General features: G+C 36.3%; 1 protein-coding gene and 5 pseudogenes across 1 annotated transcript; all 6 read right to left on the reverse strand.

Moving 5' to 3' along the window:
• Positions 1–22,228: 22,228 nt before the first annotated feature.
• On the reverse strand, positions 22,229–24,886 carry LOC136233668 (cytochrome P450 724B1-like; annotated as a pseudogene).
• Positions 24,887–26,100: 1,214 nt separating this feature from the next.
• On the reverse strand, positions 26,101–28,987 carry LOC136233670 (cytochrome P450 724B1-like). The gene is made up of 7 exons (XM_066023388.1): positions 28,457–28,987; positions 28,218–28,370; positions 27,815–28,138; positions 27,654–27,732; positions 27,471–27,577; positions 26,306–26,418; positions 26,101–26,197 (listed from the first exon to the last, which is right to left on the reverse strand). Exons 1-7 carry the CDS (start codon positions 28,985–28,987, stop codon positions 26,101–26,103), a joined length of 1,404 nt encoding a protein of 467 aa, XP_065879460.1.
• A 5,873-nt stretch (positions 28,988–34,860) lies between these two features.
• LOC136233671 (cytochrome P450 724B1-like) lies at positions 34,861–39,983 on the reverse strand (annotated as a pseudogene).
• Positions 39,984–39,985: 2 nt separating this feature from the next.
• LOC136233672 (cytochrome P450 724B1-like) lies at positions 39,986–45,848 on the reverse strand (annotated as a pseudogene).
• Positions 45,849–51,975: 6,127 nt separating this feature from the next.
• Positions 51,976–55,123, reverse strand: LOC136233673 (cytochrome P450 724B1-like; annotated as a pseudogene).
• Positions 55,124–56,360: 1,237 nt separating this feature from the next.
• LOC136233674 (cytochrome P450 724B1-like) lies at positions 56,361–60,741 on the reverse strand (annotated as a pseudogene).
• Positions 60,742–60,948: the final 207 nt, after the last annotated feature.

A 60,948-nucleotide genomic window follows, 5' to 3' on the forward strand; every position in this document is an offset into this window, starting at 1 on the left:
TCCAGCCACTCAGCTTGGGAGGTAAGAAATTTTCCTTAGTTATTGTAGATGATTTCTCTAGGTACACTTGGGTTATCCTGCTAAGTAGCAAGGATGAGACATTTGAAGTATTTACCACATTAGTCAAAAAGGTTGAAAATGAAAAAGACCTAAGAGTAGCTCACATTAGAAGTGACAATGGTGGAGAATTCAAAAACCAATTGTTTGATGAATTCTGTGAAACCAATGGCATTGACCACAATTTCTCTGCACCTAGAACTCCTCAACAGAATGGAGTGGTTGAAAGGAAGAATAGGACAATAGTAGAAATTGCTAGAACAATGCTGAGTGAAAACAGGCTTCCAAAGTACTTTTGGGGAGAAGCAGTCAATACAGCCTGCTATATATTAAATAGAGCATTAGTAAGACCTATACTAAAGAAAACCCCTTATGAACTTTGGAAAGGACGAAAGCCCAATATTGGATACTTTCGTGCCTTTGGGTGTAAGTGTTTCATACTCAACACCAAAGACAATCTGGCAAAATTTGATGCCAAAGCTGACGAAGCGATCTTTCTAGGATACTCAACAAACAGTAAAGCATATAGAATTTATAATAAAAGAACCCAAGTTGTGGAAGAGTCAGTCCATGTAGATTTCGATGAAACTGACCCTGCAGGAAGAATAACTCAATATACAGAGGAAGAACCCAACTCAGTGTCTGCTGATCAAAATGTGCATACTGAGCCATCAGTTCAAGGATTGAGCCAAGGTAAAATTGAAACTGAAATTACCTTTGCTGACCAATCTGTCCCTGCAGAGATTGTAGAAACACCTGTTCCAAACAACTCAACACTACCCAAGGAGATAAAAATTCCAAGAGGACATTCAGAGAAGTCCATCCTTGACGATGCAAATAACAAAGTAATGACTAGAGATCAGCTTAGAAAATTTCTTTGCAACGTTGCCTTCGTATCAATTCATGAACCAAAGAATTTTGCTGATGTTGAGCATGATGAGTATTGGATCAACGCTATGCAGGAAAAGCTTGATCAATTCACAAGAAATGAGGTATGGGATTTAGTACCGAAACCTAGGAATAAAAAATCCATAGGAACTAAGTGGGTTTTTAGAAACAAACTAGATGAACATGGAAATGTAATTAGAAACAAAGCTCGACTAGTAGCTCAAGGCTATAGTCAGCAAGAAGGGATAGACTATGGTGAAACGTTTGCACCTGTTGCTAGGTTGGAAGCAATACGCATATTATGTGCATATGCTAGTTTCATGAACTTTAAATTATATCAAATGGATGTCAAAAGCGCATTCCTTAATGGTTTTATAAACGAAGAGGTTTATGTTAATGAACCTCCCGGTTTTGAAGATCCAAAATTTCCAAACCACGTTTATAAACTTAAAAAGGCCTTGTATGGCCTGAAGCAAGCTCCAAGAGCTTGGTATGAAAGGTTGACCAACTTCCTACTAACCAGGAATTATGTCAGAGGAAAAGCTGACACAACCTTGTTTATTAAGAAAAAGGGGAAACATACCTTACTTGCACAAATATATGTGGATGATATAATATTTGGTGCTACTGACGAATCTTTATGCCAAGAGTTTAGCAAACAGATGCAAACTGAGTTCGAAATGTCTGTGATGGGTGAACTCAGCTTCTTCCTTGGACTTCAAATAAAGCAAGGTAAGAATGGCATATTTATTAGTCAGTCTAAATACGCTAAGGAAATGTTAAAGAAGTTCAGCATGGAAGAATGCAAACAAATATCAACCCCCCATGGGTACTGATACTGTCCTATGCAAGGATGAAAAGAGTAAGTCAGTTGATAGCAAACTCTATAGAGGTATGATTGGTTCCTTACTCTACCTCACTGCTAGTAGACCTGATATTCAATACTCAGTATGTTATTGTGCTAGATATCAAGCTGACCCCAGGGAATCTCATCTAATTGCTGTAAAAAGAATTTTTAGATATTTGCAGAGCTCAGTTGATGCAGGTTTATGGTATCCAGCCTCAAATGACTTCACACTCATTGGATACACTGATGCTGACTATGGACGAGACAAGTTAGAACGCAAAAGTACATCAGGAGGATGTCATTTTCTTGGAAGTTGTCTAGTATCATGGTTTAGCAAGAAGCAAGCATCAGTTGCCCTGTCTACAACTGAAGCTGAGTACGTTGCTGCTGGAAGCTGTGTTGCTTAAGTCCTATGGATAAAGCAACAGCTCGAGGATTATGGAGTAACAACGAAGACAATAGAGATCAAATGTGACAATAAGAGTGCCATTGATATATCAAAGAATCCTATCCAACACAGCAGGATGAAGCATGTCAGCATAAGGCATCACTTCATCAGAGATCACGTACTAAAGGATGAGATCAAGCTGACCTATGTGCCAACAAATGAACAGCTTGCAGATATCTTCACTAAACCTTTGGCTCGTGAACAATTCAATACACTAAGGGAAGCCATTGGTATGTCTAATCCTCTTCAATAATCTAAAGTAGTTGAATAAATGTTGAGTAATTGTCATGCTGACCAACTACTAGATATTGAGCCTAATAGTCTATGCTGAGTTAATACAAATGCCTAAAAAAGATTCTGTGCTGAGTAGATAGATATATTGAGGAATCATCCTATGCTGAGTGAATATACATATGTTGTGAATACTGAGTCACTTAGAGATAGGAAATCCATCATCATAGAATTGAATACTCAGAATAACAAACGGTTCGAATTATGGCAAACCGGGCAAATATCCACTTGCACCAATACACCATAACACGTGTAACAAATCATACCTAGGAAAATGTGAGTAATGATGAAAACCCATGCGCCGAACCTGTCATAAATGACAGAATCCTTGTCGATTAGAGTCCCAAGATAAGAACGGCCAGTACATTAATGACTGATGTGTCTATAAATGGCGAAAAGAGTCCCCATTCATTGTTTTTACGCTTACAAATCGCCAGAAATCGAAATCTTCCCCTTCTCCCTAAATCTTAAAAACCCCTCTCGATAACAATGGCTTCCGGCAAGAACGAAATCCCTAACCTCACCACTCAGACTGGCCAAACATCTGGCAAACCCACTCAAGCTGACATAGCTGGGTCTTCAAAGCAAATCGAAAGGAATATGATCAAAGTGCACAAAAGGGTTGGAAATCTGGAAGTATTGAAGTGCAGATGGTTTTCTCAAAGTTTCATCGCCTCTGAGAAACCCTTCTGCGAATGGATTAAGCAAAACAAATGGACCGGCCTCTTCTCTCTCGCCGGAAAGGTATATCCCAGACTGGTCAGAGAATTTTACTCCAACTTGTGCGTCGATGAGGATGATGCTGACTACCTGGAGACCACAATAAAAGGCCAGAAAATCACCATAACCCCTGCCTACCTCGCTACATTGCTAAACCTGCCAAACGAGGGCATAGAGTTCAGAACAACAAAGGAGAAAGTCCCCAAAGAAACCCTTGACAAAATCAAAGGATTCTGCAAGCCCAAGGATCACAAAGGGGAGATACCAAGCACATGTATGGGGCAAGATCAAAAGATGGCTCACTATATACTGACCAACTTCATCCTCCCTAAGCTCGCCTCAGCCTCATCTGCCTCCAACTTCGAACAGTGCTTCATATGGCACATGTTGACCTATACTCCACTCAACATGCCCGTCTTTTTAGTGGGGGCCTTTCAACGCAGCGCAAAGAAACTCAGGCTGGGCTCCTTGGTCACCAAGATCATCGAAGACAAACAGGTTGAAACAATAGGCGAAACTGACTCCTTAGGGACTGAAATCACAGCAGCTCTGTTGATTGGATTAACATACAATCAACCACTGAAAGGATATGAAGAAGCTGCTAATGATGATGCTGAGTTAAACGTTGAGCCTGAAAATGAGCCTGAAACAGAAGTGGAAGTTCCTGCTGAGCAACCTAAGGAGAAGAAGATGAAGAAGAGAAAGGCCAGTGAAACCTGTGCCAAAGACATCCATGATGTCCCAAGGAAGGTAAGATTGATGTCTAAAGAAAAGGTCAAAACTGACAAAGCAAAAGAAGGAGCTGAGTCAGCAGAGAAGAAGAAAAGGCATGAAGAAGAAGAAGAAACTCCTGAATCTCCTTTGAAGAAGAGGAAGAGAATTGAGTCCATAAGAACAGTTGAAGCTGATCCCGTAGATTGGGTTGTATCAACCCAAGATCATGAAAAAGACAAGGAAGCCGCTGCTGAGCAAGAGACTCATACTGAGCAAGAGACTCATGCTGAGTATGAAGAAAATGCTGATATGGAGCAGCCTCAGGAAGGAATAGAGCAAGAAACTGAACATGTGGAAGTCGAGGATCATGCTGAGCCTTATGAGGAGACAGCTGACACTGATCTGGGAAATGATGCTGACCCCTCTCCTCCGAAGCAACAGAAACTCAAACGACTCAAAAAGAAAGCTCATAAAGCTCAGATCATTGATCTTCTTGCAGACTCAACCCCGCATGAACAACTCTTCGGTCTGTCTGAGTTACAATTCTCCTATTTTGCAAATGCTCCTGAGTCCACTCAAAAGGAAAAACAAGCCTCTGTTACTCAGGATGAGGAACAAGCCAAGTCCTTTGAAAATACAAATCCAACTGTTCAAGAAGGAGAAACAGAAACTGCCTCCATTTCACCTGCTCAGGATCCACAGATCAACATGCCTCCACCTCCATCTTCACATGTTGATAACACTGTTCCTACCAGCACTTTGCCGCAGAGTCCGATCCCCAATCAAGATAATCAAGCTGGCCAACATCAAACTCCTCCACCACCAGGGCAAATTCCATCCACCGACCCAAACACGACCAAGTTTGACTACTTGAACGCTACTGAGTCAGGCAGACGAATCATTGCCTCTGCTCAATCTCTGCTTCAAGAGTTGAACCCTACTCAAGCTGAAACTGCAAATTCCAATCCTGAATCTTCCCAACTGCCCACAGTCACTCAGCTTCTGAATGAAATAAAAGGGCTGAAGGACCTGATCAGCATAATGACCTCCATTCAAACTCAGCAACCACGACAAGATCACATCACAAAGCTGTCTGAATTGATTCTTACAATGGTCAATTATTTGAACTCCCTTGAAGGTAAAGTTCAACACTTATCTGAAATAAATTCAGGACATGCTACTTCTACTGACCTCCAAGGGCTCTTCACCAAGCTCACTCATGAATTAGCCAAGTCCAGTTCATCTACCAATGCTGAGTTAGTCACCAATGCTGAGCTTCAAGATTGCCTTACCAAGCTTCATGCTGAGCTGACCCACACACGTGACTTAGTATCTTCCTCCTCACAATGTACCATCGATCAACTGAGTGAAGCTGTTCGTCTGCTCAACCTTCACAAAACACCAATGGAAGTTGACCCAGTCTCCAACAGCGAACTCTTAAGTTTTTCAAAGGCCATCATGAAGGAGATGAGAATCAATAATGCCCAGCGCATATTCTACGACTCTGCCTTGCTTAAAATGTATCACCAATCCTTTGGTCAACTTACAAGTTCCCTCACCTGGCTGAGCAAATCTCATGAATGTCTGCTCAGCATGATCAGCAGTTCCCTTCGGGTTCCTCCACGTGTCCAGTGTGACAGTGTTCCTATCATTGACGGTCTGCGTGAAAGTACTTCGAGACTCCAGCGCTACGCAACTCATCTTTCCGCTCATGCTCGCACTGACACATTTGTGTATAAACCTGATGATGGCAAAACGGGGGAGACAAGTAGAACTCAGCCTGCAGATTATGCCTCAATGAGCAAAGATAAAGGCAAAGGAATAGCTAAAGCTGATCAAAAGAAGAAGAAGTAGATAAAGTCCACTAGATGTGTAGAACTTAGCATAGCAATTTTCAGAAATGTGCTTATCCTTTTTTATCTATACTAAGTCCTATTCTTCTCAATATAAGTTGATTAAACTAAAATTGAACAAACAAGAAGTAAGGCATACTCAGTATATATGAGGAAATAGACTGAGTAACATATTTTTGAAAACTGACTTACATTCCCACAAAGTAAAATATCTTAAGAGTAAACGATTCAGAATTAAGACAAGATGTGCAAATCTTACGGGGGAGTCATGTCAAAAATATCAATCATGGGGTAACTTATAACTGAGTTCCATAACTATGTATTTTGCCAACATCAAAATGGGGGAGTTTGTTGAAACACCTTTCCACAAGATTTTGATTTGACAAAATCATCCATGATTAAGAGACAATTAAATTTAAATGCTTTGATTTAATTGTACTAATGAGTTTGTTCAATATTGAGTGCAAATATATATATATATATAAAGTAAGACAGGTTAAAAGTCAGCATAAAGCCAAAGCTGAGTGAAATGGAACTCAGCATGGGAGAACAAAGAAGCTGAGTAGAGTAGAACATGCATCATAAGCTTCCTTCTAAATCACCCGAACAAAGCTGACCAAAGCAGAAGACTCCTTCTTGAGAAAACATACAGAACGGAGCTGACTAAGAAATACCTCAGCATGAAACTTGTACATTCGACAGAAACGAACGAAGCTGAGTTACAGTCAGAATAAGAATGAAGGATTCGTTGACAAGAAGATAAAATCTGCCGATCCTCTGCACCAATAATTGAAACCTCGAAAATATAGAAGTCTAATTCCAAGAATCATGGGTCTATGGATTATTGGTAAAAGACAACTGACACAAAAGACAAGTCTGATGCAAGAAGACAAAGATCTGACGCCTGAAGCAAACAGAGAAAGGAAATGGCGGAACAGACTGAAGCTGACCAGAAGATGTCTGCTAAAAGAGTCGTTTTGGACTTAACGGCTAAATCACCTCAAATGATTTCAATCACCAGAAATTCATCTATAAAAGGACAATGGTGGTTCTTGGATAAACCATACAACTACAGAAGCAACAAAAAGAAAAATCCAAGAGAGAAAGATATTCAAAGCACTCAAAAACAAGAAAGATCTTACACCAACTTTTCTATTCTTTGTGTAAATGCTAGATTGATTGTCTGTAATCATCTAAAGTGTTCTTTACCTGAAAAAGAACAAGTGTGTAATCAATAGTAATATTGAGAGGTATGTACTGAGTGCTTGGTTGTACGCATTCAGTGGTAGAAAAATCTAAGTACTGGGTTGTAGTGCTTAGTAGGAGTTGAGTAGACGAATAGAGGACGTACTCTTGCATACTCACTGCCTTGTAAAGGGTTTTGTGCTCTACCTTGAAAGAGCTCAGTATTGGATTGAAAATCCCAGGAGGAACTGGGGACTGGACGTAGGCAGAGAGGCCGAACCAGGATAAGTCGTGCTGAGTAACTTCTGAACTCTCTCTCAATATATATATATGTATGTGCATGTATTGTTAGTTATATTTACGCAGCTTATAAATTGTTAAAACTGAAACTGAGTAAATCTGAGTGCTGAGCTGGAAGCTGACCACAATAGTGTCAATTCCCAACTCACAAGTAAAGCAGTCTTAGTCAGCATTGTACTAAAACTGCCTTATTATACAATCAGCCGTGCTGACCAAAAGCTGAGCTGACTAACTCCTAAAATAACTTCAGGTCAGCATAATCAAAACGCAAAAAATTTATATTAGTTCCTAACCCCCCCTTGGAACTAATTACTAGGGACCAACAAGCTTTACTCAGTTTGTCAGAATATTAAACGTTTGTGGTACTGAGTGCACAGTTTGTTTACGTAGAGAGTTTTTATAGTGCTTTAGTAACTCAGCCTAACTTAATCACTCAGCATGTATGTCTTACTCAGCATAGGGTGACTTTCTATAACACATTTTAAGCTCAGCATGTAGCAGTTACTAATTTAGCACATATCACTCAGCATGGTAATCACTCAACATTCAATTAAGCATATAGTTCTATTGAAGAGGATTAGACATACCGATAGCTTCCCTTAGTATGTTGAATTGCTCACGAGCCAAAGGCTTAGTAAAGATATCTGCAAGCTGTTCATCTATTGGAACGTAGGTCAGCTTGATCTCACCCTTGAGTACATGATCTCTAATGAAGTGATGCCTTATGCTGACATGCTTCATTCTGTTGTGCTGGATTGGATTTTTAGATAGGTCAATGGCGCTTTTGTTGTCACATTTGACTTCAATTGTTTCTGTTTTAACTCCATAATCCTCAAGCTGTTGTTTAATCCAAAGGACTTGTGCAACACAGCTTCCAGCAGCTACGTACTCAGCTTCAGTTGTAGACAAGGCAACTGATGACTGCTTCTTGCTGAACCAAGATACCACACAGCTTCCAAGGAAGTGACATCCTCCCGAAGTACTTTTACGTTCAAGCTTATCTCGTCCATAGTCAGCATCAGTGTATCCAATGAGTGTGAAGTCATTTGAGGTTGGATACCATAAACCTGCATTAACTGAGCTCTGCAAATATCTAAAGATTCTTTTTACAGCTACAAGGTGAGATTCCCTGGGGTTAGTTTGATATCTTGCACAATAACATACTGAGTACTGAATGTCAGGTCTACTAGAGGTAAGGTAAAGTAGAGAGCCAATCATACCTCGATACAGCTTTCTATCTACAGATTTACCTTTCTCATCTTTGCATAGGACAGTATCAGTACCCATTGGGGTTGATATGGGTTTACAATCTTCCATATCGAATTTTTTTAGCATTTCTTTGGCGTACTTGGACTGACTAATGAAAATGTCGTTCTTACCTTGCTTGATTTGAAGTCCAAGGAAGAAGTTGAGTTCACCCATCATGGACATCTCGAACTCAGTTTGCATCTGTTTACTAAACTCTTTGCACAAAGATTCGTCAGTAGCACCAAAGATTATATCGTCTACATAAATTTGTGCCAGCAGGGTATGTTTACCCTTTTTCTTAATGAACAAGGTTGTATCAGCTTTGCCTCTGACATAATTCCTGGTCAGCAGGAAGTTGGTCAACCTCTCATACCAAGCACGTGGTGCTTGCTTTAGGCCATATAAGGCCTTCTTGAGTTTATAAACGTGGTTTGGAAATTTTGGATCTTCAAACCCTGGAGGCTGACTAACATATACCTCTTCGTTTATAAAGCCATTAAGAAAAGCACTTTTAACATCCATTTGATATAACTTAAAATTCATATAGCTAGCATATGCACACAGTATACGTATAGCCTCTAACCTAGCAACGGGTGCAAAAGTTTCTCCGTAGTCTATGCCCTCCTGCTGACTATAGCCTTGGGCTACAAGTCAAGCTTTATTTCTAACTACGTTGCCTTGCTCATCTAGTTTATTTCTAAAGACCCACTTAGTTCCTATGGTCTTTTGATTCCTAGGTTTTGGTACTAAATCCCATACCTCATTTCTTGCGAATTAATCAAGCTCTTCTTGCATGGCATTGATCCAATATTCATCGTGCTCAGCATCGGCAAAGTTCTTTGGCTCATGTACTGAGATGAATGTGACGTTGCTGAGGTATTTTCTAAGCTGATCTCTTGTCATCAGCTTGTTGTCAGCAGCATCAAGAATGGACTTCTCCGAATGTCCTCTTGGAATTTTTATTTCTTTGGGTAATGTTGAGTTGTCTGGAGTAGGTGTTTTTACAATATCTGTAGGAACAGATTGGTCAGCAAAGGTAATTTCGGGTTCGTGTTTACCTTTGGTCAGTCCTTGTACTGATGACTCAGTAGCTCCTGTTTGGTCAGCGGAAGCTGAGCTTGGTTCATCTTCGGCAGACTGAGTTATCTTTCCTGCAGGGTCAGTTTCATCGAACTCTATATGGACAGACTCTTCAACAATTTGAGTTCATTTATTATATACTCTATATGCTTTACTGTTAGTTAAGTACCCTAACAAGATCGCTTCGTCAGCTTTAGCATCAAATTTTACAAGGTTATCTTTTGTATTGAGTATAAAACATTTACACCCAAAGGCACGAAAGTAGCCAATGTTGGGCTTTCGTCCTTTCCAAAGTTCGTATGGGGTTTTCTTAAGAATAGGTCTAACTAAAGCCCTATTGAGTATGTAGCATGCTGTGTGGACAGCTTCACCCCAGAAATACTTTGGAAGCCTATTTTCACTCAGCATTGTCCTAGCAATTTCGACAATTGTTATGTTCTTCCTTTCAACAATCCCATTTTGTTGAGGCGTTCTAGGAGCAGAGAAATTGTGGTCAATACCACCAGCTTCACAGAATTCATCAAACTGTTGGTTTTTGAATTCTCCACCATTGTCGCTTCTAATATGAGCTACTTTTAGGTCTTTGTCATTTTCAAGCTTTTTAATCAATGTGGTGAACATTCAAATGTTTCATCCTTGCTACTCAGCAAGATGATCCAAGTGTACCGAGAGAAATCATCTACAATGACTAAGGAGAATTTCTTACCGCCCAAGCTGAGTGGCTGGACAGGTCCGGAAAGGTCCAAATGTAGTAATTCCAATGGTCTCTTGGTTGAGACAATGTTTTTACTTTGAAAAGACTTTTTCATTTGTTTGCCTTGCTGACACGCATTACATAATTGATCTTTTTCAAATTTCAATTTGGGCAATCCCTCAACTAGTTGCTTTCTAGCTAATTTGGCTAGGAGATCCATGCTTACATGACCAAGTCTCCTATGCCATAGCCAGGAGTTATCCTCTTTAGACACTAAGCATATATTTTTGGAAAAGTGTTTTTCTAAACTCAACATATATACATTGTCAACACGAGGGGCAGTTAAAATCAATTTGTTTGTTTTACCCTCGAGTATCCGACACTGAGTAGCATCAAATATAACCTGTCTACCGCTATCACAAAGCTGAGCTATGCTCAATAGGTTATATTTGAGACCTTTAACTAAGGAGATTGACTCAATGGTGGGGTTACCTCCGATAGTACTTGATCCTACTATTTTACCCTTCTTATTGTCTCCAAAGCTTACGTTTCCACCTCGTTTAAGTTCAAGTATGATGAACTGAGTTTCATCACCAGTCATATGCCTCGAGCATGCGCTGTCAATATACCACAGTTTTGACTTCTCCACGCACCTCAGGCTCACCTGCATTTTTAATCATTCATCTTTAGGTACCCAATTCTTTTTGGGTCCTCGTTTGTTAGCATAAACAGGTGCAAAGTCATATTTTAACTTGTGACGGCATACTTTTATTGTGTGGCCAGCTTTACCACAGAAGTCACAGAATGTTACCCTCTTGGGGTGACTTTGTTTTTGGTCCGCACCATTGTGCTGAGCATGCCAACATACCTTAGTGGTATGTCCTTTATTTCCGCAGAAGTCACATTGGACAATCCGCTTGTTATACCAACACACATCTCTTGTGTGTCCCCTTTTCCCACAAAAGTCACATTGAGTGAGCTGTCTATGCTGACTAGTACCTGAGTACTCAGCATGGGATTTGTTTGAACCTTTCATTTGGTTTTGAAGGTTTGTGACATCCTTTCTCAGTTTCTTTGAATCTGATTGGACCTCCGAGACAAACTTGTGCATAATTTCCATGTTGCTATGCAAAGTTGAGTTGTCTTGGAGAAGATATCAGAGGTCACTTAGTTTGACCTCTTCAATCTCGTCACACCGCCTGCTGAGTGCCTTTATTTTCTTATTACACTTTTTAGTTAGTGTATATAAGTCACTCAGTGCGTTAATCATTTCTTTTCTAAGCCAGTGTAAGGATGTTACCTCATTTGAATATTCCTCCTGTTCAGATTCTTCAGAGAGGACAGCATGCTCAGATTGAGTGTGGTCAGCAGCATCATCGGCCATGAAGCATATGTTTGCCGATTCAGTGGCTTCAACTTCTGACGATGTTGAGTCGTCACTGTCACTCCATGTGGCCACCATCGCCTTTTTGCTTCCCTTCTTATCTTTCTTTAGATTAGGGCAGCTTGACTTAATGTGCCCAGTTTGATGGCACTCAAAGCACGTGACAGGCTTGGAGCTGTCCTTTTTGTATTTGTCACTGGACTCAGCTTTGTACCTATCACCTCTTCTGAATGGCCTCTTGCTGTTCTTTTCATTCTTTCTGAACAACTTCTTCATCTTTCTCGTGAACATGGCCATTTCCTCATCATATGATGAGTCAGCTTCAGTTGAGTCAGCTTTCATGACAAGTGATTTTTGTTTCTTGTCTTCTGACTTTTCTTTGGCTTCAAAATTTTCCATAGAGATCTCATGAGTCAGCAGAGATCCGATCAGCTCGTCATATTTATATGTGGTCAAGTCTTGAGCTTCCTCCACGACAGTTTTCTTAGCTTGCCAACTCTTTGGTAAGCTTCTTAGGATTTTCTTCACCTGCTCTTCTTCGGTGAAGTTCTTGCCGAGCCTCTTTAGTTCATTTATGATGTTGGTGAATCTGGCATTCATTCCTGAGATGTCCTCATCATTGTTCATCTCGAACAACTCGTATAATCTCATATGTTGATTCACCTTTGACTCATTGACCTTGCTTATACCTTCGTAGGTTACTTCAAGCTTTTTCCAAATCTCCTGTGCTGACTCGCAACCTGAAATCTTATTGTATTCTGCAGCATCTAACGCACAGTGAAGCATATTGATAGGCGAAGCATTATTTTGTAATTTTTTAAGGTCATCTTCTGACCACTCAGTTTCACTCTTAACAACTTTCTCATTGTTAACAGTTTTATATGGCACATATGGGCCTTGAACTATTGCAAGCCAAGCACTCATGTTTGTGGCTTGTATAAAGTTCTTCATCCTATTCTTCCAGAATGTATAATTGGATCCAAAGAATAGGGGAGGCCGACTAATTGATAATCCCTCTGGGAGTATCTGTGTTGTTTGGTTCCCGGGAAGGAAACGAGTGCTGTTCTCGGCCATTTATCGGGATCAGCTCAAGATTGTTAAATCTTTGAATAGTGAGCTATTTAGCTCTGATACCACTTGTTGGTCCCGTGTGATTAGTTCCAAGGGGGGGTTAGGAACTAATGTAACTTTTTCGGTTTTAATTAAGCTGACTTAATATATTTTCCTTGAGTTGAATAACTCGGCTTTGGTCAGCACGGCCGGTTGTAGCGTAAGATAGCTTTAGCCAAATATTGACTAGAGCTATTTTACATATGAGTTGGGAATTGGCACTTTTGTGGTCAGCTTCCAACTCAGCACTCTTATTTACTCTATATCAATTTAGACAATTTGTATGCTGAGTAAATATAACAAGCAACACATACAGATATATATATATTGAAAGAGTTAGAGATTACTCAGCACGACTTATCTTGGTTCGGCCTCTCCGCCTACGTCCAGTCCCCAGAGTCCCTCCGGGCTTTTGAAATCCAATACTGAGCTCTTTAAAGGTAGAGCACAAACCGTTTACAAGGCAGTTGAATATGCAAGAGTACATTCCTCTATTCGTCTACTCAACTCCTACTAAGTGTTATAACCGAACACTTAGGTTTCTCTACCACTGAGTATTTACAACCAAACATTCAGCACAACACTCTCAATTTACAATTGATACAAATTGTTCTTTTCGAATGAAGAACACTTTAGATGATTACAAGATCACTCTAGCTTTTACACAGAATAGAAAAGTTAGTGTAAGATCTCTTTTGTTTTGATGTGCTTTTTGCTTGTATTTTTCTCACTTGTATTTTCTGTAAAAATCGGCAATGATCTAAGAGGTTTACTTGTCTCTTTATAGTTGCAATCTGAAGATCAAATCATTTGAATTTTGATTTGCCCGTTGAATCCAAAACGGCTCTTTTGGGAGACAAGGCTCTAGTCAGCTTCAGGTTTGCAGGCCAATCCTGTCGTCTGATTTCCTCAGGTGTCAGGCTTGTCCTTTTCTTGCAGTTTTGTCTTCTTGTACATGTTTCGTCTTTTAGCTAACGGACGTTTGACCCATGCATCTCAAAATCTTATTTGTGCGTAATTCCGAGGTTCCTATTATTGGTTCAGATAGTTGTCGGATTTTGTCTTTTAGCTAACGGATGTTTGGTGTTGTCCTGAAGATCACTCGGCATGACTTTGTTATTCGTTGTCTTCTGATTGTTGTTAATCCAGATACTGAGTTCTCTTTTACTCAGCTTCCATGGTCAGCTTCGTTCTGCAAGACTTAGTTCGAAGACTCTTCTATTCTTGATACTGAGTTTCGCTCCACTCAGCTTTTTGATCTCTAAGCTTCTGTTTCGAAGATGACTTATCTTCTGTCATGCTGAGTTCCACTCTACTCAGCTTGTGCTGTGATCTTATGCTGGCTTTGTCCTGTCTTACTTTTTATTTCTATTTATATTTATATTTATACTCAACATTGAACAAACGTATTAGTACAATTAAATCAAAGCATTTAAATTTAATTGTCCCTTAATCATGGATTAACTTAAATGATTTTGTCAAATCAAAATCGTGTGGAAAGGTGTTTCAACAGTTACAAGTAGCAGCTCTTTTGTGAGCAAGAACTCTTTTGGGGACTTGGCTGGTCCTGAGTCGAATGAGGCTAACAAGGCCTTGAAGTTGGCTCCAACTGGCTTTGATGCAAGGAAAAATAAAGGTAAACGGATTCGGTTGCAGTCGGATGCTGGGGGATAAACTAGCGGCCTCCATCCTAGTCAACATGAATGTTTGGCTACTGGTAGGATATCTGAGGAGTTAGAGAACATGGAAGGAGTTGTGGAAGAGAGGTTGCACCTCCATAGATAAGCGTTGTTGGTGCTCTTTGCTTCTTTTTTTTTGTTTTTCCTTTAATGCGTTTTGTCATTTGGAATTGCTTTGGCGCTGGAGGATGGGTCTTCCAAAGGTCGCTGTTTCATCTTATTAGGACCCATCGTCCTTCTATTATTGTTCTTCTTGAACCTAGGATTCCTGGCTCCCGTGCTAACCAAATTCGAAAAGGTATGGGGTTTAGTTCTATGGAGATTGTGGAAACTGATGGCTTCAGGTGAGGGATTTGGATGTTCTAGGACGATGCTGAGGTGCTAGTTGATGTTCAGTACAAAAATTACCAGTTTATTCATGCATGTGTCACTATCCTAGTTGGTAGCTCAAAGGGAGTTAAGTTTGAGCATACTGCTGTTTACGTAAGACCCCAGGGCGCTGCTAAGAGTCAGTTTATGGCTGATATGGTGAGTGTGAAGTACTCTGTCAGACTTCCCTGGGTTATTATAGGAGACTTCAAATGTATTAAATCCGCTGAGGAAAAATTAGGAGGCTCAAGTGTTTCTGCTTCTCTTTGTGCTTCGTTTTCTAATTGGATTAACTCTCTCCAGCTCATTGATGTGGGGTTTGTTGGCCCCCCTTTTACTTGGTTCCGCGGGTGCTCCTCTCGCACTCGTGTTGCTTTTAGGTTGGATCAGGCTCTGTGTGATTCTGGCTAGAGGCATTTGTTTCCTAATAGGATTGTTCGGCATCTCCCGAGACACAACTCTGACCACACGCCTATTTTGATTGATGTAATGGATGGTAGCCCGAGGCGTAGCCGCACTCCGTTTAGATTTCAGGCTGCTTGGGCTGAACACCCTGGTTTCGTTGCTGTCCTTAGAGATAACTGGGATGGGTCGAATGGGTTGGTCAAGGGCCTCCAGCATCTGGCTTCTAGTCTTTAGAATTGGAACTCTAGCACTTTTGGTAATATCTTCTATAGAAAGAAAAGGCTTATGGCTCGTCTTGATGCAAAAAAAGGTTATGTCAGGTTAATGAGGGAGGCCTGTTTAAACTGGAAAGACGATTGTCTAATGAGTTTTCGGCGGTTCTTCTATAAGAGGAGCTGCTTTGGTTCCAGAAATCCCGTGTTCAATAGATTAAATGTGGTGATCGGAACTCCAGGTTTTTTCATACTTTGACCTTGATCCGTAGGAGGAGAAATCGCATTGATGGCCTTCAAGATATTGGGGGTGAGTGGATTTGGGATGATAGTCGTCTGAAGTAGCTGGCAGTTAGCTACTTTCAGGGGGTATACACGGATGACGTGAGGGGTAGACCAAAGCGCAGGACTTGTCAGAGTTTTTCGAATTGGAACGCTACGGCCATTGATTGTCTGAATAGGTTGTTTTCTACTGAGGATGTCAGGAGAGCAATTTTTGCTATGCCCCCTTTTAAAGCGCCTGGTAAAGATAGGTTCCAAGCTTTTATCTACCAGAAGTTCTGGGACATCCTTGGGCCCGCTGCTTGCACTTGTGCTCTGCAGGCGCTCATTTCGGGAGTTTTGGAGGAGGGTTTGAACACAACCTTGATTACCCTCATTCCTAAAATGGCCAATCCTGTTAACCTGGCCCAATTCCGGCCCATTAGCTTGTGTAACGTGCTGTATAAGGCCATCACTAAATGCTTATTTCTGAGATTAAAAGAACACCTCCAGTATCTCATTGGCCCGTGTCAGAGTAGTTTTGTTCCGGCTAGGCAGATTTCTGATAATATTATTCTTATGCAAGAGGTTGTGCATTCCCTTAAATGAAGATCAGGTAGAACGAGAGTCATGATCCTTAAGCTTGATCTAGAGAAAGCTTATGACCGCATTAATTGGGATTTCCTCCGTGGTATGCTGGTGCTTCTTAATATTCCTCCTCATTGGGTGGACTTGATTATGACTTGTGTTTCCACTCCGCGTATGTCAGTTCTATGGAATGGAGAAGAGTCTCAGGAGTTCAGCCCGAACCGTGGTCTTCGTCAAGGGGATCCTCTGTCCCCTTATTTGTTTGTGCTTTGTATTGCGCGTCTGAGCCATCTTATTGGTGATGCCATTGGGAATGGGAGATGGAAGCCGATACAGGTGTCTAGAAGAGGTCCTAAGCTCTCTCATTTGATGTTTGCTGATGATATCGTACTGATGGCACAGGCGTCGGTAGATCAGGCCATCACGATAAAAGGCATCCTGGACAGTTTTTGTTTTGCTTCAGGGCAGTTTGTTAGCTTTTCCAAATCGAGGGTCTCCTTCTCCCCTAATGTTCTGGAGTGGGTTACTTCTAGGATTTGCACGGTGTTGCAAGTGGCACCGACTACAAACTTGGGTAAGTATCTGGGAGTGTTTCTCTTCCATAAACTTGTGGATCGCAATGACTTTCAGCATGTAGTGGATAGAGTGCAGAACAGGCTGAATGGGTGGAAGAGTCATTGCCTATCCCTTGCTGGTAGAACCACCCTGATTCGCTCTATTGCCTCCTCTATTCCTTCTTACATTATGCAGACGACGATTATGCCGATAAATGTGTGTCGCCTTTTGGATCGTTTGAATCGCCAATTTTTATAGGGTAGTGTGGGTAGCCGGCGTAAAATTCACCTTGTCCGATGGGACATTGTGTGTCGACCAAGATGTTGGCGTGGCCTGGGAATTCGCCCCACGCGGGAGTTTAATTTGGCTATGGTGGCGAAGCTTGGTTGGAGGTTAATCACTGAAGGTTCGACCCTTTGGGTTCAAGTTTTGAGGAACATGTATATAAGAGGTACGTCTGATCTTAAGGAGATTCGTGCTTGAGAGCATTGTGCAGGGTTCAGTTTTATTGAATCATAGGCTTGAAAGGCTCGTTGGGAATGGTACTATAGACACCGAGTCGGAGGACCTGTGACGAAAACCTGAAAACAAGACGGTTGAAGCGATTGATTCCGGAAGTTTTGAAAAACAAAAAATATATAAAGAATGATAAGTACATAATAAGGAAGAAAGATTATGGCGGGTCGCTGTTGCCAATGGGGTGGCTCGTGAATGCTTAGCGGCATGGTGCGAGCGCTTAGCGGCATACGACGCGCGGTCGACGACAGTCGGACGCCCGCTCGACGGCGCGGGGCGCGCGCTCGACGTCCGTCGGATGCATGCATCCAACCACAAGTGGCACGCGCTCGACGTCCGAGCGATGCACGGGCCCGGTGGCGCGGAGCGCGCTCTCGTCGGCCACGGGGCGTGTGCGCCCGGCAGCGCGGAACGCGCGTTCGACGGCCGCGACGCGTGGGCGCCCGACGGCACGGAATGCACGCTCGACGGCCGCAGGGCGTGCGCGCCCGACGGCGCGAGACGCGCCCCGGCGGCCGTTGGGCGAGCACCCACCGACGTCGGGCGAACGCCCAACATTTGTTGGGCGATCGCCCAACAATGTTGGGCGATCGCCCAACAATGTTGGGCGATAGCCCAACGTGAGGTTGGGCGGCCGCCCAACATGACTTGGGCGGCCGCCCAACCCCCTTGGGCGACACCCAATTCTTTTTGGGCGTTGCCCATTCCGCCGGGGATCCGTTTGCCTATAAAAGGCACGAATCCCCATGCATTTGAAAAAGAAAAAAGAGGGGATTCTTTGGAGCTTTCTCACTCTAAACATTTTTAGAGAGAGAAAGTCAATTTTTTGGAGAAAATATTTTTTTTCCCAAAAAAATCCAAATTTTCCCAAAGTTAAATTTTTACTAAAAAACACAAAAAACCGGAAAATCACGACTCGTGGAATCAATCGGCTTCGACCGTCAGATACCGAATTTAAGGTATTATCCGAGGACTAGACTCTTTTATTTTATTTAATTTATTTCCTTCTTCTAGTTATTTTTATGTTATAGTTTTTATTTATTTAGTTATTCATTTATTTTATCACGTTTTATTTAATTTAGCGTATTTATTTAATTTTTGTCTCGTGTTGAATAAAATTTGGTTTTGTTTTAAAATAAAAAACCTCGTTTTGATATCCCAATACGAACCGTGATCCGATAAAAAGGTAGTTCGGGTATTAAAGACGTTGTAATTATAAGTTGTAATTTAAAGAATTTCCAAATAACGTTTTAAAATAAAAACGTCGTTTTAGGAACGTCCGTTATTGACTATGATCCATTAATTTTTGGTAGTTCGGAAATCCAAAACGATTGAATTAGATTTAATTTAAAGCTTTTGAATAAATCTGGAAATAATTGGAGTGCTGCTGTAATTTGCCATTTCTGTCACTAATTGCTGTTTACCGATGGATTTTTCGTCGGTAAATCTGCTGGAATGTAAAAAATGCTGTTTTAGTCCCTCTTTCTCAACTTTTAAGTTTTTGATCCTTGGTATACATATATATATAGTTATGTAATATATACTTTTAAACTATTTTTTAGATATTTGGTACCTATAGTTATTTAGAACGTCTATATATTATTTTTCATTAATTTGATCTATTATAAGTATATGTATATATATATTTCCTTTTTCATTCATTTGAGTTATATTGGATTTTATTTTAAATGTTATTTACTTGAGCATTTTGGAGATAATTAGTAAATATTAGTGGATAAATATATATTATTTTTGACATTTAGAATTACATTAGTTATGTATATATATAGTTTTGGGATATTTGGGCTATATTAGTTATTATTGAATAAAACTATTTTGGTGACAAATGTTATTTTCTTATCTAGGAGTTTTATTTACTATTTTCACATGTTTAAAGTATAAATGTATTATATTTAGTATTTTCATATATGTATTATATAGTCTCTTTTCATTAACTTTTATTTCATATTTCCTTTTTGGATTAAAATGTATATATATATGCTTATATTATTTTCTTTATTCTTTTGGGCCATTTAGGGGTCCATGTTTCAAAGAGGCTTTATTTGAGACTGAATTTTGGTTTAAATATGTTTATTATTGTAATTATAACAAGTAGAGAATCCACTAAGGAAAAAGGGGAAAATAAATCACAAAAAGAGTTTTCAATTTAATTATTTAAACTAATGAGTTTTTAGAAGTTCCTAATGTAAATAAATAGTGTTTTCTTGACATTTCAAAATCGTTTCCCAAAACATCACGCTTTAAAACCTTAGTCCGTTCCAACGACGGATTAAGCGAACCTTGTAATTAAAATCGTTTTCATTGTGAATAATAGAGTTTTTGAATCGTTTTCTTAAATGATTTGTACAAAATAAATTGACTTGTATGCTTAACCACGTTTTCTTATTAAAGGTTTTTATCTTGATGTTTCAAACGCTTGAGTCGTTCCAACGGCGATTCGGGTGAACTTCATCAAACGGGGTTTTGAAACGTACCTAAATCGTTCCAACGGCGATTAAGGTGCGAACCATGTAAATGAACTCGTTTTGGGGAAGTGAATTAGTATAGAATTAGTATGTAACCCGGAACATAAATCACGTTGTAAATAAATCAATTCTTCCTTCTCCCCCTCTCTTTCCTATGTATTTTTGAACTGATGTAAATGGGTGATTCTTTACCAAAGTGGCTTTTCAATAATATATGCTCAAAACGGTTTTCAAAACGAGAAAGAAAAGGTTTCAAATGAATTTTAAACTTAAAGGAATATACGATTAGTCCGTTATCGCCTAACATGCTGAGTAGGAGGCCGGTGGTTCATAACCGGGCGATGTCGGGGTGCCTAGTAGCCTTTCTCCGGAAAGGAGCTAGCCTTCTCGGCTCGTACCTAAGTTTCCCGAACCCACACCGGTCTCCCGTAAGGGATCGGTGTTCATTTTCCCATTCGTGGGTGGCGACTCTTCCATATCTCCGAGCTCCGGTCCTGCCGAGCAGCTTGATTCCACGATTGGTTGCTTTCGGCGCCAATCACCGCTTACGTCGCCATGAGGTGTCCACCCCCCGGTCCGCCTGGGAGATTAGGCCGCGGCACCTCGTCTAACAGGTACTTCAACGAAATTCTAGACTGATAGATGGGTGGGGGATATCACTCTTAAGGAAAATTGTATTTCAGTGATTCCTGAGACTGTTAGAGGTAGATCTACCTATTAGAGGAGGGAAGGGGGCTGGGATTGGGAGATGCTTCATGGTCTGATTCCGAGCTCTACTTTGCTTCATCTGGCATCAATGGTCGTTTTTCCTGGCGACGAGCAGCAAGATTCCTGGAGGTGGCAGCTCACTAGTTCAGGTATGTTTAGTGTCAAATCTGCGTTTAGTTTAACCCAAGTCCAGGGGATGGATTTGATGCATACTAAGAATTGGAAGATGATTTGGAATTTACAAATCCCGGAGAGATTGAAATACTTTATTTGGTTACTAATGTATGAAGCTGTTTTGGTTAATATAGTTCGGATGGCGAGACATCTGAGTGAGTCTGATGTGTGCTTAGCGTGCGGTTTGTCGGAGTCATTATTGCACATTTTGAGGGACTGCAGTGAGGCTGTAGGGCTTTGGCGGATCTTGATACCTGCTGCGGATTGGATTGAGTTTTGCCGCGCTGATCTTAGTTCTTGGCTGTTAGCTGGTCTCAGTAAAAGGGCAATTGGCATGGTATAGGCTGGAGTACCGTGTTTTTCTACACCATCTGGTGGCTGTGGCGGTGGAGATGCTCGGTGGTGTTCGATCCGGATACTGCTGTTTATCGAAATAAGCTGGAATTTGTATATGGTAAAGCTGGGGAATGTCAGAAAGCCTTTTTAGATGAGCAACGCATGAGAAATAGAAGTAGAAGGACTGTCATGGTTAGTTGGAAGCCCCCGTCGAAGGGCTGGATCAAGGTGAATAGTGATGGTGCTTATAAGGGAGCCCCGGGTCCGGCGGCTGCAGGGGGCATTGCTCGGAATGACAATGGAGTTTGGGTAGGAGGGTTCGCTGTTAACTTAGGTATTTGCAGTGCTGTGCTTGTGGAGCTATGAGGTCTGTACTTCGGGTTGAAGTTTTCTTAGGATAGACATTTCTGTAGAGTTGTATTCGAAATGGACTCGCTTGTGGCTGTGATTTGGTGAAGAATGGTAAGGATTATAGGCATATGTTCTTTTGGCTGATTGATGAGTGTCAAAGATTGTTAAGACATGATTGGGAAGAGGTTAGGTTGATTCATGTTCTCCGCGAAGGTCACCGTGCCGCGGACTGGATGGCGAATTACGTAGGAAGTTTACCCTTGGGTCTTCACGAGTGTGAGATGCCCCCTGCAGGCATCCTGGATATCTTATTTTCTGATATTTGTGGCACTTATCTTCCTAGGATGATTAGTATCACTTAACTTGTTTTTTGTTGTGCTCCGGGGTTTCGTCCCCTCCATTAAGATAAAAAAAAAGTATGTTGATTTAAAAAAATTAGCTAGTGTAAGGATCTGTTCCTATTTACTGATTACTTCGTGTTTGTTGTTGCCTTTGGAAAAGTAGGTAAACAAATACCCTCTAAGAACACCTCTAATGGAATGGGGTAACTTCTATCTTATTTTGTGAACAAATACCCTCTAAAATAGGCTATATTGTAAACGTTAAGCCTAAATTGATATTATGTTGTAAACGTTAAGCCTATATTGGTGCTATTTTGAACGTTGAGCCTGAATTCGTACTTCCCCAAAAACCTTAAGCCTATTTTGGTACCTTATCCCATAAATTTATACATAATACTCCAGTAACCATATCACCCCCGATAACCATATCATCTGACATCTATATAATTACCTTTGTATTTGACATCTTGAGTAGCTTTACGATGGACAAACTTCACGATATTCCCGCATCTCAATGCTTCATTTATAACCTATATTTAAATTTCAAGGATTTGTAATAAGTTTAATATATGATATGAAATGAAATGAAATCAAAGTAATATAATTACTTACATTTTGGGTGAACTCCAACTTTTGATAATCCTGGAAGTCCAAATATTTGTCTTGTTGGGCTTTGCTTTTTCTTATGGATTGATGTTCTTTCTTGAATGATTGAAAAGCAAGAGGTGAATATCCAATAAAGTAGACAATCAAAGAAATGAGGGGTAAATTTTGTACAACCTTTGCCCCATTTCACACTTTGGTGTACTACCTTAATTTTGTCTCAGTAATATATACGACCTTATAGGTGACCTCCCAATATGATATACAACAGGTAAAAATGACCGGTCAACACAAAGTCAACATGCCACATCGGCAGTTTGACCGGTCAAAAAGTAAAAAATAGACCCACCACTTATACAATTAGTAAAATACCCTAAATAATTACCCTATATTCATTTACCCATTTATTTACCATCTTACCTTATTTTTTTCCTATTCTTACATTCTCTCTCCTCTTCCCTTCTCTTATCTTGGTTTTGAACAATGGGTACTGACCGGAAAATATTTGAGAGCCCGGACACGAATCGGCAAGGCCCGAGACTCGAACTATGGGAAACCGTGGTCTAATCATCGTCTTTCTTCCGTAGGTCAGCAGGTTCTTAATTCTCTAATTGACCCTTCTTCCAAAAACCAGAGGATTAAATGAATTACTGAGTCAATTGTTCTATTATTATCAGGGGAATCAGATTCCAGTAGTGGAAATATGAATAAATTGTCTATGGACGTTTTAGATGTGATTAAGGGTTTAGGGTTTTATAAAAAATGTGATTTGGCAAAGAGTGTGTTTGATTGGGTTAGGAATAGGGAGGGTTTTGAATTGTTTTGTTGTGGCAGTTGTTATTACTATGCTTGGTAAGGAGGGGAAAGTTTTTGCTGCAGCTTCTTTGTTGAATAATCTGCGAAAAGACGGGTTTGATCTTGATGTTTATGCTTATACTTCGTTGATAACTGCTTATACTAGTAATGGGAGGTACATGGATGCTGTTATGCTATTCAAGAAGATGGAGGAAGAGGGCTGCAAATCGAATTTGCGAACTTACAATGTTATTTTGAACGGGATTTGCAGTGCCAAATGACCCTCAATAGGTGAAAATGGAAAGAGATTTGCAGTACCAAAGGTAGAGATTTGCAGTACAAAGAAAGAGATTTTTTATGAAAATTATGGTGAAAATGGCCACTGAGTTAGAGAGAGAAAGAGTTAGAGAGAGAAATAAGCCATGGGAGAGAGAGTTGAACCATGGAGAGAGTTTATTTTTAATTTTTTAATTTTTTTGGATAAAGGGTATTTTGCTAATTGCATAGGTATTGTGTTTAATTAAAGTTGGAAAATGGTGAGGTGGCGCGTTGACTGACGTTGACTGGTCATTTTCACCGGCTAGGAGGTCACCCCTAAGTTCGTACATATTAGTGAGACAAATTGAAGGTTGTACACCAAAGTGTGAAATAGGGCAAAAGTTGTACACCATAGATGAAATTTACCCAAGAAATGAGAGTGGATGATGTCTCATAACCAGCAAGCAATATGTCTAACACAATGCTTACTTTCTCTTCATCACTTACTCCTCCTTTTGATAATATCACTTCTAAGAAATCTCCTTTTCTCTTCTTCTCTTCCTTTTATTATCTCTCCAACTGTGCTTGAAAGTCTTGCTCTTGCCTGTTATTTGTTTTGTATTATTTAATACCTTTCATCCCTACATATTATAATCAAACTATATATATATGCATGCCTTGACTGCTTTTGAATAGTGAGATCCAGGGAATTCTACTGGCAAAGACACAAATCCTTTCATATATGTTAGAAAATCTTGTAATATCTTCAACGATAATGGCTCTTCAGGCTCAATGCTCAAAAGTGTTTTCAGCATCAGATCAAGTGCGAACTGTTTTAAATTATTCAACTCATAATAATTAAATTCAAATTATATTTTAATAGAATGAATATATATATATATACATACCTTTTTAACTTGTTTATGAAATGCAATTTCCTTGTAATCTTTCCATGAGTCCATCATTGAAAGAGCAATGTTTTGGAGAGACTGAAGGAAGCTTGGATTGGATTTAGACATTGCACTGAAGCTGACAACTATACCTCTTAGCTTCATGTGAAGCTCACCGGAGGTCATGGGTAAGGATGAGGTTCCAAGAATGCCTTCCATGGCTTTAGGGTAACTGTCTGGGAATAACTTTTCTTCATTTTGAAGGATAAATAGGTTCAACTCATAATCACAAGAAACAATAGTAGCTCAACCAAATAGATGGCACTTGAATACTTTACCATACCTAGAGCACTGATCTTCCAAGAAGTTGGCCATGAAGTGAGCCTTTAGAAACGAAAGAGTTTGACCAATAATAGGCCAACCCATATTTCCATTCGGTAGATTAATATTGTTTTTTGTTTTTGAAGAATTACTTGTAAAAACAATAACAGCTGAGACAATGGGCAGCAAACCATTAACCATAACCAATATTGTATCCATGGTATGCTTTTGCTCTAAACAAATTGGTATCCCTCTCTTCTGTTCTTGCTTTTTATAATACTCCACCAATTAGGAGAGTTGTTATCTATTATATTCCTTGCCTTTTCTGCCTAGATTTAAAAATAATAATAATAATAATAAATGAATTATAACTCCTCTTTTCCTTTTCCAACTTTAACTAAACATTCTGAAAAGAAAAGAATAACCAAATATTTTTGTTTTCACTGTCTTTTTATTTAGGGATAAGGTACCAAAATAGTGCTTAGGTTTTTGGGAATTACCAATTTAGGGTCAACGTTCAAAATAGCACCAATATAAACTTAACGTTTACAATATAATATCAATTTAGGCTTAACGTTTACAATATAGCATCAATTTAGGCCTCATGTACAAAATAGCACCAATATAGGCTTAACGTTTACAAAATAATACGAATTTAAACTTAAGGTTTTACAAAATATATACAATTTAAGCTAAACGTCATAATTAAATTAATCATATTCTATTCTTTCCCTATTAACTTTATATGTTATCTTTTTATTTAGTTCTATATTCTTATTTATTATAATACAATTAATTAGTATTCTTGTCCATTAAAATCTTATATTCGTTTTTCATCAACCATTCCATGACTACTAAATTTCATTGCTCGTGTAATATATGCATACTAAAAGTAATTGAATATCCACAAAATTTCGAACACTGACATGTATCAATATTATTTTAACTAGTGTTCAAAATATTAATGGAGTAAATATGTAATGTTTTATGATAAATGAATGCTACAAATATAAAAATAGTAAAGGATTACATTGAGGTGTTATTTATGTTTATACTTTTGGGTAGGTTGGCCAAAAACAAAGGTTTAGTAGTTGTGTTAGATGTGCTATGAAGATGAGAAAAGTTATTCCAACATTTGAGAAAACCAGTGGCAGGATGAATCCGTTTCATGGACTATGAAATTATTTACCACACATATTATAATATTGCTATTTATTTATTTTTAAAATGAAAGAGGTGAAATAGAGGATAGATTGACATTCTTAATGAAAAACGCGACCCCTAAACCAGAATATTATTAATTAAAACAAAAGATAACAAACATAGTTTTTTTAATTCATTAAAAGGATATAGAAATAACATATTTCATACTGTAAAATAAAATGAGAATTACTGTGTCTTCATTTTCTTGTTCATGAACTCGAACTCGTCTTTTAGAGAAGATGTTCCGCTTCAATTCCTAGCAGTAAGCCTCGCTGGAATTCCACGTATGGATAAGCCATTGGAAAATCATCTAGTTTTACTTTCCACCTGTAATTAAGAAAAAAAAATTAAAAATCTAATACCCAAGAGTGTGATTGCAGCAATTGATGTGACTTAGAGAGACATATATAATGTTAATTGCTAATAAAACATTACCTATAATTAAGGACAAGATGATGAAGAAAAAATGCAGTTTCAACTTTAGCTAGCTCGGCCCCCGGACACAGTCGTGGTCCTCCACCAAATGGCATTATCACCTTTTTGCTATTCTGTCAATTTAATTTAATTTAATTTAATCAAATAAATTTAAGGATAAGTTATCAAAATAGGTATAAGGTTTTTGGGGAAGTACTAATTTAGCCTCAACGTTCAACAAAGCACCAATATAGGCTTAACGTTACAATATAATATCAATTTAGGCTTAACGTTTACAATATAGTATCAATTTAGGCCTCACGTACAAAATAGCACCAATATAGGCTTAACGTTTACAAAATAATACGAATTTAAGCTTAAAATATATACAATTTAAGCTAAACGTCATAATTAAATTAACCATATTATATTCTTTTCCATATTAACTTTATATGTTATCTTTTTATTTAGTTCTATATTCTTATTTATTATAATACTATTAATTAGTATTCTTGCCCATTAAGATCTTATATTTGTTTTTCATTAACCATTCCATGACTACTGAATTTCATTGCTCATGTAATTTGTGCAAACTAAAAGTAATTGAATATCCACAATATTTCGAACACTGACATATATCAATATTATTTTAACTAGTGTTTAAAAATATTGTGGATATTCAATTACTTTTAGTTTGCATATATTACATGAGCCATGCAATTTAGGAGTCATGGAATGGTTAATGAAAAACAAATATAAGGTTTTTTTTTTTGTAGAGAACGAATATAAGGTTTTAATATGCAAGAATACTAATTAATTGTATTATAATAAATAAGAAAATAGAACTAAATAAAAAAATAACGTATAAAGTTAATAGGAAAAGAATATAATATGGTCAATTTAATTGTGACGTTTAGCTTAAATTTGATATATTTTGTAAACGTTAAGCTTAAATTCGTATTATTTTATAAACGCTAAGCCTATATTGGTGCTATTTTGTACGTGAAGCCTAAATTGATGCTATATTGTAAACGTTAAACCTAAATTGATATTATGTTGTAAACGTTAAGCCTATATTGGTGCTATTTTGAACGTTGAGCCTGAATTCGTACTCTATTTTGGTACCTTATCCCATAAATTCATACATAATACCCCAGTAAGTAGGGAGTGGAAATGATTAACTTACAGTCCATCTCCAGGGATCAAAGTCGAAAGGGTTTTGATGAAGGGATGTATCAAAATGTGCAGCTGCCAAAATCGGCAGAACTTTCCATCCACAAGGAATCACATACTCTGCAATGCAATGCAATTATTAGGCCCATACAATATCACCCCCAATAACCATATCATCTGACATCTATATAATTACCTTTGTATTTGACATCTTGAGTAGCTTTACGATGGACAAACTTCACGATATTCCCACATCTCATTGCTTCATTTATAACCTATATTTAAATTTCAAGGATTTGTAATAAGTTTAATATATGATATGAAATGAAATGAAATCAAAGTAATATAATTACTTACATTTTGGGTGAACTCCATCTTTTGATAATCCTGGAAGTCCAAATATTTGTCTTGTTGGGCTTTGCTTTTTCTTATGGATTGATGTTCTTTCTTGAATGATTGAAAAGCAAGAGGTGAATGTCCAAGAAAGTAGACAATCAAAGAAATGAGAGTGGATGATGTCTCATAACCAGCAAGCAATATGTCTAACACAATGCTTACTTTCTCTTCATCACTTACTCCTTCTTTTGATAATATCACTTCTAAGAAATCTCCTTTTCTTCTTTTCTCTTCTTCTCTTCCTTTTATTATCTCTCCAACTGTGCTTGAAAGTCTTGCTCTTGCCTGTTGTTTGTTTTGTATTATTTATTACATTTTATCCCTACATATTATAAGCAAACTATATATATATATATATGCATACCTTGACTGCTTTTGAATAGTGAGATCCAGGGAATTCTACTGGCAAAGACACAAATCCTTTCATGTATGTTAGAAAATCTTGTAATATCTTCAACGCTAATGGCTCTTCTGGCTCAATGCTCAAAAGTGTTTTCAGCATCAGATCAAGTGCGAACTGTTTTAAATTATTCAACTCATAATAATTAAATTCAAATTATATTTTAATAGAATGACAATATATATATATATATATATACATACCTTTTTAACTTGTTTATGAAATGCAATTTCCTTGTAATCTTTCCATGAGTCCATCATTGAAAGAGCAATGTTTTGGAGAGAGTGAAGGAAGCTTGGATTGGATTTAGACATTGCACTGAAGCTGACAATTATACCTCTTAGCTTCCTGTGAAGCTCACCGGAGGTCATGAGTAAGGATGAGGTTCCAAGAATGCCTTTCATGGCTTTTGGGTAACTGGCTGGGAATAACTTTTCTTCATTTTGAAGGATAAACAGGTTCAACTCATAATCACAAGAAACAATAGTAGCTGAACCAAATAGATGGCACTTGAATACTTTACCATACCTAGAGCACTGATCTTCCAAGAAGTTGGCCATGGAGGTTGATCTATGAGCCTTCAGAAATGAAAGAGTTTGACCAATAATAGGCCAACCCATATTTCCATTCCGTAGATTAATATTGTTTTTTGTTTTTGAAGAATTACTTGCAAAAACAATAACAGCTGAGACAACGGGCAGCAAACCAATAACCATAACCAATATTGTATCCATGGTATGCTTTTGCTCTAAACAAATTGGTATCCCTCTCTTCTGTTCTTGCTTTTTATAATACTCCACCAATTAGGAGAATTGTTATCTATTATATTCCTTGCCTTTTCTGCCTAGATTTAAAAATAATAATAAAAAATGAATTATAACTGCTCTTTTCCTTTTCCAACTTTAACGAAACATTCTCAAAAGAAAAGAATGAACAAATATTTTTATTTTCACTGTTTGTTCATTTAGGGATAAGGTGCTAAAATAGGCCTAAGGTTTTTGGGAATTACCAATTTAGGCTCAACGTTCAAAATAGCACCAATATAAGCTTAACGTTTACAACATAATATCAATTTAGGCTTAACGTTTACAATATAGCATCAATTTAGGCCTCACATACAAAATAGTACCAATATAGGCTTAACGTTTACAAAATAATACGAATTTAAACTTAAGGTTTTACAAAATATATACAATTTAAGCTAAACGTCATAATTAAATTAATCATATTATATTCTTTCCCTATTAACTTTATATGTTATCTTTTTATTTAGTTCTATATTCTTATTTATTATAATACAATTAATTAGTATTCTTGTCCATTAAAATCTTATATTCATTTTTCATCAACCATTCCATGACTACTAAATTTCATTGCTCGTGTAATATATGCAAACTTGTTGTGTGGAATTAATGAAAGATAAATAAACAAGCAATCGAAAAACACAGATTTACGTGGTTCACCAACGTTGTGTTGGCTAGTCCACGGGCAGAAGGAGAATAGTATGATTAGGAGGCGAAAAATCGGATTACAATGATTAGGTTATATAATGGGGGTATTTATAATACCCAATCTAACCTAATACCACTTGGAACCCATGATCCTAATCCCACTAGGAACCCATGTTCCCAATCCCAATCCAACTAGGAACCCATGATCCTAATCCAATTAGGAATCCGAAACCCAATCCTACTCCGAATATGAAACAGGATATACTGATTCAAAGCATTACGACAAATCTCAACCTTGACTTGAATCCTCTTGAAAACATAACAGATGCACCCATGACAGTGCCAGATGAACAGACTTCTCCCTCTGCCTCAGATTCGCCCCCACAGGGCAACTAATAATCTCTGACGTTTAGCAAGTCCAAACAGTGTTGAAATTTGCTCTGTGGAACAAGCTTGGTAAACATGTCAGCCGGATTGTCAGTAGTGCCTACCTTATTCACCTTGATCTTCTTCTCACTTCTCAGAAAATGATACCTCACATCTATATGCTTGGTCCTCTCATGATGAACCTGATCCTTGGCTAAACAGATTGCACTTAAGCTGTCACAATACACTGTAGCCTGATCATGATGTAGACCAAGATCACTAACCAGTCCTTTAAGCCAAATCCCCTCCTTAGCAGCTTCAGTCAGTGCCATATACTCTGCTTCCATAGTAGACAAAGTCACTGTAGGCTGCAAAGTAGCTTTCCAACTGACAACTGAACCGCCAAGAGTGAAAACATAACCAGTCATAGATTTTCTACTGTCAACATCTCCAGCATAATCAGAGTCTGAAAAACCTGTCACCAAACACTCTGTATCACCTCCATAAATGAGACCAACATCAGATGTACCTTTTAGGTACCGAAAAATCCTCTTCACAGCTTGCCAATGCTCGAGACACGTACTCCTTCTCTTCAGCAGACTTAGGTGCAAAAGCAATAGACAGATGTGCACTTGCAGCACTAGGAGTATCTATGGGCTTTGCGGTAGACATGCCAAATCTTGACAAGATCTTCTAAATATAGCCCTTCCGTGACAGAAAAAGTTTCCTTTTGCTTCTGTCCTTGTAAATCTCTATTCCCAGAATCTTTCGAGCTGCACCCAAATCCTTCATCTCGAACTCTACACTGAGAAGACCCTTCAACTTCTGAATGTCGTGCTTCTTCTTTATAGCTATCAACATGTCATCTACATACAACACCAGATAGATAAAAGACTCATCTTCCAGTTTATTGTAATAGACACAACAATCATATAGGCTCCTGGTGTAGCCCAGCTGCATCATGTAGCTGTCAAACCTCTTATACCACTGCCTGGGAGACTGCTTAAGTCCATACAAGGACTTCTTCAACTTGCAAACATAATTCTCCTTTCCAGGAATCTAGAAACCATCTGGTTGGGTCATGTAGATCTCTTCCTCCAAATCTCCATGCAGAAAGGCTGTCTTTACATCAAGTTGCTCAAGCTCCAAATCCTGATGTGTAACTATAGCTAGTAACACTCTAATAGAGGTGTGTCTGACTACTGGTGAGAATATATCATTATAATCGACTCCCTCTATTTGATTGAAACCTCTAGCAACAACTCTAGCCTTATACTTGACTCCCTCTGCAGGTGATATCCCTTCCTTTATCTTGAGAACCCACTTGCAAGTAATAATCTTTCTCCCTGGAGGTGGTATGACTAAATCCCATGTTTGATTCTTATGAATGGACTCCATCTCATCTCCCATAGCAGCAAGCCATTTCTCAGAATCGATGCCTGAAATAGCTTCTTGGTAAGTTGATGGTTCACGAGTGTCCACCTCTTCAGCAACCTGTAGTGCATAGCCCACCATATCCTCATACCTCTTAGGTGGCCTAACTCCAACCCTCCTTGGTCGATCTTAAGCTAAGCTACGATGTGTAGCTTCAGATGGTTGAGAAACTGATGGTGTAGACTCTGGTAGCTCTATTTCTGCTTCTAACTCTTGTTCTTTCGAGCCACTCTCACTTTGTATGACCTGAAACTCCACCTGTTTTTCAATGCTATCAGTTTCTGTTGCAGTTGTAGGCTTCACAATGGGTCTAAGCACAGATTTTTCGTCAAAGACTACATTTCTGCTCAAAATGACCCTTTTCTCTGATGGAGACCAGATCCTGAAGCCTTTAACTCCATCTCCATAGCCTACGAACACTCCTTTCTTGGCTCTTGGCTCTAGTTTACCCTCATTAACATGATAATAAACTGTGCACCCAAAAGCTTTCAAATTTGAGTAATCAGCAACCTTTCCTGACCACATTTCTGTAGGCATCTTGAGTTGTATGCCGGTGTGTGGTCCGCGGTTAATCAGATAACATGTTGTGTTCACCGCTTCAGCCCAGAATCTTCTTTCTAACCCAGTATTAGAGAGCATGCACCTCACTCTCTCCAGTAATGTCTGGTTCATTCGTTTAGCTACACCATTCTGTTGTGGTGTATTCCCGACTGTGTGATGCCGAGCAATCCCTTCATCCTTACAGAACTGATCAAACTCAGACGAACAGAATTCTAGACCATTATCAGTTCGCAGCCTCTTTATCTTCTTTCCTGTTTGGTTTTCCACCAATGCTTTCCACTGCTTGAAATTCTTGAAAGCTTCACTTTTATGCTTCATCATGATAACCCAAGTCATCCTTGAATAATCATCAATCAGAGACATAAAATATATGTGACCTCCCAAAGACTCAACTCGAGATGGACCCCAACAATCAGAGTGGATATAATCAAGTGTGTCTATTTTTATGTGAATAGCATTGGGAAACTTGCTGCGATGTAGTTTTCCAAAGACACAGTGTTCACAAAGCTCCAAACTTTTGACCTTATGACCATCAAGAAGATCATCCTTTGATAGAATCTGCATCCCTCTTTCGCCCATATGACCAAGTCTCATATGCCATATCTTTGTCTTATCCTCCTGGTCAATCTCTGACGATGCAGCATTAGCTGAACCTATAACAGTGGAACCTTGCAGGAAATACAAAGTACCATGCTTCACAATTTCAGAATCACATCAGAACCTTTATAGACATGTAGAACTCCATCTTTTCCTGACCAGCTGAGACCCCTGCTGTCTAATAGACTCAGAGATATCAGATTCTTCATCATCAACGGAACATGCCTGACTTCGTTCAACGTGCAGAACTTGATCGAGCCTATTCTAACTGCTTTGCAGACATGACTATTAACCATTGAAATGCTACCTCCATCTACCTGCTTATAAGTTGAAAACCACTCTCTCCTTAGGACAAATTTGATAAGATGCTCCTGAATCAAGAACCCACACATCAGAGTGATGAGTGTTCCCATCAGTAACTAGAGCAATATCGTTTTCAGAGCTGCTGTCGCCATCTGCTACAGCAGCAAAACCTGGTTGATTTTCTGATTTCTTCTTCTTCTTTAGACAATCAGTTTTCCAATGTCCTTTCTCCTTACAGTAATTACAAGTGTCGTCTGGCTTGGGACCCTTTGAGAATGGCTTCTTAGACTTCTTCTTTCCACCGTTTCCCTTTCCCTTACTACCGCTGGCAAACAGTCCAGAGGCCTGATTATCTGCACCTGTATTGCTCGCCTTATGGCGCAACTCTCTGCTATGAAGAGATGACCTAACTTCTTCCAGAGTCACAGAATCTTTACCAACAATAAATGATTGAAGAAAATTCTCATATGAAAGCGGTAAAGACACCAACAGAATCAAAGCAGCATCTTCATCTTCAATTTTCAAATCAATATTACGTAATTCTAGTAATAATGTGTTCAATTGATCTAAATGATCCCTGAGTTGCATACCTTCCTGCATTCGCAGGCCAAACTAACGTTGTTTCAGAAGAAGTTTGTTCGTTAGAGATTTCGTCATGTATAAGCTCTCCAACTTCATCCACAGACCGACAGTAGTCTCTTCGTCTGAGACCTCAGTGATGACATCATCTGCGAGGCACAACATAATTGTCGTATGTGCCTTTTCTTCCAGAATCGTCATCTCAGCAGTGACTTATCCCGTTGCCTTCTTCAATGGCGTCCACATACCTTGTTGTTTTAACAAATCCCGTATCTTGATCTGCCATAGACTGAAACTATTTCTCCCAGTAAACTTTTTGATTTTCATGTTCATCGCAGACATCTTTCTCTCAAAAAAACAAAACCCCTGATTGGAAACCGAAAGCTCTGATACCAGTTTGTTGTGCGGAATTAATGAAAGATAAATAAACAAGCAATCGAAAAACACAGATTTACGTGGTTCACCAACGTTGTGTTGGCCAGTCCACGGGCAGAAGGAGAATATTATTATTAGGAGGCGAAAAATCGGATTACAATGATTAGGTTACATAATGGGGTATTTATAATACCCAATCTAACCTAATCCCACTAGGAACCCATGATCCAAATCCCACTAGGAACCCATGATCCCAATCCCAATCCAACTAGGAACCCACGATCCCAATCCAACTAGGAACCCATGATCCTAATCCAACTAGGAATTGGAAACCCAATCCTACTCCGAATAGAAAACGAGATATACTGATTCAAGGCATCACGATAAAACTAAAAGTAATTGAATATCCACAAAATTTCGAACACTGACATTTATCAATATTATTTTAACTAGTGTTCAAAATATTAATGGAGTAAATATGTAATGTTTTATGATAAATGAATGCTACAAAATATAAAAATAGTAAAGGATTATATTGAGGTGTTATTTATGTTTATACTTTTGGGTAGGTTGGCCAAAAACAAAGGTTTAATTAGTAGTTGTGTTAGAGGTGCTCTGAAGATGGGAAAAGTTATTTCAACATTTGAGAAAACCAGTGGCAGGATGAATCCGTTTCATGGACTATGAAATTATTTACCACACATATTATAATATTGCAATTTATTTATTTTTAAAATGAAAGAGGTGAAATAGAGGATAGATTGACATTCTTAATGAAAAACGCGACCCCTAAACCAGAATATTATTAATTAAAACAAAAGATAACAAACATAGTTTTTTTAATTCATTAAAAGGATATAGAAATAACATATTTCATACTGTAAAATAAAATGAGAATTACTGTGTCTTCATTTTCTTGTTCATGAACTCGAACTCGTCTTTTAGAGAAGATGTTCCGCTTCAATTCCTAGCAGTAAGCCTCGCTGGAATTCCACGTATGGATAAGCCATTGGAAAATCATCTAGTTTTACTTTCCACCTGTAATTAAGAAAAAAAAATTAAAAATCTAATACCCAAGAGTGTGATTGCAGCAATTGATGTGACTTAGAGTGATATATATAATGTTAATTGCTAATAAGACATTACCTATAATTAAGGACAAGATGATGAAGAAAAAATGCAGTTTCAACTTTAGCTAGCTCGGCCCCCGGACACAGTCGTGGTCCTCCACCAAATGGCATTATCACCTTTTTGCTATTCTGTCAATTTAATTTAATTTAATCAAATAAATTTAAGGATAAGGTATTAAAATAGGTCTAAGGTTTCTGGGGAAGTACTAATTTAGGCTCAATGTTCAAAATAGCACCAATATAGGCTTAACGTTTACAACATAATAACAATTTAGGCTTAACGTTTACAATATAATATCAATTTAGGCCTCGCGTACAAAATAGCACCAATATAGGCTTAACGTTTACAAAATAATACGAATTTAAGCTTAACGTTTACAAAATATATATAATTTAAGCTAAACGTCATAATTAAATTAACCATATTATATTCTTTTCCATATTAACTTTATATGTTATCTTTTTATTTAGTTCTATATTCTTATTTATTATAATACAATTAATCAGTATTCTTGCCCATTAAGATCTTATATTTGTTTTTCATTAACCATTCCATGACTACTAAATTTCATTGCTCATGTAATATGTGCAAACTAAAAGTAATTGAATATCCACAATATTTCCCTAAATATAAGTCATTTTAGGATTCCAATGCTTATTGCCCAATAGTGACATGAGAGAGAATTATTTTTTGTATTGGTATATGTGTTTTTTTAATATTCCAATACTTATTGCCCAATAGTGACATGAGAGAGAATTTTTTTTAGTTAACCAATATATTTCTTAATTTGTGTGAAATACTATACAATGACTTATATAATGCAATGGAGGGAGTATTGTTTTTTGTTTTTGAAGAATTACTTGCAAAAACAATAACAGCTGAGACAACGGGCATCAAACCAATAACCATAACCAATATTGTATCCATGGTATGCTTTTGCTCTAAACAAATTGGTATCCCTCTCTTCTGTTCTTGCTTTTTATAATACTCCACCAATTAGGAGAGTTGTTATCTATTATATTCCTTGCCTTTTCTGCCTAGATTTAAAAATAATAATAAAAAATGAATTATAACTGCTCTTTTCCTTTTCCAACTTTAACTAAACATTCTCAAAAGAAAAGAATGAACTACTATTTTTGTTTTTACTGTCTTTTTATTTAGGGATAAGGTACCAAAATAGGCCTACGGTTTTTGGAAATTACCAATTTAGGCTCAACGTTTAAAATACCACCAATATAAGCTTAACGTTTACAACATAATATCAATTTAGGCTTAACGTTTACAATGTAGCATCAATTTAGGTCTCACGTACAAAATAGCACCAATATAGGCTTAACGTTTACAAAATAATACGAATTTAAACTTCAGGTTTTACAAAATATATACAATTTAAGCTAAACGTCATAATTAAATTAATCATATTATATTCTTTCCCTATTAACTTTATATGTTATCTTTTTATTTAGTTCTATATTCTTATTTATTATAATACAGTTAATTAGTATTCTTGTCCATTAAAATCTTATATTCGTTTTTCATCAACCATTCCATGACTACTAAATTTCATTGCTCGTGTAATATAGGCAAACTAAAAGTAATTGAATATCCACAAAATTTCGAACACTGACATTTATCAATATTATTTTAACTAGTGTTCAAAATATTAATGGAGTAAATATATAATGTTTTATGATAAATGAATGCTACAAAATATAAAAATAGTAAAGGATTATATTGAGGTGTTATTTATGTTTATACTTTTGGGTAGGTTGGCCAAAAACAAAGGTTTAATTAGTAGTTGTGTTAGAGGTGCTCTGAAGATGGGAAAAGTTATTTCAACATTTGAGAAAACCAGTGGCAGGATGAATCCGTTTCATGGACTATGAAATTATTTACCACACATATTATAATATTACAATTTATTTATTTTTAAAATGAAGGAGGTGAAATAGAGGATAGATTGACATTCTTAATGAAAAACGCGACCCCTAAACCAGAATATTATTAATTAAAACAAAAATAACAAACATAGTTTTTTTAATTCATTAAAAGGATATAGAAATAACATATTTCATACTGTAAAATAAAATGAGAATTATTGTGTCTTCATTTTCTTGTTCATGAACTCGAACTCGTCTTTTAGAGAAGATGTTCGGCTTCAATTTCTAGCAGTAAGCCTCGCTGGAATTCCACGTATGGATAAGCCATTGGAAAATCATCTAGTTTTACTTTCCACCTGTAATTAAGAAAAAAAAATTAAAAATCTAATACCCAAGAGTGTGATTGCAGCAATTGATGTGACTTAGAGAGATATATATAATGTTAATTGCTAATAAGACATTACCTATAATTAAGGACAAGATGATGAAGAAAAAATGCAGTTTCAACTTTAGCTAGCTCGGCCCCGGACACAGTCGTGGTCCTCCACCAAATGGCATTATCACCTTTTTGCTATTATGTCAATTTAATTTAATTTAATCAAATAAATTTAAGGACAAGGTATTAAAATAGGTCTAAGGTTTCTGGGGAAGTACTAATTTAGGTTCAATGTTCAAAATTGCACCAATATAGGCTTAACGTTTACAACATAATATCAATTTAGGCTTAACGTTTACAATATAGTATCAATTTAGGCCTCACGTACAAAATAGCACCAATATAGGCTTAACGTTTACAAAATAATACGAATTTAAGCTTAACGTTTACAAAATATATATAATTTAAACTAAACGTCATAATTAAATTAACCATATTATATTCTTTTCCATATTAACTTTATATGTTATCTTTTTTATTTAGTTCTATATTCTTATTTATTATAATACAATTAATTAGTATTCTTGCCCATTAAGATCTTATATTTGTTTTTTATTAACCATTCCATGACTACTGAATTTCATTGCTCATGTAATATATGCAAACTAAAAGTAATTGAATATCCACAAGTGTTTGAAAATATTGTGGATATTCAATTACTTTTAGTTTGCATATATTACATGAGCCATGAAATTTAGGAGTCATGGAATGGTTAATGAAAAACAAATATAAGGTTTTTTTGTTGTTGGTAGAGAACGAATATAAGGTTTTAATATGTAGGAATACTAATTAATTGTATTATAATAAATAAGAAAATAGAACTAAATAAAAAAATAACGTATAAAGTTAATAGGAAAAGAATATAATATGGTTAATTTAATTGTGACGTTTAGCTTACATTTTATATATTTTGTAAACGTTAAGCTTAAATTCGTATTATTTTGTAAACGTTAAGCCTATATTGGTGCTATTTTGTACGTGAAGCCTAAATTGATGCTATATTGTAAACGTTAAACCTAAATTGATATTATGTTGTAAACGTTAAGCCTATATTGGTGATATTTTGAACGTTGAGCCTGAATTCGTACTTCCCCAAAAACCTTAAGCCTATTTTGGTACCTTATCCCATAAATTTATACATAATACTCCAGTAAGTAGGGAGTGGAAATGATTAACTTACAGTCCATCTCCAGGGATCAAAGTCGAAAGGGTTTTGATGAAGGGATGTATCAAAATGTGCAGCTGCCAAAATCGGCAGAACTTTCCATCCTGAAGGAATCACATACTCTGTAATGCAATGCAATTCTTAGGCCCATACCATATCACCCCGATAACCATATCATCTGACATCTATATAATTACCTTTGTATTTGACATCTTGAGTAGCTTTAGGATGGACAAACTTCACGATATTCCCACATCTCATTGCTTCATTTATAACCTATATTTAAATTTCAAGGATTTGTAATAAGTTTAATATATGATATTAAATGAAATGAAATCAAAGTAATATAATTACTTACATTTTGGGTGACCTCCATCTTTTGATAATCCTGGAAGTCCAAATATTTGTCTTGTTGGGCTTTGCTTTTTGTTATGGATTGATGTTCTTTCTTGAATGATTGAAAAGCAAGAGGTGAATGTCCAAGAAAGTCGACAATCAAAGAAATGAGAGTGGATGATGTCTCATAAGCAGCAAGCAATATGTCTAACACAATGCTTACTTTCTCTTCATCACTTACTCCTTCTTTTGATACTATCACTTCTAAGAAATCTCATTTTCTTCTTTTCTCTTCTTCTCTTCCTTTTATTATCTCTCCAACTATGCTTGAAAGTCTTGCTCTTGCCTGTTGTTTGTTTTGTATTATTTAATACCTTTTATCCCTACATATTATAATCAAACTATATATATGCATACCTTGACTGCTTTTGAATAGTGAGATCCAGGGAATTCTACTGGCAAAGACACAAATCCTTTCATGTATGTTAGAAAATCTTGTAATATCTTCAACGCTAATGGCTCTTCTAGCTCAATGCTCAAAAGTGTTTTCAGCATCAGATCAAGTGCGAACTGTTTTAAATTATTCAACTCATAATAATTAAATTCAAATTATATTTTAATAGAATGACAATATATATATATATATATATATATATATATATATATATATATATATATACATACCTTTTTAACTTGTTTATGAAATGCAATTTCCTTGTAATCTTTCCATGAGTCCATCATTGAAAGAGCAATGTTTTGGAGAGAGTGAAGGAAGCTTGGATTGGATTTAGACATTTCACTGAAGCTGGCAATTATACCTCTTAGCTTCCTGTGAAGCTCACCGGAGGTCATGAGTAAGGATGAGGTTCCAAGAATGCCTTTCATGGCTTTTGGGTAACTGGCTGGGAATAACTTTTCTTCATTTTGAAGGATAAACATGTTCAACTCATAATCACAAGAAACAATAGTAGCTGAACCAAATAGATGGCACTTGAATACTTTACCATACCTAGAGCACTGATCTTCCAAGAAGTTGGCCATGGAGGTTTATCTATGAGCCTTCAGAAACGAAAGAGTTTGACCAATAATAGGCCAACCCATATTTCCATTCGGTAAATTTATATTGTTTTTGAAGAATTACTTGCAAAAATAATAACAGCTGAGACAATGGGTAGCAAACCAATAACCATAACCAATATTATATCCATGGTATGCTTTTGCTCTAAAAAAAATTGGTATCCCTCTCTTCTGTTCTTGCTTTTTATAATACTCCACCAATTAGGAGAGTTGTTATCTATTATATCCCTTGCCTTTTCTGCCTAGATTTAAAAATAATAATAAAAAATGAATTATAACTGCTCTTTTCCTTTTCCAACTTTAACTAAACATTCTCAAAAGAAAAGAATGAACGAATATTTTTGTGTTCACTGTCTTTTTATTTAGGGATAAGGTACCAAAATAGGTCTAACGTTTTTGGGAATTACCAATTTAGGCTCAACGTTCAAAATAGCACCAATATAAGCTTAACGTTTACAACATAATATCAATTTAGGCTTAACGTTTACAATATAGCATTAATTTAGGCCCCACGTACAAAATAGCACCAATATAGGCTTAACGTTTACAAAATAATACGAATTTAAACTTAAGGTTTTACAAAATATATACAATTTAAGCTAAACGCCATAATTAAATTAATCATATTATATTCTTTCCCTATTAACTTTATATGTTATCTTTTTATTTAGTTCTATATTCTTATTTATTATAATACAATTAATTAGTATTCTTATCCATTAAAATCTTATATTCGTTTTTGATCAACCATTACATGACTACTAAATTTCATTGCTCATGTAATATATGCAAAATAAAAGTAATTGGATATCCACAAAATTTCGAACACTAACATGTATCAATATTATTTTAACTAGTGTTCAAAATATTAATGGAGTAAATATGTAATGTTTTATGATAAATGAATGCAACAAAATATAAAAATAATAAAAGATTATATTGAGGTATTATTTATGTTTATACTTTTGGGTAGGTTGGCCAAAAACAAATGTTTAGTAGTTGTGTTAGAGGTGCTCTGAAGATGAGAAAAGTTATTCCAACATTTGAGAAAACTAATTAATTGTATTATAATAAATAAGAAAATAGAACTAAATAAAAAAATAACGTATATAGTTAATAGGAAAAGAATATAATATGGTTAATTTAATTGTGACGTTTAGCTTAAATTAGATATATTTTGTAAACGTTAAGCTTAAATTCGTATTATTTTGTAAACGTTAAGCCTATATTGGTGCTATTTTGTACGTGAAGCCTAAATTGATGTTATATTGTAAAAGTTAAACCTAAATTGATATTATGTTGTAAACGTTAAGCCTATATTGGTGTTATTTTGAACGTTGGGCCTGAATTCGTACTTCCCCAAAAACCTTTAGCCTATTTTGGTACCTTATCCCATAAATTTATACATAATACTCCAGTAAGTAGGGAGTGGAAATGATTAACTTACAGTCCATCTCCAGGGATCAAAGTCGAAAGGGTTTTGAAGAAGGGATGTATCAAAATGTGCAGCTGCCAAAATCGGCAGAACTTTCCATCCTGAAGGAATCACACCTTGGGGAAAACGTATTAGTAGCTTATATGCCATGGGAAGGGAATTGTTCTATAGTCGATGCAGTAACAAAAATATCCATGGGCAATGAGTTTCGATATATTGGATATCTCGTATTCGAAAACTTGCAGTTCGTCATGTTAATCCTCCAGGACCCAAATAACTCGATTTTCTCTTGAATGTTATCAGTTCCGGTACGTAGACCAAATAATACGATACAAGCTTTCAGCGTCATAAACTTTTTTGTTTTCGCACTCTGGAATTCGCTAGTGAAGAAATGATTAAAAGGGTTGTATTTGCTAGGGAATTAAGAGTTCCTATCGTAATGCATTTTTCGGGGTCGCAAAGGGGTGTGGAAACACATAAAACTCTTGAACCGCAAGGAGGGGAATGCCGAAGGTAGGGCTAGTGGCTGAAGAATTGCATAAAAGAAGAAGAGTGACCTCATTTACGGAATAGGCATCGATAGCGAGGCCATTCTTTCAGACCAAAGAAAAATCCTTTCCCTCTTTGGTCTATGCCCAGTACGATTTGCGCTCGCGGTCGGGCAAACGTGCCACCATCGTCTAGTGGTCGCTGAGTCAAAAAAAAATTCTCTTCAATATATTGAAGGTTCATAGAAAAGAGGAGAGGTAGGTAAGCGGCTGGAAGAAAACATAGAATGTTTTATAGAATTTTCAAAATAATGCAAAAAAAAAAAAAATTAAGGACAAATTTGAACCAGTCAAACTCCTAAGCCAACATATTCTGATTGATTAGCTTTCTGGGTCACAGGGTGTTGCGATTGATGACTTTACTGCAGGTGTGCCCTCCCTTATCTTTTTTTGGAAATGAGAAACTTGCTCCAAGATACTCTGCAATGCAATGCAATTATTAGGCCCATACCATATCACCCCCGATAACCATATCATCTGACATCTATATAATTACCTTTGCATTTGACATCTTGAGTAGCTTTACGATGAACAAACTTCACGATATTCTCACATCTCATTGCTTCATTTATAACCTTGATAACTGGTGAATAACTCTTGATCGGATTCCTTCCCCGCGGGGGGCGCTGTTGGGATCGGCGGGGGAAGCTCCGATGCCTAAGTCAGTATATAGTAAATAGGAATAAACTGTAATGACAAAGTAGGGTTTAAGAGAGCATGAATGTGTACCTCAATAGCTTGGGATGCAAGCTATTTATAGTCGTATAGTCGTAACCCTCGGTAACTAGAAAGTCTCCATTAATGCCTCATTAATGGCGGTTACTGATCTTATTCAAGTATAACCGTTAGCTTATTAATGGGTTATTAGTTGCCTTTATTGAGGATCAGCTCAACCGTTCGACGGGCGGATCGAGGCATGATGGCGAGTCTCTCGTAGGTTTGACTACAGATAGCGTATGGAGGAATCTATGTGATCCGCCACTTTGATGGCTTGCTCGATACGCCCTAGCTTTCCTGGTCGTCCGAATACGCGGTCGTTTTGGTTAATATCCCTTTCAGTCCCATGGATAATATCTCGATGTTATCAGAAGCCCCCTCCAAAGTAACGTTAAAGTTCTTTAGGGCTTTTGCACTTCCTGGCGTGCTGTCATGATGCGTCGCATTAATTACCGCAGACCATTCATCGCACGACAGATGTCCTGGACACACAGCTCGAGGTAAGTGGCGGCACCTTCTTCAGACTCTTTCTTTCTCTTTCTTCCTCATTTCTTTTGATTTTGCAATGCAATTATTAGGCCCATACCATATCACCCCGATAACCATATCATCTGACATCTATATAATTACATTTGTATTTGACATCTTGAGTAACTTTAGGATGGACAAACTTCACGATATTCCCACATCTCATTGCTTCATTTATAACCTATATTTAAATTTCAAGGATTTGTAATAAGTTTAATATATGATATGAAATGAAATGAAATCAAAGTAATCTAATTACTTACATTTTGGGTGAACTCCATCTTTTGATAATCCTGGAAGTCCAAATATTTGTCTTGTTGGGCTTTGCTTTTTCTTATGGATTGATGTTCTTTCTTGAATGATTGAAAAGCAAGAGGTGAATATCCAATAAAGTAGACAATCAAAGAAATGAGAGTGGATGATGTCTCATAACCAGCAAGCAATATGTCTAACACAATGCTTACTTTCTCTTCATCACTTACTCCTCCTTTTGATAATATCACTTCTAAGAAATCTCCTTTTCTCTTCTTCTCTTCCTTTTATTATCTCTCCAACTGTGCTTGAAAGTCTTGCTCTTGCCTGTTGTTTGTTTTGTATTATTTAATACATTTTATCCCTACATATTATAATCAAACTATATATATATATGCATACATTGACTACTTTTGAATAGTGAGATCCAGGGAATTCTACTGGAAAAGATACAAATCCTTTCATGTATGTTAGAAAATCTTGTAATATCTTCAACGATAAAGGCTCTTCAGGCTCAATGCTCAAAAGTGTTTTCAGCATCAGATCAACTGCGAACTGTTTTAAATTATTCAACTCATAATAATTAAATTCAAATTATATTTTAATAGAATGACAATATATATATATATATACATACCTTTTTAACTTGTTTATGAAATGCAATTTCCTTGTAATCTTTCCATGAGTCCATCATTGAAAGAGCAATGTTTTGGAGAGAGTGAAGGAAGCTTGGATTGGATTTAGACATTGCACTGAAGCTGACAATTATACCTCTTAGCTTCCTGTGAAGCTCACCGGAGGTCATGAGTAATGATGAGGTTCCAAGAATGCCTTTCATGGCTTTTGGGTAACTGGCTGGGAATAACTTTTCTTCATTTTGAAGGATAAACAGGTTCAACTCATAATCACAAGAAACAATAGTAGCTGAACCAAATAGATGGCACTTGAATACTTTACCATACCTAGAGCACTGATCTTCCAAGAAGTTGGCCATGGAGGTTGATCTATGAGCCTTCAGAAACGAAAGAGTTTGACCAATAATAGGCCAACCCATATTTCCATTCGGTAGATTAATATTGTTTTTTGTTTTTGAAGAATTACTTGCAAAAACAATAACAGCTGAGATAATGGGCAAAAACCAATAACCATAACCAATATTGTATCCATGGTATGCTTTTGCTCTAAACAAATTGGTATCCCTCTCTTCTGTTCTTGCTTTTTATAATACTCCACCAATTAGGAGAGTTGTTATCTATTATATTCCTTGCCTTTTCTGCCTAGATTTAAATATAAAAATAAAAATAATAATATTATGTTGTAACGTTAAGCCTATAAACTTTATATGTTATCTTTTTATTTAGTTCTATATTCTTATTTATTATAATACAATTAATTAGTATTCTTGTCCATTAAAATCTTATATTCGTTTTTCATCAACCATTCCATGACTACTAAATTTCATTGCTCGTGTAATATATGCAAACTAAAAGTAATTGAATATCCACAAAATTTCGAACACTGACATGTATCAATATTATTTTAACTAGTGTTCAAAATATTAATGAAGTAAATATGTAATGTTTTATGATAAATGAATGCTACAAAATATAAAAATAGTAAAGGATTACATTGAGGTGTTATTTATGTTTATACTTTTGGGTTGGTTGGCCAAAAACAAAGGTTTAGTAGTTGTGTTAGATGTGCTATGGAGATGGGAAAAGTTATTCGAACATTTGAGAAAACCAGTGGCAGGATGAATCTGTTTCATGGACTATGAAATTATTTACCACACATATTATAATATTGCTATTTATTTATTTTTAAAATGAAAGAGGTGAAATAGAGGATAGGTTGACATTCTTCAACGCTAATGGCTCTTCTGGCTCAATGCTCAAAAGTGTTTTCAGCATCAGATCAAGTGCGAACTGTTTTAAATTATTCAACTCATAATAATTAAATTCAAATTATATTTTAATAGAATGACAATATATATATATATATACATACCTTTTTAACTTGTTTATGAAATGCAATTTCCTTGTAATCTTTCCATGAGTCCATCATTGAAAGAGCAATGTTTTGGAGAGAGTGAAGGAAGCTTGGATTGGATTTAGACATTGCACTGAAGCTCACAATTATACCTCTTAGCTTCCTGTGAAGCTCACCGGAGGTCATGAGTAATGATGAGGTTCCAAGAATGCCTTTCATGGCTTTTGGGTAACTGGCTGGGAATAACTTTTCTTCATTTTGAAGGATAAACAGGTTCAACTCATAATCACAAGAAACAATAGTAGCTGAACCAAATAGATGGCATTTGAATACTTTACCATACCTAGAGCACTGATCTTCCAAGAAGTTGGCCATGGAGGTTGATCTATGAGCCTTCAGAAACGAAAGAGTTTGACCAATAATAGGCCAACCCATATTTCCATTCGGTAGATTAATATTGTTTTTTGTTTTTGAAGAATTACTTGCAAAAACAATAACAGCTGAGATAATGGGCAAAAACCAATAACCATAACCAATATTGTATCCATGGTATGCTTTTGCTCTAAACAAATTGGTATCCCTCTCTTCTGTTCTTGCTTTTTATAATACTCCACCAATTAGGAGAGTTGTTATCTATTATATTCCTTGCCTTTTCTGCCTAGATTTAAAAATAATAATAAAAAATGAATTATAACTGCTCTTTTCCTTTTCCAACTTTAACTAAACATTCTCAAAAGAAAAGATTGAACAAATATTTTTATTTTCACTGTCTGTTCATTTAGGGATAAGGTGCTAAAATAGGCCTAAGGTTTTTGGGAATTACCAATTTAGGCTCAACGTTCAAAATAGCACCAATATAAGCTTAACGTTTATCAATTTAGGCTTAACGTTTACAATATAGCATCAATTTAGGTCTCACATACAAAATAGCACCAATATAGTCTTAACGTTTACAAAATAATACGAATTTAAACTTAAGGTTTTACAAAATATATACAATTTAAGCTAAACGTCATAATTAAATTAATTATATTATAATCTTTCCCTATTAACTTTATATGTTATCTTTTTATTTAGTTCTATATTCTTATTTATTATAATATAATTAATTAGTATTCTTGTCCATTAAAATCTTATATTCGTTTTTCATCAACCATTCCATGACTACTAAATTTCATTGCTCGTGTAATATATGCAAACTTGTTGTGCGGAATTAATGGAAGATAAATAAACAAGCAATCGAAAAACACAGATTTACGTGGTTCACCAACGTTGTGTTGGCTAGTCCACGGGCAGAAGGAGAATAGTATGATTAGGAGGCGAAAAATCGGATTACAATGATTATGTTATATAATGGGGTATTTATAATACCCAATCTAACCTAATACCACTAGGAACCCATGATCCTAATCCCACTAGGAACCCATGATCCCAATCCCAATCCAACTAGGAACCCATGATCCCAATCCAAGTAGGAACCCATTATCCTAATCCAATTAGGAATCCGAAACTTAATCCTACTCCGAATATGAAACGGGATATACTGATTCAAGGCATTACGACAAATCTCAACCTTGACTTGAATCCTCTTGAAAACATAACAGATGCACCCATGACAGTGCCAGATGAACAGACTTCTCCATCTGCCTCAGAGTCGCCCCCACAGGGCAACTAATAATCTCCGACGTTTAGCAAGTCCAAACAGTGTTGAAACTTGCTCTGTGGAACAAGCTTGGTAAACCTGTCAGCCAGATTGTCAGCAGTGCCTACCTTATTCACCTTGATTCTCTTCTCACTTCTCAGAAAATGATACCTCACATCTATATTGTTGGTCCTCTCATGATGAACCTGATCCTTGGCTAAACAGATTGCACTCAAGCTGTCACAATACACTGTAGCATGATCATGATGTAGACCAAGATCACTAACCAGTCCTTTAAGCCAAATCCCCTCCTTAGCAGCTTCAGTCAGTGCCATATACTCTGCTTCCATAGTAGACAAAGTCACTGTAGGCTACAAAGTAGCTTTCCAACTAACAACTGAGCCGCCAAGAGTTAAAACATAACCAGTCATAGATCTTCTACTGTCAACATCTCCAGCATAATCAGAGTCTGAAAAACCTGTCACCAAACACTCTGTATCACCTCCATAAATGAGACCAACATCAGATGTACCTTTTAGGTACCGAAAAATCCTCTTCACAGCTTGCCAATGCTCATTGCCAGGTTCACCTATAAACCTGCTAACAACACTAATAGACTGTGCAAGATCAGCTCTAGTGCAGACCATTGCATACATCAAGCTTCCTACTGCACTAGCATAGGGAACTCGAGACACGTACTCCTTCTCTTCAGCAGACTTAGGTGCAAAAGCAATAGACAGATGTGCACTTGCAGCACTAGGAGTATCTATGGGCTTTGCGGTAGACATGCCAAATCTTGACAAGATCTTCTGAATATAGCCCTTCTATGATAGAAAAAGTTTCCTTTTGCTTCTGTCCTTGTAAATCTCTATTCCCAGAATCTTCCGAGCTGCACCCAAATCCTTCATCTCGAACTCTACACTGAGAAGACCCTTCAACTTCTGAATGTCGTGCTTCTTCTTTATAGCTATCAACATGTCATCTACATACAACACCAGATAGATAAAAGACTCATCTTCCAGTTTATTGTAATAGACACAACAATCATATAGGCTCCTGGTGTAGCCCAGCTGCATCATGTAGCTGTCAAACCTCTTATACCACTGCCTGGGAGACTGCTTAAGTCCATACAAGGACTTCTTCAACTTGCAAACATAATTCTCCTTTCTAGGAATCTGGAAACCATCTGGTTGGGTCATGTAGATCTCTTCCTCCAAATCTCCATGCAGAAAGGCTATCTTTACATCAAGTTGCTCAAGCTCCAAATCCTGATGTGTAACTATAGCTAGCAACACTCTAATAGAGGTGTGTCTGACTACTGGTGAGAATATCTCATTATAATCCACTCCCTCTCTTTGATTGAAACCTCTAGCAACAACTCTAGCCTTATACTTGACTCCCTCTGCAGGTGATATCCCTTCCTTTATCTTGAGAACCCACTTGCAAGTCATAATCTTTCTCCCTAGAGGTGGTATGACTAAATCCCATGTTTGATTCTTATAAATGGACTCCATCTCATCTCCCATAGCAGCAAGCCATTTCTCAGAATCGATGCCTGAAACAGCTTCTTGGTAAGTTGATGGTTCACGAGTGTCCACCTCTTCAGCAACCTGTAGTGCATAGCCCACCATGTCCTCATACCTCTTAGGTGGCCTAACTCCAACCCTCCTTGGTCGATCTTAAGCTAAGCTACGATGTGTAGCTTCAGATGGTTGAGAAACTGATGGTGTAGACTCTGGCAGCTCTATTTTTGCTTCTAACTCTTGTTCTTTCGAGCCACTCTCACTCTGTATGACCTGAAACTCCACCTGTTTATCAATGCTATCAGTTTCTGTTGCAGTTGTAGGCTTCATAATGGGTCTAAGCACAAATTTTTCGTCAAAGACTACATTTCTGCTCAAAATGACCCTTTTCTCTGATGGAGACCAGATCCTGAAGCCTTTAACTCCATCTCCATAGCCTACGAACACTCCTTTCTTGGCTCTTGGCTCTAGCTTACCCTCATTAACATGATAATAAACTGTGCACCCAAAAGCTTTCAAATTTGAGTAATCAGCAACCTTTCCTGACCATATTTCTGTAGGCGTCTTGAGTTGTATGCCGGTGTGTGGTCCGCGGTTAATCAGATAACATGATGTGTTCACCGCTTCAGCCCAGAATCTTCTTTCTAACCCAGCATTAGAGAGCATGCACTTCACTCTCTCCAGTAATGTCTGGTTCATTCGTTTAGCTACACCATTCTGTTGTGGTGTATTCCTGACTGTGTGATGCCGAGCAATCCCTTCATCCTTACAGAACTGATCAAACTCAGACGAACAGAATTCCAGACCATTATCAGTTCGTAGCCTCTTTATCTTCTTTCCTTCTTGATTTTCCACCAATGCTTTCCACTGCTTGAAATTCTTGAAAGCTTCACTTTTATGCTTCATCATGATAACCCAAGTCATCCTTGAATAATCATCAATCAGAGACATAAAATATATGTGACCTCCCAAAGACTCAACTCGAGATGGACCCCAACAATCAGAGTGGATGTAATCAAGTGTGTCTTTTGTTATGTGAATAGCTTTGGGAAACTTGCTGCGATGTAGTTTCCCAAAGACACAGTGTTCACAAAGCTCCAAACTTTTGACCTTATGACCATCAAGAAGATCATCCTTTGATAGAATCTGCATCCCTCTTTCGCCCATATGACTAAGTCTCATATGCCATATCTTTGTCTTATCCTCCTGGTCAATCTCTGACGATGCAGCATTAGCTGAACCTGTAACAGTGGAACCTTGCAGGAAATACAAAGTACCATGCTTCACAATTTCAGAATCACATCAGAACCTTTATAGACATGTAGAACTCCATCTTTTCCTGACCAGCTGAGACCCCTGCTGTCTAACAGACTCAGAGATATCAGATTCTTCATAATCAACGGAATATGCCTGACTTCGTTCAACGTGCAGAACTTACCATCATGTGTCCTCAACTTGATCGAGCCTATTCCAACTGCTTTGCAGACATGACTATTAGCCATTGAAATGCTACCTCCATCTACCTGCTTATAAGTTGAAAACCACTCTCTCCTTGGACAAATATGATAAGATGCTCCTGAATCAAGAACCCACACATCAGAGTGATGAGTGTTCCCATCAGTAACTAGAGCAATATCATTTTTAGAGCTGCTGTCGCCATCTGCTACAGCAGCAGAACCTGGTTGATTTTCTGATTTCTTCTTCTTCTTTGGACAATCAGTTTTCCAATGTCCTTTCTCCTTACAGTAATTACAGGCGTCGTCTGGCTTAGGGACCCTTTGAGAATGGCTTTTTAGACTTCTTCTTTCCACCGTTTCCCTTTCCCTTACTGCCGCTGGCAAACAGTCCAGAGGCCTGATTATCTGCACCTGTATTGCTCACCTTATGGCGCAACTCTCTGCTATGAAGAGATGACCTAACTTCTTCCAGAGTCACAGAATCTTTATCAACAATAAATGATTGAACAAAATTCTCATATGAAAGCGGTAAAGACACCAACAGAATCAAAGCAGCATCTTCATCTTCAATTTTCACATCAATATTACTTAATTCTAGTAATAATGTGTTCAACTGATCTAAATGATCCCTGAGTTGCGTACCTTCCTGCATTCGCAGGCCAAACAGACGTTGTTTCAGAAGAAGTTTGTTCGTTAGAGATTTCGTCATGTATAAGCTCTCTAACTTCATCCACAGACCGGCAGCAGTCTCTTCGTCTGAGACCTCAGTGATGACATCATCTGCGAGGCACAACATAATTGTCGAATGTGCCTTTTCTTCCAGAATCGTCATCTCAGCAGTGACTTCTCCCGTTGCCTTCTTCAACGACGTCCATAGACCTTGTTGTTTTAACAAAGCCCGCATCTTGATCTGCCATATACTGAAACTATTTCTCCCAGTAAACTTTTTGATTTTCACGTTCATCGCAGACATCTTTCTCTCAAAAAAACAAAACCCCTCATCGGAAACCGAAAGCTCTAATACCAGTTGTGCGGAATTAATGAAAGATAAATAAACAAGCAATCGAAAAATACAAATTTACGTAGTTCACCAACGTTATGTTGGCTAGTCCACGGGCAGAAGGAGAATAGTATTATTAGGAGGCGAAAAATCGGATTACAATGATTAGGTTACATAATGGGGTATTTATAATACCCAATCTAACCTAATCCCACTAGGAACCCATGATCCTAATCCCACTAGGAACCTATGATCCCAATCCCAATCCAACTAGGAACCCACGATCACAATCCAACTAGGAACCCATGATCCTAATCCAACTATAGGAATCGGAAACCCAATCTTACTCCGAATAGGAAACGAGATATACTGATTCAAGGCATTACGATAAAACTAAAAGTAATTGAATATCCACAAAATTTCGAACACTGACATGTATCAATATTATTTTAACTAGTGTTCAAAATATTAATGGAGTAAATATGTAATGTTTTATGATAAATGAATGCTATAAAATATAAAAATAGTAAAAGATTATATTGAGGTGTTATTTATGTTTATACGTTTGGGTAGGTTGGCCAAAAACAAAGGTTTAGTAGTTGTGTTAGAGGTGCTATGAAGATGAGAAAAGTTATTCCAACATTTGAGAAAACCAGTGGCAGGATGAATCCGTTTCATGGACTATGAAATTATTTACCACAGATATTATAATATTGCTATTTATTTATTTTTAAAATGAAAGAGGTGAAATAGAGGACATGTTGACATTCCTAATGAAAAACGCGACACCTAAACCAGAATATTATTAATTAAAACAAAAGATAACAAATATAGTTTTTTTAATTCATTAAAGGATATAGAAATGACATATTTCATACTGTAAAATAAAATGAGAATGACTGTGTCTTCATTTTCTTGTTCATGAACTCGAACTCGTCTTTTAGAGAAGATGTTCCGCTTCAATTTCGATCAGTAAGCCTCGCTGGAATTCCACGCATGGATAAGCCATTGGAAAATCATCTGGTTTTACTTTCCACCTGCAATTTAAAAAAAATAAAAATCTAATATCCAAGAGTGTGATTGCATCAATTGATGTGACTTAGAGAGACATATATAATGTTAATTGCTAATAAAACATTACCTATAATTAAGGACAAGATGATGAAGAAAAAATGCAGTTTCAACTTTAGCTAGCTCGGCCCCCAGATACAGTCGTGGTCCTCCACCAAATGGCTTTATCACCTTTTTGCTATTCTATCAATTTAATTTAATTTAATCAAATAAATTTAAGGATAAGGTATCAAAATAGGTCTAAGGTTTTTTGGGAAGTACTAATTTAGGCTCAACGTTCAAATTAGCACCAATATAGGCTTAAAGTTTACAACATAATATCAATTTAGGCTTAACGTTTACAATATAGTATCAATTTAGGCCCCACGTACAAAATAGCACCAATATAGACTTAACGTTTATAAAATAATACGAATTTAAGCTTAACGTTTACAAAATATATACAATTTAAGCTAAACGTCATAATTAAATTAACCTTATTATATTCTTTTCCATATTAACTTTATATGTTATCTTTTTATTTAGTTCTATATTCTTATTTATTATAATACAATTAATTAGTATTCTTACCCATTAAGATCTTATATTTGTTTTTCATTAACCATTCCATGACTACTAAATTTCATTGCTCATGTAATATGTGCAAACTAAAAGTAATTGAATATCCACAATATTTCGAACACTAACATATATCAATATTATTTTAACTAGTGTTTGTAAATATTGTGGATATTCAATTACTTTTAGTTTGCATATATTACATGAGCCATGGAATTTAGGAGTCATGGAATGGTTAATGAAAAACAAATATAAGGTTTTTTTTTGGTAGAGAACGAATATAAGGTTTTAATATGCAAGAATACTAATTAAATGTATTATAATAAATAAGAAAATAGAACTAAATAAAAAAATAACGTATAAAGTTAATAGGAAAAGAATATAATATGGTTAATTTAATTGTGACGTTTAGCTTAAATTTGATATATTTTGTAAACGTTAAGCTTAAATTCGTATTATTTTGTAAACGTTAAGCCTATATTGGTGCTATTTTATACGTGAAGCCTGAATTGATGCTATATTGTGAAGGTTAAGCCTAAATTGATATTATGTTGTAAACGTTAAGCCTATATTGGTGCTATTTTGAACGTTGAGCCTGAATTCGTACTTCCCCAAAAACCTTAAGCCTATTTTGGTACCTTATCCCATAAATTTATACATAATACTCCAGTAAGTAGGGAGTAGAAATGATTAACTTACAGTCCATCTCCAGGGATCAAAATCGAAAGGGTTTTGATGAAGGGATGTATCAAAATGTGCAGCTGCCAAAATCGGCAGAACTTTCCATCGTGAAGGAATCACATACACTGCAATGCAATGCAATTATTAGGCCCATGCCATATCACCCCATAACCATATCATCTGACATCTATATAATTACCTTTGTATTTGACATCTTGAGTAGCTTTACGATGGACAAACTTCACGATATTCCCACATCTCATTGCTTCATTTACAACCTATATTTAAATTTCAAGGATTTGTAATAAGTTTAATATATGATATGAAATGAAATGAAATCAAAGTAATATAATTACTTACATTTTGGGTGAACTCCATCTTTTGATAATCCTGGAAGTCCAAATATTTGTTTTGTTGGGCTTTGCTTTTTCTTATGGATTGATGTTCTTTCTTGAATGATTGAAAAGCAAGAGGTGAATGTCCAAGAAAGTAGACAATCAAAGAAATGAGAGTGGATGATGTCTCATAACCAGCAAGAAATATGTCTAACACAATGCTTACTTTCTCTTCATCACTTACCCCTTCTTTTGATAATATCACTTCTAAGAAATCACCTTTTCTTCTTTTCTCTTTTTCTCTTCCTTTTATTATCTCTCCAACTGTGCTTGAAAGTCTTGCTCTTGCCTGTTGTTTGTTTTGTATTATTTAATACCTTTTATCCCTACATATTATAATCAAATATATATATATGCATACCTTGACTGCTTTTGAATAGTGAGATCCAGGGAATTCTACTGGCAAAGACACAAATCCTTTCATGTATGTTAGAAAATCTTGTAATATCTTCAACGCTAATGGCTCTTCAGGCTCAATGCTCAAAAGTGTTTTCAGCATCAGATCAAGTGCGAACTGTTTTAAATTATTCAACTCATAATAATTAAATTCAAATTATATTTTAATAGAATGACAATATATATATATATATATATATATAAATACCTTTTTAACTTGTTTATGAAATGCAATTTCCTTGTAATCTTTCCATGAGTCCATCATTGAAAGAGCAATGTTTTGGAGAGAGTGAAGGAAGCTTGGATTGGATTTAGACATTGCACTGAAGCTGACAATTATACCTCTTAGCTTCCTGTGAAGCTCACCGGTGGTCATGAGTAAGGATGAGGTTCCAAGAATGCCTTTCATGGCTTTTGGGTAATTGGCTGGGAATAACTTTTCTTCATTTTGAAGGATAAACAGGTTCAACTCATAATCACAAGAAACAATAGTAGCTGAACCAAATAGATGGCACTTGAATACTTTACCATACCTAGAGCACTGATCTTCCAAGAAGTTGGCATGGAGGTTGATCTATGAGCCTTCAGAAACAAAAGAGTTTGACCAATAATAGGCCAACCCATATTTCCATTCGGTAGATTAATACTCCCTCCATTCCATTATATAGCAAATTAGTTTTTTCCCTAAATATAAGTCATTCTAGGATTCCAATGCTTATTGCCCAATAGTGACATGAGAGAGAATTATTTTTTGTATTTGTACATGTGTTTTTTAATATTCCAATACTTATTGCCAAAGAGTGATATGAGAGAGAATTTTTTTTAGTTAACCAATATATTTCTTAATTTGTGTGAAATACTCTAGAATGACTTATATAATGGAATGAAGGGGGTATTGTTTTTTGTTTTTGAAGAATTACTTGCAAAAACAATAACAGCCGAGACAACGGGCAGCAAACCAATAACCATAACCAATATTGTATCCATGGTATGCTTTTGCTCTAAACAAATTGGTATCCCTCTCTTCTGTTCTTGCTTTTTATAATACTCCACCAATTAGGAGAGTTGTTATCTATTATATTCCTTGCCTTTTCTGCCTAGATTTAAAAATAATAATAAAAAATGAATTATAACTGCTCCTTTCCTTTTCCAACTTTAACTAAACATTCTCCAAAAGAAAAGAATGAACGACTATTTTTGTTTTCACTGTCTTTTTATTTAGGGATAAGGTACCAAAATAGGCCTAAGGTTTTTGGGAATTACCAATTTAGGCTCAACGTTTAAAATACCACCAATATAAGCTTAACGTTTACAACATAATATCAATTTAGGCTTAATGTTTACAATATAGCATCAATTTAGGCTTCACGTACAAAATAGCACCAATATAGGCTTAACGTTTACAAAATAATACGAATTTAAACTTCAGGTTTTACAAAATATATACAATTTAAGCTAAACGTCATAATTAAATTAATCATATTATATTCTTTCCCTATTAACTTTATATGTTATCTTTTTATTTAGTTCTATATTCTTATTTTTTATAATACAATTAATTAGTATTCTTGTCCATTAAAATCTTATATTCGTTTTTCATCAACAATTCCATGACTACTAAATTTCATTGCTCGTGTAATATATTCAAACTAAAAGCAATTGAATATCCACAAAATTTCGAACACTGACATGTATCAATATTATTTTAACTAGTGTTCAAAATATTAATGAAGTAAATATGTAATGTTTTATGATAAATGAATGCTACAAAATATAAAAATAGTAAAGGATTATATTGAGGTGTTATTTATGTTTATACTTTTGGGTAGGTTGGCCAAAAACAAAGGTTTAATTAGTAGTTGTGTTAGAGGTGCTCTGAAGATGGGAAAAGTTATTCCAACATTTGAGAAAACCAGTGGCAGGATGAATCCGTTTCATGGACTATGAAATTATTTACCACACATATTATAATATTGCTATTTATTTATTTTTAAAATGAAAGAGGTGAAATAGAGGATAGGTTGACATTCTTAATGAAAAATGCGACCCCTAAACCAGAATATTATTAATTAAAACAAAAGATAACAAACATAGTTTTTTTAATTCATTAAAAGGATATAGAAATGACATATTTCATACTGTAAAATAAAATGAGAATTACTGTGTCTTCATTTTCTTGTTCATGAACTCGAACTCGTCTTTTAGAGAAGATGTTCCGCTTCAATTACCAGCGCTGGAATTACACGTATGGATAAGCCATTGGAAAATCATCTGGTTTTACTTTCCACTTGTAATTAAAAAAAAAATTAAAAATCTAATGCCCAAGAGTGTGATTGCAGCAATTGATGTGACTTAGAGAGATATATATAATGTTAATTGCTAATAAAACATTACCTATAATTAAGGACAAGATGATGAAGAAAATATGCAGTTTCAACTTTAGCTAGCTCGGCCCCCGGACACAGTCGTGGTCCTCCACCAAATGGCATTATCACCTTTTTGCTATTCTGTCAATTTAATTTAATTTAATCAAATAAATTTAAGGATAAGGTATTAAAATAGGTCTAAGGTTTTTGGGGAAGTACTAATTTAGGCTCAATGTTCAAAATAGCACCAATATAGGCTTAACGTTTACAACATAATATTAATTTAGGCTTAACGTTTACAATATAGTATCAATTTAGGCCTCACGTACAAAATAGCACCAATATAGGCTTAACGTTTACAAAATAATACGAATTTAAGCTTAACGTTTACAAAATATATACAATTTAAACTAAACGTCATAATTAAATTAACCATATTATATTCTTTTCCATGTTAATTTTATATTTTTATATGTTATCTTTTTATTTAGTTCTATATTCTTTTTTGAGGTCATGGGTTCAAACCACATTAAGCTCATTTTTTGTTGTTTCTGCCTCGCTAATACAGAAACGACTGATCATATTTTCGTGGGCTGTGGTTTTGCAAGCTCTCTCTGGGAAGCTATCGGGATGTGCTTTGGTAGAAGAACTCAGTCCGCAAACACACTTCAAGACAGGATGAAATACGCCTTTGGAATGCGTTACTGCGCTTTGGCAGAGTGCCATTATCCATGTTATCTGGATTATATGGCGTCTTCGAAATGATTTTGTGCATGATGGCGTCACCCCTTCTCTCTTTGTAGCTCTTGGCAGCCTGTGGAATCATATTAAGCGAGCTGACAGCTTAAACTCCGGAACAATTTGGAACTCGGCGGTTGAAAAGCAGGTCCTTTCAAATCTATCAATTGCTCCTCGGCTTCACAAGGCGCCGAAAACTTTGCCGGTCCGTTGGCAACGCCCTCCGGAGGGCTGGATTAAATCCAATACGGACGGTTCAGTTATGAATGGAACAGCAGGTTATGGAGGAATATTTCGTGATAATTTTGGTCTACCGGTGGGTGCGTTTACATCTCCGACATCGCTTCCCTTCGCTCATCTGGTAGAACTGAAAGCCGCTATCTGTGCAGTAAACTTCGCGTTTGAGAAGGGCTGGACACGTCTTTGGCTTGAGAGTGATTCCGCTTACGTTGTTTACATGATGCGGTTCAGAAAGAGAAAAGTTCCTTGGGTTCTGAGATGGGATTGGGATGACTGTTTGAGCCAATTAGAGCAGATGCAGGTAGTGACATCTCATGTGTATCGTGAAGGCAACAAAGCCGCACAATGTTTGGCCAATCTAGGACGACTAAGCTCGGAAATCAACTGGTGGGAATCCCCGCCTACAGCTTGTTTGGAATTTATCAATGAGAACATAAACAACCGTACTGTTTTTCGGTTTGTTTAGATCTTTTTTCGCGTTGTATTACCATTTTTTCTTTCTCTCTTATTAATAAAGCGGGTTCGGGTGTCTTGGAGTAGCAGTGGGTGCCAACCTAGTTGGGATTCTCTGTTCTGAGGCGCTCCTCCTAGTTTCATTCAAAAAAAACAATTAATTAGTATTCTTGCTCATTAAGATCTTATATTTATTTTTCATTAACCATTCCATGACTACTGAATTTTATTGCTCATGTAATATGTGCAAACTAAAAGTAATTGAATATCACAATATTTTCAAACACTTGTTTGAAACTATTGTGGATATTCAATTACTTTTAGTTTGCATATATTACATGAGCCATGGAATTTAGGAGTCATGAAATGGTTAATGAAAAACAAATATAAGGTTTTCTTTTGTTGGTAGAGAACGAATATAAGGTTTTAATATACAAGAATACTAATTAATTGTATTATAATAAATAAGAAAATAGAACTAAATAAAAAAAATAACGTATAAAGTTAATAGGAAAAGAATATAATAGGGTTAATTTAATTGTGACGTTTAGCTTAAATTTTATATATTTTGTAAACGTTAAACTTAAATTCGTATTATTTTGTAAACGTTAAGCCTATATTGGTGCTATTTTGTACGTGAATCCTAAATTGATGCTATATTGTAAACGTTAAACCTAAATTGATATTATGTTGTAAACGTTAAGCCGATATTGGTGCTATTTTGAACGTTAAGCCTGAATTCGTACTTCCCCAAAAACCTTAAGCCTATTTTGGTACCTTATCCCATAAATTTATACATAATACTCCAGTAAGTATGGAGTGGAAATGATTAACTTACAGTCCATCTCCAGGGATCAAAGTCGAAAGGGTTTTGATGAAGGGATGTATCAAAATGTGCAGCTGCTAAAATCGGCAGAACTTTCCATCCTGAAGGAATCACATACTCTGCAATGCAATGCAATTATTAGGCCCATACCATATCACCCCGATAACCATATCATCTGACATCTATATAATTATCTTTGTATTGACATCTTGAGTAGCTTTATGATGGACAAACTTCACGATATTCCCACATCTCATTGCTTCATTTATAACCTATATTTAAATTTCAAGGATTTGTAATAAGTTTAATATATGATATGAAGCCAAATGAAATCAAAGTAATATAATTACTTACATTTTGGGTGAACTCCATCTTTTGATAATCCTGGAAGTTCAAATATTTGTCTTGTTGGGCTTTGCTTTTTCTTATGGATTGATGTTCTTTCTTGAATGATTGAAAAGCAAGAGGTGAATGTCCAAGAAAGTAGACAATCAAAGAAATGAGAGTGGATGATGTCTCATAACCAAAGCAATATGTCTAACACAATGCTTACTTTCTCTTCATCACTTGCTCTTTCTTTTGATAATATCACTTCTAAGAAATCTCCTTTTCTCCTTTTCTCTTCTTCTCTTCCTTTTATTATCTCTCCAACTATGCTTGAAAGTCTTGCTCTTGCCTGTTGTTTGTTTTGTATTATTTAATACCTTTTATCCCTACATATTATAATCAAACTATATATATATATATATATATATATATATATATATATATATATATATATATATATGCATACCTTGACTGCTTTTGAATAGTGAGATCTAGGGAATTCTACTGGCAAAGACACAAATCCTTTCATGTATGTTAGAAAATCTTGTAATATCTTCAACGCTAATGGCTCTTCCGGCTCAATGCTCAAAAGTGTTTTCAGCATCAGATCAAGTGCGAACTGTTTTAAATTATTCAACTCATAATAATTAAATTCAAATTATATTTTAATAGAATGACAATATATATATATATATATATACATACCTTTTTAACTTGTTTATGAAATGCAATTTCCTTGTAATCTTTCCATGAGTCCATCATTGAAAGAGCAATGTTTTGGAGAGAGTGAAGGAAGCTTGGATTGGATTTAGACATTGCACTGAAGCTGACAATTATACCTCTTAGCTTCCTGTGAAGCTCACCGGAGGTCATGAGTAATGATGAGGTTCCAAGAATGCCTTTCATGGCTTTTGGGTAACTGGCTGGGAATAACTTTTCTTCATTTTGAAGGATAAACAGGTTCAACTCATAATCACAAGAAACAATAGTAGTTGAACCAAATAGATGGCACTTGAATACTTTACCATACCTAGAGCACTGATCTTCCAAGAAGTTGGCCATGGAGGTTGATCTATGAGCCTTCAGAAACGAAAGAGTTTGACCAATAATAGGCCAACCCATATTTCCATTCGGTAGATTAATATTGTTTTTTGTTTTTGAAGAATTACTTGCAAAAACAATAACAGCTGAGACAATGGGCAAAAACCAATAACCATAACCAATATTGTATCCATGGTATGCTTTTGCTCTAAAAAAATTGGTATCCCTCTCTTCTGTTCTTGCTTTTTATAATACTCCACCAATTAGGAGAGTTGTTATCTATTATATTCCTTGCATTTTCTGCCTAGATTTAAAAATAATAATAAAAAATGAATTATAACTTCTCTTTTACTTTTCCAACTTTAACTAAACATTCTCAAAAGAAAAGAATGAACGAATATTTTTGTTTTCATTGTCTTTTTATTTAGGGATAAGGTACCAAATATAAGCTTAACGTTTACAACATAATATCAATTTAGGCTTAACGTTTACAATATAGCATCAATTTAGGCCCCACGTACAAAATAGCACCAATATAGGCTTAACGTTTACAAAATAATACGAATTTAAACTTAAGGTTTTACAAAATATATACAATTTAAGCGAAACGCCATAATTAAATTTATCATATTATATTCTTTCCCTATTAACTTTATATGTTATCTTTTTATTTAGTTCTATATTCTTATTTATTATAATACAATTAATATTCTTGTCCATTAAAATCTTATATTCGTTTTTCATCAACCATTACATGACTACTAAAGTTCATTGCTCGTGTAATATATGCAAAATAAAAGTAATTGGATATCAACAAAATT

The sequence above is a fragment of the Euphorbia lathyris genome, chromosome 6 (genome assembly GCF_963576675.1).
Source record: "Euphorbia lathyris chromosome 6, ddEupLath1.1, whole genome shotgun sequence".
NCBI classification, from domain to species: domain Eukaryota; kingdom Viridiplantae; phylum Streptophyta; class Magnoliopsida; order Malpighiales; family Euphorbiaceae; genus Euphorbia; species Euphorbia lathyris.

Coding starts and splice junctions, on each gene's coding strand:
- LOC136233670 (XM_066023388.1), bottom strand. CDS start 28,987: ATGGATACAATATTGGTTATGGTTATTGGTTTGCTGCCCGTTGTCTCA. Junction 27,578..27,653: donor TCAAGATGTCAAATACAAAG/GTAATTATATAG, acceptor ATTGCATTGCAG/AGTATGTGATTCCTTGTGGA. Junction 26,419..27,470: donor TTGATCCCTGGAGATGGACT/GTAAGTTAATCA, acceptor TTAAATTGACAG/AATAGCAAAAAGGTGATAAT.